Raw genomic sequence first — 61,047 nt, 5'->3', positions numbered from 1 at the left:
GTTATTTTTGCCCAACACCAACAGACTAAGAGCAAAACCAAAGTCTTTAATTAAGCCCTGACCTCTTCTGCAAATATACTCACCTGTCTGAGCAGCTTCAAAGTGTTTCTAGCAAAATACCACACAAAGCCAAAACACCAGGAGTGTAACAGTCAAAACAAACCTACTTAAGAGTCACCATACACCATAGCTGATTAAAGTGAGCCCACTTTCCCCTTTCTAATTGGAGGATTAGAGAGAATTACAAAAGAGACTAGTTTGCCTTAAAGAAAAATAGACAGAGATCAATGGAGAGCATTTATTTAATATAAAAAAAAACATCTGCATACGTAACTTACAAATGACTACATATAAATGTTAAAGTACACAGTACAGAAAAGAATAAGGGGAATTTCAGAATGGCTTGTTATATAAGAACAGCTAGAACAAACAGAGGTGCTTCACAAAATTTTCATAAAGTATTAACTGATTGCTTTGATTATTAACTCTGTACCACAGGGCTTTGAAAACCATATGCCAAAGATCAGCTTTTAATTAATTTAAGGAAAAAAATGCCAATATTGCTGTTCCAGTATTCAACATGACAAGCCAAAACAAGGTCACGTGGCAATAATTATAAAACTGTCCCATATTTACACTTATCCATTCATTCATCCTCTTCATGCCAAAGTAGAACTGAATCTAAAGTAGCTCGTCTTCTCCTCCCCCGTACATGTCAGCGAGCTTCTTGAAGCGTGGGCCCCACTCACTCAGGCAGTTGTAGTCCTGGTCCCCAGAGCTGGAGGAGTTCAGGGAGCTGAGAGAGCCAGCGTCTGATCCACCCCCCTCGTGGTCAAACACCAGCAGGCAGTCGTAGGGAGGAGCCGTGGGGTCGTTGTCTGCCACCCTCAGATTCTACAGCACATGTATGTAACCGTAAGTGCTACGTATTCATTTCACTATTGGCTAAATCTACATACTTTTTAGTTCTGAAAAAAGCGTCATGAATTGTGACTGAAAACCAATACTTTTTTTATGTACGTCTAAATTTAGCCATTTTGCAGAAGGAAGGGAAAAAAAATATACAAGTGCAGCTCGTTACACCACTTACATCATCAATGAAAGTGCCAATCCCCTCAGGGTTGGCGGGGCGAGGCCGGTACTGGGGTGCAGGCATAAAGGTTGGAGCCACGTCATTACGAAACACATCGGGACGGTTGTCGAGGCCCCTGTGCAGCACACTCAAGTCATAGTCCTGTGCAAATGGAAATCTATTATAAGAACATGATGGCAACCAACTGTGGCTAAACAAATATCCATCCAATGAGCCAACCTGATCATCTTCTCCACCACCCTCTTCATCATAGCAGTAGACATTGTCCCTGATATCGTCATCAGCAAGCAGAGGCTCTTTTTTCACTCTCCTCTTCCTCCTTACAAACAGGAGCAGCAGGAGGAGCAGCACTGCATGGAGAAGCACATTGCACACCAAAATCAAGAGCAAATCCAGTCTTCTTAAAATTGTATATCACATACACACATACTCAAAATTATTTAACCCCCTTAAATCATCGGATTTGTGTGGATTACAAATGACATTATTTTGTACTGTGACTGACTAAACCTCAAACTTTTTAGGTAAGAATATATCGAGACAAAAATTACTATGCTGTTATGCATAAGAATTCAACCCTTGTGCACAGATGAAAGAGTTACTGAAAGAGTTAAGAGTTTCAATTGGCCTCTACCTGTAAATGATTAAAAACCTTTAACCTTTTAACCTTTTTTGCCACCCTTTCTGAAAAAAAAAAACCTTAATTCCAGTACCACTGGTCTGACTGTGAATCTGAAGGAAAGTTGTTACAGACACAGACATGCACAAGAGCTAAAAATAAAAGCTACAAAAATAATGTTCAAGTATTTGCATATCCCAGTGAGCACTGTTGGATCAGATGTAAAGAAATGTAAGCTGCATCATGCCACCCAGGCACTGCCTGGACAAGGGAGTCCTTCAAAACTCAGAGTCAGAGAGCCACAGAGGGGCCAACAAACACCCTGAAGACACTACAGAGTTCACTGGCTGAGATTTCGGTGAAGTTACACCAATGAACATATGATAAAAGAGCTCTGCATACAACTAATCTGTATAGGAAGGTCGCTAGAAATAAGCCTTTACTGAAGGAAAACCATGTCAGAGTATATCCAGAGTTTGCCTGACAGCAACAGAGCGACCCAGCTAAAACGTATAAGGTTTTTTGGTCAGGTGAGACAGAAATGGAGCTTTTTTTCCAAAATTAAAGATGCTATGTATATTGTAAATCAAACACTGCCCATTCCTCAACAAACTCCATCCCAAAAGTGAAGTATGCAGGTGGTAGCATCATGTCGTGGCGCTTTTTTCTCAGCAGGGACTTTGCATTTTGCTAAAACTGAAGGACGTATGGATGATGCAAAATACAGAGAGGTATTGCTTCAGTCTGATAAAATGCTAAAGCTTGGGAGAAACTTCACCTTTCAGCAGGATAGTGATCTCAAGCACAAGGACAAAGCAAAAGAGGAGTGGCTGGACAACAAAAAGGTGTAATGTTCTACACTGACCAAGATCTCAATCCAACTGAGAATCAGTGGCACTGTTTGAATATTACAGCCCACAAAGCTGGAGCAAACATACCCGAACAGACTTAAAGTTGTTATTGCAGCAAAAGGTGGATTTTACCAAGTACTGGTTTGCCATATATACACACAATGTGTGTAATTTTCATTAGTCTGGATCATTGTCAGTACTGCGGTAACACTGACGTGGTGGCGTGTTAGTATGAGTTGCGCTGGTACGAGCGGATCAGACACAGCAGTGCTGCTGGAGTTTTTAAACACCTCAGTGTCACTGCTGGACTGAAAATAGTCCACCAACCAAAAATATCCAGCCATCAGCGTCCTGTGGGCAGCGTCCTGTGACCACTGATGAAGGACTAGAGGATGAGTAAAACTGCAGCAACAGATGAGCTATCGTCTCTGACATCTACAAGGTGGAACATCAAGGTAGGAGTGTGACAGTGAGTGGACACAGTGTTTAAAAACTCCAGCTCTGTCTGCTGCGTCTGATCCGCTCGTACCAGCGCAACACACACTAACATGTCCACACGTTAACGTGTCCAAGACCATGTCAGTGTAACTGCACTATTATGTATGTGTGGTGACACATACATAGTAGTGCATAAATCAATCAATCAATCAATTAATGAAGTGGAACAGAGCATCTTACCTAGCAGAGCCAAGATAGCACCAAGAATTCCTAGGATCCCAATCAGCTTGAACTCTGCCACCTTCTCGCATTGAACATTGTCTCCTTTGCAGTCACATACCAAAGCTTTGATGGTGCTGTCGTTGAAGTGGTTCCCAGCGTCATATACCCTCATAACAACATTGTAGCGTCCCTGTTCCAGTGCAGTCTTAAGTCCAAATGTGATGATTTCAGGTTCTGCATTGAATTAAACAGACATATAGACGAGGAAGAGTGACATTTGTTATGCAGTTCACATAAGCTATATATCCATGCAAAGGATTTTTTTATGAACAATTTCCTAATGCTCAAAAAAACTGGTAATGGTGACTATGGAAACAGAAACTGACATTATTTTATAAATATCAACAAAACTTTTTTCCCATTCAAATTTAGCACATAAAAATTGTTAGTTGATACCTAAAATGCTGTAAAAATCTACATTGACAATGCCCCTCCCCATCCAAAATAACTGTCATGTGATATCTCTTATGTCTTTACATAAAACATTTCTATTGCAAAGGTCAGTTAGATAGAACCCACCCCCTACCACCCTCCCCACCCCCCGCCCCCCCCACACACACAAAAATAGGCCGTACTTGTCTCATTCATCGTGGCAGTCCAGTCGTTCTTGCTGTCACCCAGGAGTTCCACTCTGTATGGAGCAGCAAAGCCTGGTCCATCCTTATCAGTCACAGACAGCAGCACTGGAGCTGACTGCTTATTGCACACTGTGATCTCTCTTTCCTCAATGGAAGGAGCGTTATCATTCACATCCTTCAACTCAATCACAAGGGTTCCTGTACCAGTTGCTGGAACTGGATCTGCAAACATTAACAAGCCTGTTAGAAGAAGCTACACCACTAAACATTTCCTTCTAATAGAGCATGAAAAAAAGGGACTACCATCATCCATGGCAAGAATCAGAGCTTTGTATGTGCCATCTTGCACAAAAGGAGACTCTCTGTCCATGGGGCTCCTCACTTTGACCAGTCCAGTCTCTCCATCAACACTCAGCCACTTAGCACGATCAGAACCTACACGATACCTGCAAAACAAAACATGATACCAAATTACTACCTCAGGGCTTATGTACCTGAGTGAAAGCACAACACCCAACACCACCACACAGTGTGTCCACGTAGTAACACAGAACGATATCTTACGTCACTTTCTGATTCTTCGCTGTGTCTGGATCAGTGGCGGTGTACACTGTTAGTTCACTACCAACCACCAAGTCTTCAGGTTTAGAAATGATTTTCTCCTCTGGGTCAAAAACTGGAGCTTCATTAACATCCTGGACATTCACAATGACCGTGGCAGTGGAAGTGGTCAGAGGTTTGGCAAACGGAACATCGTTCTCCGCAACAACCAAGAGGGTGTATTTGTTAGTTTGCTCAAAATCCAGTGGCTGAAAAGACAACACAGAGCAAAAGTCAGTGAATACAAGAACTGAGACCCCCACAGCCACATGAAATGTGAAAAGAAACAGGGGACTGTGCTACCTTAACAGTAGTGATGATGCCCTCCTGTTTGTTTGGTCCTGTGCTAACAGCGAAAAATCCACCATTGTTGCCACTAACGATCCTGAACTTGGCTGTCCAGGCAGGAGACTGAGGGTCATCTCCATCAGTCACTGGCATCTTCACCACCACAGCTCCTACTTTATTCTCTGGGACAGACACGTTGTACTGAAAGACAAATCCTTGCATTATTCTACAATAAAAGTAACCACATTTCCTGGTTTGAACACACATGAACAGTAAATCAGATTGAATGCACTACAGTTACAACAACTAAATCAACGTAACTGATCATTTTTGGAAACAAATCCTAATTAGGGGCTTGAAGTTCTAGATCCGCTTTTTATGTGATTTATTAAAAAGAGGGAAAATACAAATTGAGTTTATAAAAAGTAAAAAATAAGATGACTTTAATATAATCCGATGGACTGGCGACCTGTCCAGGGTGTATCCTGCCTTCCACCCAATGACAGCTGGGATAGGCTCCAGCACCCCACCGCGACCCAGAAGGATAAGCGTTTTAGATGATGTATGTATGTATGTAATATAATCCCAAAAAGCTCCTGGGAAAACGCATGAAACTGAGCTCTTCTGGCAGGACAGCACAACTGTGTGTGAGCATCTTAAATAAAACACTAAATCCACAGCAGAAGCTCATCATTGTGAGTAACTAAGATAATAAAACCTTATTAAAAACCAGTAATACTGTGTCACTGCTTTTCAGAATGTTTTAATACGAAAGTACTGGCTAAAACAATCAGCTGTATTTTAGAATAGTTTGGTTAAGTTGTGCATTTTCAGAAACCCTTTGGGTTTTGGTTTGCCATCCAAACAAAAACAGATTTTTAAGTCACTGAAAACATCAGGTTTTATTAAAGTATTTCCAACCACATAGAAACTAAGCTTTGCTTTATTATTAGATGGAAATGAATGTTTTTTGGCTTCTGCATCTTTCACACTGATTAAAATGGCAATTTCAAAGTAATGTAAAAGATCGGTTTCCCTTCATAAAACCCCTTATAGTTATAAATATGCAGAAGTTTATAAAAATATGGTTTTATATTTAAAAGAGCACAGAAGTTGAAATAATGCTGGTATTTGTTTAAACAAAATTGTTTTTAATGTTAAATATTCATTGTTAACGATGACAACTTTCTTATTGGTTAACTGAAATCCCAGTGGACTGATTAACAGATTTTTAAAATAATCTGTAATTGCAGCTCTGAAATACACATTTCTAGACCAGATCAATAACCTGGTTAATATTTCAGGATTAAACACATTTAAATAAAAGGCATTCAGATCAGTTTATTGTAAATCGTACTCTCTGTAAGCCATGGTGTTTCATAACTGCCTTACCGAGGTCTTTTCAAACTGGGGTGCATTGTCGTTGCTGTCCGTTACAGTAATAACAGCTGTTCCAGTGACTACACGACCTTCACCCTGCATATCTCCAGCAGTAATCGTCAATGTGTATTCAGGATATTTCTGTAAGAGATGATGTTCATTACACTGATGTTCTGAAACTGCTTTCATTTATTACCTCATTCCACATCAACTCAACATTTATTAATCTGATATCTGCTCTCACCTCTCTGTCCAGTCCTGCAGCGTTCACCCTGATTGCTCCGGTAACAGCATTAATGACGAACATGTTTGGATCTGGCAGTTGTGGATTCTGACTGAGGATGGAGTATCTGACATCAGCATTGTCAGTGTTGGGGTCATCTGCATCAGTGGCTGTGACAGTCATGAACTCAAATCCTTTAAAAGGAGGAGAATGAAGTAAGACCACAGTAAATCACCACTACAGACCATGATAAATAGCAGGCATTTGCCTCATCAAACCCATCTGTGTGCTCATTATAGATACCTATTGGTGAAGCTTCTGGAACACTGCCATGAAAAGGGTCTTGGGTGAAGACAGGCGGATTATCATTCATATCAATAACACTGACAATAACGTCCATGGGCTGTTCCTGATCCTTACCATCAGATGTAACAGCACGGGCTTGAAGCTGAAGTTGGCAGAGAAAACAAATACAATTAAATGAATAATGCCTGGACTGATTTCTTGAGTTTTACTCAATTAAAGCTGGCCTATAATTTTTGGTCAATTAGAGACTTCTCTGCTGGAAGTGTGCAACTGAATGCAACATGTGGAAGAACATTTTGACACCCCCCACCCCCCACCCCCACGGTTATATAGTGCTGAGAGATATGCACATAATACGCTCTTTTCACGTAAATTATCCAAACAATACAAAGGAGAAAGAAAAAAAGAAATTCAACACTCCCAACTTGAAATGGTATCCCGCATCCCTGTTTAAACTTTAGCCACAAGATGAAAAAAAAAAAACAATAAAAATAATAATAATAATAATAATAATAATAATAGTAAAGTCATCCATAACCTATTGGTAACTTACACAAATATAAGAGGAAAACAACAAAAATACAGCCAAACTGGTATAATCCACAGAACTATGGTCTCTTACCACATATTTATCTTTGGCCTCTCTATCTAGGGGCCTTGTAACATAGAGTGAGCCATCGTTTCTATTTATGATGAAAAGTCCTTTTGGATCCAAGTCTGCTCCTTCACCAGAGATGCTGTACACCATCTTTCTTTCTTGCTTATCGTAATTGGATTTGATCTGGACACAAATAAGGTACTTGGTAAAAAAAAAAATACAATAGTTGTAAGGACTGCAGCTTAAATTAGAGATTAATTACACACCTGCACTATAAACTTGGGGAAAGGTCCACGGTCATTCTCGGGGACGTTTTGTACTGGAATCACCCAATCTCTCTTTCGCCTCCTTAACCCCCCTGAAGACTTTGGAAACTCCAGAACTGGGAGAGCCGAGGAAAATTCACTCTGAGGAACAAACATAACATGATTCTGTGATGATCCTCAGACATGATTGTGTTTTTCTCTTTAATTTGAGTTATGCAAATACAAGCAGACACTCTCCCATGTTAACTTAACAAAAAGGACCTACACCAAAAAACACACCCACACACACGAACATGTGACAACTTATTTTTCTTCATGAGTAAAAAGTTCCTCACATCTCAAAGCCTTTTGTTATTTTAATCATTGTCAAAAGCAATACCACCAGATCTCTTCAGCAGTATTCAGGGAGGGAATGTTCTCCACATCATTAAGACCAAAGTAACGCAGCCGTCACAATCTGAGGCACAAATCATGGGGTAGATCACAGCTCAGCTGCCCTCCATGTAACAAGGGTTCAGTTCCCTGTCAGTGCAAGCACACCCCGCTACACCAGTAAGAGTCCTTGGGCAAGACTCCTAATACTACATTCACCTCTGGATAAAAGTGTCTGCCTGATGTAAACGTAAAGGCGTGTATCATTAAATCATTAATGTCATTCAAAACTATTCCAAAGATGCAACACATGAAAACACAATTACCAATAAGACTGTCGATTCCACATACATCCACTAGAGGTCAGGCTAGCTTTAAGTATACCTGTGCAGGGCTGACTGCCTCAGTGTCTTCCTGCTGGTGATGGTGGTCAGTCTTGGCCTCATGTTCCACTCTTACAAACGCAGTGTGTTTCTTGCCCTTGGAGTCCCAAGCATGGACAGAGAACACGTTATGACCCTTGTGAAGAGTGACCTGTCTCTTCAGTATCACAGTGCCATCAGTGTCCACTTGAAACCGCTTGTCTGCAGAGTCAAAAACTGTCCTTGATCTTGCGCTGCAGTTGTTGAAAACAACTGGAATAAAAACGAAAGATAGAAACGTTAAAAGACAAGAACAAGATGATGTCTTGGGATGGTCAGAAAGCATGCACTCAGATAGAGATCTGGACCACCAACCTTTAGTTTGATAACATGTACAATACTTCTCATTTTTAGTCACATATTACTCTTATGTCAGTTAAAAAGTACCTTTATACAAGAGTCTCCAGGTAAAATCTGATTAGAATCTGATGGCCATGACACCATGAGGCAAAAGACACCATTACTTTGGCTTTAAGTGCCGTTTGAGAGCTTTGATACTGAAGTGGTGAGTAAAAATAACTGCTGATCATGAATAAGCTGCCATTGTGCTGGCAACTAAGATCATAGAGATAAATTAATCTGCTCTTTTACTGTAGTGATTCAATGGCTTCGGAAAACTCGTCAACTGAACATCCACGAGAAATAAATATTCCAAATAAGATAACTTCTTTAAAAGATTAAATCTTATTTCAAATTAGCAAGAGACTTGAGCAACCTTCTCCTATCTCTGAAATTCAGCTCTTACAAAGCAACTTTTTGATTCTCACACTTTAATCTATTTTTTTTTCATAGATAACTTATCTCACTGCAGTCTTAGCTAAATAATAATTAGATTTCAAAAGAGTAAGATCTCAGTTTTTTATATCCCTCATCTACATGTCAAAAATTTTTCAGCGGTCTGTGAGCGTAGATTGCTTTTCTCATTTGTCTCAAGAACTTCTTACAATTAAACACTTAGCTAACCTCTTTTTTCCAACAACAAAAAAGCCTTTCATAAGATCAACTTTCATAAGATCACTTTCTCAGGAGAAATAAAACAGATCTCAAGACTGTATTAATAAACAATCACTAATTTCTGAATTCTTTCTCTCGACTGGTTGAAAGAATATTTTATTTCTACAATATTAAAATCTTGCACCACTTATGTGTCTTTTTGCCTCATTTGCATCCACCCACTTCTCTCTCTCCCTGGCCTCTGCGACTGACCCAGCGCCCTCGCCCTCCACTGCTCACTTGGCGCCCCTGGTCTCCGCTACTGACTCGGACTTGATCCCTGTCTCTTGCCTTGACTTGTACACTGTCTCTGCTCCTTGCCCTGACCCAGATTTCGTCCCTGTTCAGGCTCTGTCCCCAGGCCTTGTCCTGACCTTGGCCCTGTCCCTCATCCTCATTCTGGGCAAGCTCCAATCTTCCCTTGCCCTGTGGACACCTAGTGGAGGCTCATCTTCCCTGGTGGATGTTGGCTGCTCATATGGATGTTGAAGCAGGTTCGCCCATCTCTGTTGACATCGAAGTAGATTTGCCTTCTGCAGCGGGCATTACGCTGTTATACGCCCATGTTAACTTAACAAAAAGGACCTACACCAAAAAACACACCCACGCACACGAACATGTGACTACTTATTTTTCTTCATGAGTAAAGTTCCTCACATCTCAAAGCCTTTTGTTATTTTAATCATTGCCAAAAGCAATACCACCAGATCTCTTCAGCAGTATTCAGGGAGGGAACGTTCTCCACATCATTAAGACCAAAGTAACGCAGCCGTCACAATCTGAGGCACAAATCATGGGGTAGATCACAGCTCAGCTGCCCTCCATGTAACAAGGGTTCAGTTCCCTGTCGGTGCAAGCACACCCCGCTACACCAGTAAGAGTCCTTGGGCAAGACTCCTAATACTACATTCACCTCTGGATAAAAGTGTCTGCCTGATGTAAACGTAAAGGCGTGTATCATTAAATCATTAATGTCATTCAAAACTATTCCAAAGATGCAACACATGAAAACACAATTACCAGTAAGACTGCCGATTCCACCTACATCCACTAGAGGTCAGGCTGGCTTTGGGTATACCTGTGCAGGGCTGACTGCCTCAGTGTCTTCCTGCTGGTGACGGTGGTCAGTCATGGCCTCACGTTCTACTCTTACAAACACAGTGTGTTTCTTGCCCTTGGAGCCCCAAGCATGGACAGAGAACACGTTATGATCCTCGTGTAGAGCGACCTGTCTCTTCAGTAACACAGTGCCATCAGCACACACACACACTCACATCATCTAAACCGCTTATCAGTGCCATCAGCAATTAATCCTAATTCCTAGTCGTTTGGTTTTCTTCTGATTTCCTGTTGCATATCTCAACCTTAAAGAAAACTTGCACATCCTGCTTCCATGGCTCTTCTGTTACAGATCAGATTTATTTTTTCCTGAGAAAGAAAGATTTTACTGAACGATAACTGGAACAAGCTTCTGTATGTCAGAGTGATTTGACACAGGGCTAGGCAGTATGACAATACTTACTTTTGTCATGATAAACTATGCCACAATATTTGAATTAGTGCAGCGCAGTGTGTGACATGTTGAATACAAATTATATTCATAGTTTTGAAAACATTTTTTAAATGTGGGACTACTGTTTTATTTTCAGATAAAATAAATATTGTGATGCCTATAAAGTATCATAAAAATGAAAAAACAAAGGTATCTCTGTGCCTCTATTTCTACATATTTTCAGACAAATTCACATAATGAAACAACTAAAAAAAAACAGCATTATGAACAAAACCCCATGATGTCAGGACAAACTTGCTTCAACATGCTTACTGGAGAAACCTTTGGCGGTGTGAAATACCTGAAGCTCATAGCTAAAGCTCACTTAAATACAGTCTGAGTGCTGCGTTAGTGCTGCCGTACCTCTGCCCAGCCGTCCGCCTCTGTGAAGCTGCTCTCTGTGCACTTTGAAAATGTACAGGTCGGAATCAAATCCAGGTGAACATGGTGGTGATCCCGCAAAGCCAGGCGAAAGTACCTTCATAATGGTGAAAATGGTCTTCATTTATCTCAAACACAGTGATTTATCTTAAAAACTAGACCTGTGATACAAGTTGTGAAGAGAGTGTATTTAGTTTGGGGTACCTTGTGTGTTTTTTGTCACCTATCTAAGTTTGGACTTTAATTTGAAAAGAAAGCAGAGCTGTTTGTCAGGATGGCCAATTAAAAAATAAAGGCCAATGTCATGGTGCACAGGTGAAACAAAATAACTTACCTGCAGTAAAACGATCAGAACTCCCAAGCCTACATTCCTTAAAAACTCCATGTGACAAACCTACTCAAGTGGAAGTCCCAAACGTGTTTGCCCTCTGACTGAAACTTCTCTTGGTGCTAAGATGAGAAAATATGTGCCAGCAGACAAAGTTAGCTAGTTTTAAAATAAACAGCGGACATTGCCTAACATACTGTTCAAGTATGGGCACAGGTCCTCTAGACTCCACCTACAAAGAGATGAATTACTCAAGAAACATCACAATAATGCTTCGCTCGACTGAGGTGTTAACCTGCAAAATTAAAACTTGTTTGTTAAAGTTTAGTCTGACTAGTTTAAATGTAATGTTCTCATCCAGCCATATGCCAAGGTACTTGTATCAGTAACCCTTTCAGTTCAGTTCAGTTCCTTTTTGGTTCACTTCAGTTCCTTCTGTTGTTGTTTTACACCCAGATATACTGAACATATAAAACAACAAACACAACATCAGCAACATCAACAAAAACACACAATACAACTCATACAGTAACCCTCGTGTGTTGTTCAGGTCTGTGGGACCCATTTTCAATGTTTACCAAAAGAAAAAGTGATGCATTTTATTATAATTTCAACCTCTGATTCTTGGCTTTGCTCATTTTCTGTGAAGAACATATAAAATAACCCATTTTCAGTGTCTTCACTCTGTTCACCCCCCACACATTTATATTACACATGTGGGTGTTGGGTGAACCTGCGGGGAGTAAAAGTGTGCTGTGTCCTTCACTCTGTTCTCCTCCTACATGGCCTGCTGTGTGTGTGTGTGTGTGTATGTGAGGGTGGACAACACGGACAGGCTGCTGACTGGCTACAGCTGCTAAAGGAGAACCCTACGCTGGCCACTTGTGATATTTTAAACATCTGGTATTTCTACATAAGTTGTTATGGCTGTATTGATTTAAAAAACCCATATTGCAGTGGGTCCACCAGACCACTGAGTAACAAACACATCAACACCACACAAGGGTTAAATCCAACAATATAAAAAATACATATCACAAACTGAATAATACTTTTTACCCTTAGGAGCCTAAATCTGTGTCCAGAAGTAAGAAGCTGAAACTCAAAATTAAGGGGATGGTCAGAAAAACTCAGTATCGATTTTGCTTTCTGAGTAATGTGACAGACGAATACAACATTTAAGGCTGAGCTTGAATAACACCATATTTTGTTTGCCACTTTAATAATGTTATTGAGACGATTTTATAGAAAATGTGTTCTTCTGTTGTTAGGCTTTTTACCCTTTTCAAAAAGGTTCTCTATAGGACCATATACAGCACATTCCCTGTAAATATGAAGAAACCTTTCATGATGCAAAGAGCTCTTTAATCATGCAAAGCTCTATACAGAACCATTTTCTTTAATAAAGTAATGCTGAAAACTGCTAAGAGTCTTTCTAACATTACAGTGATTGAAATCTCCCATTGTATATATCATTGATGTATATATTGAATAAGACCGGACCTAGAACTGAACCTTGAGGATCACAAGCCAGTAGAACAGATTTATGGTGTCCCAGGGCCACACACTGGTGCCTATCAGAAAGGTCATTTTGGGTCCAGTTTTTAGCTCTAGCATCAAAGCCAATATTTTGTATGCTTTTTAAAAGTAGTTAAGTCAACATATGTAATATTTATCACTTTGAGATTTTTGCAAGAATATTCAATTATTCAACCTATTTCTGAATATTTTTACTTGTTTTAGGTAATTTAAAGCAGCAAAAATATCTTATTCCACTGGCAGATAATTTTGCTTGCTTTAACATGATTTCTTGAATCAAAGAAAGTTCTCTTGAAACAAGCAAAAATATCTGCCAATGGAATAAAATCATTTTAATTTTGTGGTCTACAAGTAGCTTATATGTCTTATAAAATCAAATCTGTGTGTCATTATGCGACTGTTGTGTTTGAATTTTATAAGAATATTTAACCTGTTTTTACACATTTTCTTTGGTTTTAAGTAATTTTATCGTAGTAGATTATTTAGTTTGTTACAAGCACTACTTCAAAGTTATCAAAAAAAAAAATCAATGAATGGAGTAAAATAATTTCACTAGATAAAATGTTTACAATAAGTAAAAAGATCTAGAAATAGGCTAAATAATCTCTAATCTAATATTAGATATACTGGCTACCCTTTAAGGACCTGTGTTCTACATTTTTGTGTGTGTTTAAGGAAATCAGTCATAATTCATGTCTACATCACCGTTTACCAACTTCTCTTTATCCCTCAGAATTTAACAGGCTGTATTTGATTACTGTGATTAATGTATGTAAATGAAGCATCTTCTGATTGGCTGTATTATGCTTTGTTCAAAAAATGGTCCAGGCTGAAACACTCCTTATGACTTCATCATGAAGGGTGGGGCTATACTGCTGTATCGACTGAATATAGGATGTATGTAAATGAGTTGGATTTTGAAGAACTGTGAATTTAACATGGTCTGTTTTTGCAGTTTAGTTTCCACATATGGACTGTATTAACTGGGGAAAGAATAAAATGTGTTGAAACTTTGAAACGTACATTTATCAGTAAAGAGAAAAAGAATGGGCCCTTTAAGATAATTTCATTTGCTAAGGTTTCAGTTTACAGGATAGACCTGTGACGCTGTTTGTTGTGTCACAAACTAAACTCAGTGCTCAGCTTTGGTCTTTAAACCTGGATCCACGTAACACTTCAGTTCCCAGCAGATGCTGTTGGGCAACTTCCTCTGTAGCTTATTCATCACTCTGCTTCCAGTAATTCTGGTTGGTTATGAAGGTATTAAAGACGCAATAGTATGTTTGTGGTATTTTACATCCTGCTTTCATTCCCCGACACTACAAAACAAACTATCTGGACAACTTTGCTTTGCTCAACTACTCACCTGTTTCCTGTCTGTGACACCTGATCAGTACCTGTGATGAACTCACTGTCGTCATTTTGACAGTGACTCACTTCACTAGTGCAGTTGTTCTACAGTTGTATGCAAAAGTTTGAACACCCCAGTTCAAATAACATTGTTTTTTAAGCTACTAAGTGAAAATAAGTTAATACATCCTCTGAAGAGAACACAGTTAAATATATAATCTATATATATATATATATATATAAATATAAAATGTGCCATAACATTTGCATTTTATATCATTTTTCCCAGTATCATAAATTCTGCAAACAAACAATACAATTTACAATGCATAAAAGTGTGTTCTCTGTGGAGGATGTGTTCTTACTTTTACTTACAATATCAACATCCACAAAACATCATTTGACAAGGTGCCCAAACTTTTGCACTTTCGCATCTTATTCTCAGCGGGGCTGTGATACGCTTTTGCAGCTCTGATATGAGGGGTATTTGCAAATCCAAAACACTTCACAAAGTGCAATGAAACACAATACCACATAAAGGTAGATACTCAAACGCTTGATGCTCCCAGGAGAGTGTGATGCAACGCTGCATGGTCCGTGAACTTTATCTAGTCATAATGACATCATCAGTCCAGCTCAGTGTGCCCTAGACAGTTTCACTGCAATCATGATTAACACAGCTTCCAGATTTTTACATTCTTAAGCCACTGCCACACCCAACGTGAGTTAAATCTGCCTGGTGAGAAACACAATTCAGTTGAAAGTGAAAGGACACCAGAGCACAAGAACAGTGTTTGCGTTCATCTAGGTCAGAGGTCGGCAACGTGCAGCTCTTTTACTGCCCTGTTGCGGTTCCACAGCAGAATTAGATTTTTAGGTAAATGTCGAATGATCAGTAAAGCTTGACCTTAAACCCCTATAGGAGGGCGCACAGACTGCTGGTCATCACAGCAATGCAGACAACAATCTTGCCTAGCTAGTAGCTAATGAAATGGCAAAGAGAGAGATTTAAGACGAACATTGATAATTTGGTGACGAATAGACTTATTTGCTTTTATAATCACTCCAGCTGGTTTCCTGATACGTTTAATCTGCATCGAGAAACTGTCAAAGACTAAAAAGTCATGAAACTGAAGTCAGTTTCTCGTTCGAATTGTCCCGTTCCACCTTAAATGGTTCAGCAGTTACATTCTAGCACCTCAGGCCCCATTTAAGGTGGAACTGGAAAAAGCGAAAAATAAGCCATCGAATGAGAAGCTTCAGCCTCATGAAAAGTCGAACGTTAGTAAACATTTCACAAGAAACTATTCTACTTTTGTGGAAAGGCAGCTATAGCTGAGCTAAAGCTTAAAGCAAAGTAAGTCTCTGTTTTCGTTTATCTTATATTTTTAGCGTATACTGCGACATCAGCACATACTGAGAAATATTTACGGCCAAGATGGTAAAATGGACATAAAATATTGTGGCTTTCAAGGAGGTTTGATTTTTGTTGAAAGGACAAAATGGCTCTTCTTAACATTTGGGTTGCCGACCCCTGATCTAGGTGAACCTTAATCCTGCAAATCTGCAAACGTCTGAAGCATCAGCCAGTAGAAAAAAAGAGGGTGAGCTGCTGTGTCTTATTTCTGAAGAATACTAAACAAAGATACTACTTCCCAGTCAACACAGTGTCGCTTGTTACTCACAGTTGCAAAAAAAATTACTAGTTACTAATCTTACATTTATCAGTTTACCAAACTGTAAGATCACATCACATTGTAGATAAAATATGGATAAATGTGTATTTTTGTAAAGAAATACTCAGCTTTATAACAAATGCAGGGGCTTATGGTAATCAGCTTAAGACTTTTGCACACTACATATATTTTACAGAAAATCACACAGATGCTTCAGCCACTAAGTATCAGTTTGTACCCATTGCCTTATTACAGATTCTATTCTTTGGTGAGACTCACTTTCAATTTTTGGAAGAAATCTGCAGGGATATTTTTCCACACCTCCAAAGTTCAGTCTCAGACGTTGGTTGCATTTTCTTGTTCTCACACTCCAAATAATCCCCAAACCAATAAACAATGTCTGCGGTTTTCTTTAACTTACGTTTTCTTTTTCTCATTAATTGCTTTTTGATAGCTACACATCCTTTCATTTTATGCTTCTCACATTACAAGTAATCCCAATTACAAACGTTCTACATGTCTAGGTGTTCTAGAGCAAGTGTTGTCCGGTTCTTTTTCTCAGGAAAGGCTTCTTGACAGCTACACATCCTTTCAGACCTATAGTGCTGAGTCTTAACTGTTTGCAATGTTTAGACGGCTCTTAACGACATTAAGCATCAGTGATCTGCATTTCCGAAAACATATTTAGCAAAATTTAATGACAAGCATTTTAAAAACATACTTGGTTGTATTTTTATCTCTCAGGACTGAGATGTTTATTTCATAAGAAATCAAGCAGAGAAAGGCAAATATACAACTTTACTGCACTATCCAAAATGCAAAAAGATGCAACTGTGCTTTACTTTATTAATTCATTTTTGTAGAACTGCTGTATAAAAACAACAGAACAGTCAAGGCTGTATGCTATCAAGTATAACATTATGGCTATGATGATCTCCTGTACTTGCATTCAGCTTGTGCCTGTGACAAAATCATAGCTGAGGTGTTATTTGTGATAATATGTTGCCTCACATGATATATTGCTTAAACGTTCATGCTTGTAGTTTCGTATTCCCAAAAAGCATCGTGGCTCCTCCACCCAAAAATTAACAAGAAGTCTATAATGCAAGCTCGGCCCCTTTAGAGCGAGTGACACAGTGTGGCTCTCACAGCCAGAGGACGTGCCCTGTCTTGTTTTGCCCTATTTTTGGCACTTTTATTACCTTTAAATTTGTGAAATCTCCCATCTGCTGCCCAGCCAGATACAGCTCCCTGGCTGGAAGCATGTGGTTGTCTGCAGGATATATTTCATGAGAAGCTCTGATATGCTCGGCAGAATCCTACCTGCTTGTAAGTTAGGATAGGGGGTTTATTGTAACTGCAAGGACTAGTTGGACTGTGTGGGAATGTAGGCAACTAGCTGATGTTTTAGTCAGAAATATCTAGGTGGGACCACGTGAGTGACTAGAAGTAGTCTGCTGTGTCCTGGCCGTATTAGTTGCATTGCAACCTGTATGTTTTTATTCAGTCTTTTCTTTCACTTATCTCTTGTTTGTGTGCAAAATAAAATATCATGTGTGTGCCAAGTCAAACTCTAGAGTTCAGCCTGATCTTTTCGAGGGGAACTCTGTCTACACCGTCACGATACATGTAAAACAGTACAGCCTTGCAATCTCCACACCCCAAAATTCCCACATACTTCTAGTCACTCATGCAGTTCCACCTAGACATTTCTGCTTAAAACATCAGCCAGTCTGTGCCCCCTCCATTTAACATCGTAGCCCTGCCCCATCTAGTTAGACCAGACCATTCCCCAGGGCTAGTGAGGGGTTACACAAAACAAACAATTACAAAACACAACTTCAGCACAATAAACACACTCTTTCTGTCTTTCCTTACAGGTCCCCAGATCCCACTTTCCCCCTTCTACACACAGCCGTGGGCTCTACCGGCTGGTATAAGGGAAGCGCCTGCACTCCCCTGAGGATCAAGACAGAACAAGAACAAGCTACGTGTTTTTTATGTGCACATTTTAATTTCACCTAGGCTTTAAGCCAACAACAGGAGTCACTGTCCCTTTTCATGTCTCAGTGTTCTTTCACAGACCTGGTGATGGTGCAGTCTTACTGAACCCATCACAGACTGTTTTCTATTATTTGAACCATACGCAGAAAAGGAGCTGTTAATATGGACTGCAGACTCTGACTTTGTTGTTTACTTTAACTACGTCAAGGCTGTTCAAAATGGCATGGGGGTCGCGGGAGCAATAGGGAGAGGGGAGAATCCCAGATGACCTTGTCACCTGCAACTTCCTCCAGCTCATTCCGGAGGACTCTGAGCCGCTCCCCGGCCAACTTGGAGATACAATCCCTCCAGGTCCTAGGACGACCTTGTGGTCTTGTGCCAGTAGGCTGTGCCTAGTAAACCCCCACTGGGAGGCAGCCAGGGGGCATCCTGAGCTTCTCTTGGATGACTAAGCTCCTTACCCTATCAAGTAGAGTGTAGCTGGCCACCCTGTGAAGAAAGCTCATTTCTGCCGCTTGTATCTGTGATCTCATTCTTTCGGTCATTACTCAAAACTCATGACCATAGGTGAGGGTTTGGGATGTAGGTCGACAGGTAAACAGACAGCTTTGCCTTATGGCTCAGCTCCCTCTTCACCACTACAGTCCGGTACAGTGACTGCATTACTGCTGCCACCTGTCCCAGCCAGTGGACGATCTCACAATCCTTCTTCCCGTCACTCATGAACAAGACCCAGAGATACTTAAACTCCTCCACCTGTGGAAGGTCCTTTCCCTTACCTGGAGTGGACATGCCATCTTTTCCATGCCCTCCTGACCTCAGCTATGCCTTGACACCCTGTCCATTAATGTCACAAAGAGGAGAGACAAGGCACATCTTTGGCGGAGTCCAACACTCACACTGAACGAGTTTGACTTAATGCCGAATATACAGACACAACTCTCACTCCAGTAGTACAGAGTAATGCCCCCAGCACTCCATATTCCCGGAGGACCTCCCACAGGACATCTTGGGGAACACAGTCGTAAGCCTTCTCCAAGTCCACAAAACACATGTAGACTGGGTTGGCAAACTCCCATGCCTCCTCAACAATCTGCATGAGGGTGAAAAGCTGGTCCATTGTTCCATGGCTGGGACGCAATGTGCATTGTTTCTCCTCAATCTGAGGTTTGACTATCAGTCGGAGTCTCCTTTTCAGCACCTTGGCATAAACTTTCCCAGGGACGTTAAGCAGTGTGATATGGTAGTTGGCGCACACCCTCTGGTACCCTTTCTTAAAATTAGGGACCACGACCCTGGTTTGCCAGTCCAAGGGTACTGTTCCTGAGGTCCATGCGACATTGCAGAAGGTACAATGGTACGTACAGTTCTCAGTTTCAGTCTCACTGACTCAAACCTCTTTCCTATAGCATGACAACAGTCTCTTTCTGGTAGTGTACAGTGGAACTTTGAACTACTTTGAGCACATCTGACTATTTCAGCCAAACCTGATGCACAAATGAAACCCGGTTTCAAAACTACTCTAGACTTGCTAACTTTCACCCTGAAAGCTAGAGTCAAAAATACACAACAGGAACGTTACTACACAGCACAAAAAGTTGTCTAGCCGACACTTACTGCGGGTATTACGCCTATTTTACTCCAAAAACCTTGAAGTAAACTATTTTCCACAATACTTCTGCCATTCATGTGCAAACTCCCCCCTCCCCTCTGCACGGGAACCAATCACAAAAGACTCTGGCTCAAGAACTTATGAATCTGTCCAATCTAGAAGAAAATAAAAGAATAATGACAGACCTACTTAAAATTAGGTTGCACTGAGCACATGTTCACTCTCTACGTCCCGACCAAACTTTGAATGTTTTTCTTTCCTTTTAAAACTACATATTTCTTTTCAACGTCCACATCTACATCTAGTACTATGTGCATAATCACATTGTGGACAGTTTGGACATTGGCGCTCTAATGAGGGCTTTCATTAGTGCCAATCCTGAGAGAAAGGCTACATAAGGGGCTTTCTAATATACCTGGGCCTGTGATAAGGTAGACAGTGATAAGGTAAGACAGTGGTTTGTGTTGCCGCTTTGCAGAGTGCGTTCTGCTCTGTTAATTAGCTGTTGTGTATGTGGTGATTCTTTGAGTGCTATACTTATTGCATGTCCAAGATCATACACAGAGTGCAATGTAGAGTGTAGATCTAATATTTGCTGTGATGTTGTAAAGCTTTAAATTACTTTTACGATTAACTTGATTTTCTTCAGTGCTTTTGCTATATGTTTGCCGTTTTGTAGCCTGGGTACACAGCACAGCTATGGTCAAAGGCCTCAGCATACTTCTTGTGGAGACGACGTTTGCCTGGCTTCAGTGGACAATATGACGCAATTGCAGAGAAAATGAACAACCGCAGACATCACGCGGAGGCTTTGTTCGGCGTGTCGCGCAAATGGCAGCAGGGCGAACTCCGTGGACGAAGACGCTACGTGACAAAGCCTCTGATTGGTCAGTAAAAAAGAGGTATGCCATTAAAACAAAGATGGACAACTTTGAGGAGCCTCGGCTTTGGCAGACACACTAATATTTCACTGAAACGTGCATTTGTTAAATAAACAATGAATATCTCCTAAATGGTGGCGGCATTCTGAACTCACACGTCACCATAGTTAGAACTGTGAAAGAGTCGTTTTCCAGCAGTCATGAAACTGATCATAAAATGTCAAAGCATAACGTGGAGCATCCGCAACAGGCAACATGAAACTGCAGAAAGTATTCAAGCTTGTGCCCTTATATTGAGATCTTATATTAACAATTTTCTTACCTGTCCTCAATAGGCCCAATATTTTTAAATCAATCCTTCATTAAATCAAATCTGTATCTGCTGGATACTGGAATATCTTCTGGATAACTGAACATCAGACCAAACACTGTCAGACCAAACAGCCTCAAAAAAATGGTATCAGACCAAACTCGGTTGAGTTTGCATAGACTGGCTTGTATAACTTAAACTATTGTGTATCTCGATATAAATGCCAGTATAACATTTCCACAGTTTTTTTCTGAGGCTGTTCGGTCTCATGCTCAGTTTCACTAGATCTGAGACATGACGATGGTTTTTCTCGAGACTCGATGCCGTTTAGCTGAGCAATGTTGACGTTCTGACTCCGAGGTCTGAGGATGTCCTAAAATGTGCCCAGTAGTCCCGCCTAGTGCTAATAAACATATATTTGCATGCTGGTCAACTTGAAAACAAAAAAGCAAAGTGGGAAATGTAAAGTAAATGTCCAGCAGGTGGCGCCTGTGTTAGTTTGTCTTTATATTCTGACACTTAAAGCGCGTCCACGCCGAAAACTGAATCACAAACTGTCAATTTGCTGTTGATTTATCCATTTTACGTTTTACATAATTTTACATTACCCCACATTTTTGTGCTTTCCCTCATCTAGTACACCTGATTGAACTCATTAGTTTGCAAGCTCCTCTTGTGCTGGCTGAGGTGTGCACTCAAAAAAATATTTAAGCCTAAAAGTTAAAACTTATGTATTTTAATTACATGTACATTTTCCATTCAATTTAAATACATAAATCCAATGTAAAACATGGTATTATAATGTATGTTTCTCCAACATGTTCAATAAACCTGAATGAATTAAATAATGTTTAAATTAGAAGTATTCATAGGATTTATGCAATTCTTTTACGTAACATTTAGGTATTTGTAAAGAGTTCACAGCACAATTACTAAGACTGTGTAAATGTATTAAATGACAAAACATGTTAATTTCACAAACATTTATTGTAGTCCAAACTGTATTAAACAGGATTTGCTGAGTCACATTACAAGACACACGTAAACTTTAAAGTCTAATGTGAAAGAAATAAACATAACTTATATATTTTAGCTGTGATCAAATCCCCTGCTTTAGGATTTCTATTCACTCGTAACTGAACTGCTAATTAAAGCAAATGTTTATGTGCACAACATTCCTATTGAGGTGCAGCTCTCATACTAACGCTGTCAGTCACTTGATGCCATGCTAATATGTACAATACAATATGTATAATATGAACTACCTTTTACTAACATCTACCTTTTGTACCTGTTAACAGGACAGCAGACCTAGCTGGATGCTAGCTAGCTGGTTCGCTGGTATCTCTCAAAGTAAGTTAATGCACATCACTAATTCACTGCAGTTGCACTGAATAACAAAGGATGGCAGGAGATTGTAAAAAATAAAAAGAGCCATTTCATGTCCACCATGCCAGCTGAAGCAGTTTCCTGGTTGATGATGTGATCTGTTACTACTGTACATGTGCACGGCCTCCTGATAGGATTTAGTGGAAAAATCTGAAAGGTCTTATACAATTCAGTTAAATCAGTTTTGGATTTATCCAAATTAGGTTGCTTCTAATGAATATAATATTATATATAAGTATATATACTTATAAGTAAAGTATATTTTTGTTTTTTTAAATAAGTTTTATGTAAAATATTCGCTTAATGTTTACGGTGAGGAAAATACAACACTGTGCAGAGCATGTCTCAATTCATTACAAAGAAAGCACTGATTACTGATCATTTATGATGAATTTATAAGGTTTGTACCTGCTAAAGTAAAGTGATGAACCAGTCACACTTGATTACTGATTAAACAGATTGTGTCTATGATGAATTTATAGTTTGTGCCCTCCTAAAGTAAGGCAGTTCATTACTCTGACTTTAGATAGTAGGGGTTATTCATTACATTATCAAAATAACAGTCATTCTTTTGCACTAGAACAGTGATGAATTATAAGTACATATAAAAGCGGGACATTGACAAAATCCATAGGAAAAAAAAATATTACTATCATCTTATGACTTTTACACGATATATAGATCCAGGGTACATGAATATGTCAGCATAGCACACTGAAATGAAGAAGAGCCAATCCAAACTGACTGCTGTTCCACAAATAACAGAACTGTCAATTAACGTCATGGAAATACGCATATTGCAGCACGGTGGGTGGGTGGGGGGCGTTGTTTCCAAAGAACTCAGACAAGTTGAAGATTGAGTCCATGACTCATGTTCCCCGAAAAACTCTGAACAGCGTACAAAAGAAAAAGGTACAACACAGCTCTGAACCTGTGCTTGGCTATTTTTTATACTGAAGCAAAACATTTTACACATAATATCATATGCATATAAAATTATACATATAACAGTGTTGTAAGGTTTCAAGCAAAGTCAGACGCTCGCAGATGTAACTCACAGAAAGGGCTTTACTGATAGAAACAAAGTTCAAAGTCGTCGTCGATAACCAGGCAGTGTACAGATCCAGAAGGCACAAGAAATACACAATGTCAGTAGTACGGAGCCCCGCTGGTGACATCTGTATAAATAAAAAATAATGCGTGGCCACGACTTAGCAAGGCGTGGGAATGAGATCCTAATGCGTGGCCATGACTTAGTAAGCCGTGATCTCGTTCCCACGCTTTACTAAGGCCCAATCCCATTTCTTCTTTTTACCCCTACCCCTTGTTTTCGAGTGTCACCCTAACCCCTTGGAACTTAGTTAAAAGGGGTAGTGGTTAAAAACTTGCCCTACGAAATGGAACCCTCAAATAATAATAAAAAAAAAAAAACATTACTTCATTAACAGGCTACTAGCGCTGCTCTGCAGGCGACCCAGCGCGTCTTCAGTGACAGCAGAGAAGGGAGAAGTTCAGCTCCTTGCTGCTCGGCTTTAGTTACATTTAGCACATCAAAGAGGGGGATAAGACGATCATTTATCATCACCCACTCCAATTCGTTGGTGATATGAAGCTGAAGTCATCTATTCGCTAGCATCTTGTTCGAATTTTCCTGTTCCACCTTAAATGGTGCAGATGTTACATTCTGGCGCTCCTGGCGTCAGAACTGCCAGACTATTTAAGGTGGAATGGGAAAGTTAGCTAGCTACTGAGAAATTAGCATGCTAGTAGCGATTTTTTTTTTGTGCTTGTTATGAAGAAAACAAGCATAATACACTGAAACTACATTAAACTAAGATAATACAATAGTTATCGTAATTTTTTAACGGAGGAAAGTCTCACATTTGTGGGTTTCTTTGGTCGCTCGCGCAGCCATCTTGCCGGTTTTTCTTTTTTTCTCATATCACTCTGTTTGGAGTCTCTGAAAAACCTCCGTTTGGAGGGTCATGTAGCCCCAACACTTCGCCCTACCCCTCTATCTCAACAAGAATTGGGACACCCTACCCCTAGACGTGAACACGCAAAACAGAGGGCTAAGGGCTCAGTGGCAGGGGCGAGGGGTGAAACGGGATTGGGCCTAAGTCCACTCACTATTTTTATTTATACAGGATGTCGCCAGCGGGGCTCCGTACAGTAGTGATGGCACCCTTGAATCTGAAGCTTCGAGGCGTGTGTCAAACAAATGACACCCATTGCTTCGAATCACTGTGTCGGTGCTTGATTCGTTCTACAATGATCATGTGACCAATGACGTCCGAAGCTTCATTTCGGCACACAACTACGTGACTGTTTCGGGAAAACATTGAAAAGCCCGGGGAGCGCTTCTCGAGAGAGAGAGAGAGAGAGAGAGAGAGATACAGAGAGAGAGAGAGAGAGAGAGAGAGAGAGAGAGAGAGAGAGATACAGAGAAAGAGAGAGAGAGAGAAAGAGAGATACAGAGAGAGAGAGAGAGAGATACAGAGAGAGAGAGAGCGAAAGAGAGAGAGAGAGACAGATACAGAGAAAGAGAGAGAGAGAGATAGAAAGAGAGAGAGAGAGAGATTCAGAGAAAGAGAGAGATACAGAGAAAGAGAGAGAGAGAGAGAGAGAGAGAGAGAGAGAGAGAGATACAGAGAGAGGGGGGGAGAGAGGGAGATACTGAAACACAGACAAATAAATGTATTTTTAATATATTACTGTTTTCTGTAACAGAATACATTATTCATCCATCAAAGTTCTCTGCCAAACCCTGGATGTGTGTACCCAAATCAGCAATGAGATACTGAAGACGCGCAAAACAATTTAGTTTTATTGGTTTATTTTATTAAAAAAAAATACCATGGTTGTAATGCGCTCGAGCACAGTTTAAAAGCTGTAAAAACGGATGTTCGCCAGATACACAAAGCACTTTGAGGTTCTGGCCACCAGATGGTACTAATGTGCACTGTGTCATGAAGCTTCGAGTGATGAACCCTTTTTCGACACAGTTAGGAGGACAGCTTCGGAAAGCTTCGGTTTGCCATCACTAAATATCAGACAATGCATCAACCCGAAAAGGGAAAAGCAGGAGCGCGAAAAGGTGCAGGCAAATGGTCAAAATCCAAAATCAGAAACAATGCAAACAAATCTAAAGGGCAGAGTCGAGAAAACGAAAGGCAGAGATCATACACGAAATACACAACAACAGATCAACGCTCAGTAGATCACAAAGATACATTTACATAATACATTTTAAAGGAGGATATACAGAACTACACACTAATCTTGAAGCACATATGTGCTTTAACAGTTTTAATAACTCTGTTTAAAGAGGGCTGTATTACTTTATACTTACGAGTATAAAACTTTGCCATTAAAAGTATACGATTTATCATACACCGATCAGGCATAACATTATGATCCTTGTTTCTACGCTCATTGTCCATTTTATCAGCTCCACTTACTATATAGGTGCACTTTGTAGTTCTATAATTACAGACTGTAGTCCATCTGTTTCTCTGATACTTTGTTAGCCCCCTTTTACCCTGTTCTTCAGTGGTCAGAACCCCCATGGACCCTCACAGAGCAGGTACTATTTGGGTGGTGGATCATTCTCAGCACTGCAGTAACACTGACGTGATGGTGGTGTGTTAGTGTGTGCTGCGCTGGTCTGAGTGGATCAGACACAGCAGTGCTGCTGGAGTTTTTAAACACCTCAGTGTCGCTGCTGGACTGAGAATAGTCCAACAACGAAAAATATCCAGCTAACAGCGTCCTGTGGGCAGCATCCTGTGGCCACTGATAAAGGACTAGAGGATGACCAACACAAACTGTGCAGCAGCAGATGAGCTATCGTCTCTGACTTGACATCTACATGGTGGACTGACAAGGCAGGAGTGTCTAATAGAGTGGACAGTGAGTGGACGCACTGTTTAGAAACTCCAGCAGCACTGCTGTGTCTGATCCACTCGTACCAGCACAACACACAATAACACACCACCACCACGTCAGTGTTACTGCAGTGCTGAGAATGATCTACCTCCCAAATAGTACCTGCTCTGTGAGGGTCCATGGGGGTCCTGACCACTGAAGAACTTTCAGAATAAGAGTCCCTGTAAAAGAAGAAATTTGCATAACAAATGAAAAAAAACAGCCTGAAATCAACATGTAAACTGTTCTCAAACAGAACAGACATGCCTGACGCCACAATATTAATAGTTAATATTAATATTAATCATACGATGCTCCTGAGAAACACAAACTCCTTATACTGTTCTCCTTGTGTTTATATATATATATATATATATATATATATATATATATATATATATATATATATATATATATATATATATGTATGTATGTAAGTACACAATTTAACAGCAAGCTAAACTCCATTCAGACGAATACATGGGAGTCAGGATATAGCCTCCAAGCTCCAGTGCTTTATTGAGCTGCACAGTCATGCAATGAGTGAATAGGAGTGAAACTATAGGAAAAAATAAGAATAACAATATACAGCATGAGTAATGCTTTAGAGCTGTAGTATGCTCAGTATTACGCAACAGTACAGGATGACTGGAGATGGCTACTGAATACAATGCTCTGCTGATTATGAAACTTACATATTATCAGCTTAACATTTAATAAAATAAGCGTTTCAAAGCTATGCAAACCGCATTGACAAATAAATCTTGAGTATAAATGGCATTAAGCTCTCATATGGTTTAACACATATAGCGACAAGGAACAGAAGCAGAGATAACAATGGGATGATGTAGGAATGAGGCTACATAGCACTTTTCAACACGAATAAGAAAAGAGAGCTAAAGTGAAACATAAATCTCAGATACTTGAAAAATATGAAACTAGTGTCTATATGATGTCTGAAACACTTACAGACCAAAAGGAAACTTAAACTAATGGTTTCTACCTAAAATTGACCTCTGGACTGGACAAAATATTTCACACTGACCTTTATACTTAATCTATTGAACAGTGCTTTTTGAATAAGAAAAAGATTATGTCCTAAAACTAGAAATAAATATTATTTAAAAAAAAATGCCATAAAAATGTAATAGAAAGCATTATATTTGACTTTCTGATACATATAGGCACAATGATGAGTAAACTGTTTGTGTTCCTTTACAATCATAGCTTTTTTCATGTTTATATGAGAAAACCTTGTAGAGAGAACCTTATAACTCCAAGCAGAAAGTGAGTTCTTAGGATTAGAAGGTTCTATCTGCATTTGACCTGTTCCAAAAAAAAAAAAACTGTTTATACTTTGATTTATACATTTAGAATAGAAACATTTAGGGCGTCTGTCATTTTCATGTATTGAAGAGACGTGCCCCACATATCAGTTTTGCTACTTGGAATGCAAAATCTTTGAAGCTCAATATCTCAAAACTGCTCATTACACAGGTAGAACCTTATAATTCCAAGGGGACGAATTGCCCTGGTACCAAACACAGACGCTTTAGGGTGCTTTTTATAGACACCAGGCACATTGGCTGAACCAGAAGCCTAAAACTTGAGCACAGCCCAGTGCCCTAAGACAGGCATCACAGGCCCTAGCATGCTCCTTCAACTCAAGGTCAGTTAATTAGTGCATGTCAAGGTAGTCACTTCATTAGACATAAACAGGTTTGGATCTGTGGCAGCAATTTTCGGGTGTGCAGCCCTGCAGTAAAGTGAGGGGCAAAAGCCAGTACTGAACCAGTAGCAGGTGTTTAAAAAAAAAAAAAAAGTGTTATTCTACTAAAATGGTATGGTAGGGGGTCCCGCAGCAGGAGTGGCAACAGTAGAGGAGTCTCAGCCCAGTAATAGAGCCATACCTAAATACTATTTGATCCAGTTTCAAGCTTTTGTTCTACTGAGGTAATAATTTAGAGAACATTCAGCTGGAAGTCAAGAACAGCTCCCTGTGGCGAAGCCAGCTGTTGTGGCTACTGTTGAGCTGAGGGGTAGTTTAAGATTAAGATTAAGTAACCCTTATTAGTCCCACAACAGGGAAATTTCACCTCCGCATTTAACCCATCCGTGAAGTGAAACACCACATACACACTAGTGAGCACACACACACTAGGGGGCAGTGAGCACACTTGCCCAGAGCGGTGGGCAACCCTATCTGCAGCATCTGGGGAGCAGTTGGGGGTTAGGTGCCTTGCTCAAGGACACCTCGGTCATGTACTGTTGGTACTGGGGATCGAACCGGCGACCTTCCGGTCACAGGGCCGGTTCCCTAACCTCCAGCCCATAGTTGTTGGGTTCCAAGCACCAATGCAGGAACTAGAGGAGACTGGCCACATTGGTCAGTAGGGAAGAAATAACTACAGGGTCTATACACACTCCATTTTGACCAGTCTTTGCATTCATCTATTTAGGCCAACAGCCACACTGAAGGTGTAATAAAGGCTTTACAGATGCTTCACTGAATGGATGCACACATTCTGTCTCAGTGCCATTTTTAAATTTCTTTTTAAACCTCATGTCTGACACCAACAGACTAAGAGCAAAACTGAAATCTTTAATTAAGCCCTGCCCTCTCCTGCAAATTAGCATTCTTGAACTCGCCTGTCTGAACAGCTTCAAAGTGTTCCCAAGGGAATAAGCACAAAGCCAAAACACACCATAGTTTATAAAAGTGAGCCAAAACAAAGTTTCCCCTATTCCAATACAACCATTTTCAGTACGGTACATAGAATTAGAAGGGAGAATAATTTGCCTTGACGAACAATAGAGACAGATCAATGGTGAGCATTTATTTAATATAAAAAACAAAACATCTGCATGAACAACTTACAAATGGCTACACATAAATGTTAAAGTACACAGTACAGAAAAGAATAAGGGGAATTTCAGACTGGCTTGTGATATAAGAACAGCTAGAACAAACAGAGGTGCTTCACAAAATTTTCATAAAGCATTAACTGATTGCTTTGATTGTTAAATCTGTACTGCTTTGAAAACCGAAAGATCAGCCATTAATTAATTTAAGGGAAAAAAATGCCAATATTGCTGTTCCAGTATTCAACATGACAAGCCAAAATGAGGTCACATGACAATAACTATAAAACTGTCCCATAATTGCACTTATCCATTCATTCATCCTCTTCATGCCAAAGTAGAACCAAATCTAAAGTAGCTCATCTTCTCCTCCCCCGTACATGTCAGCAAGCTTCTTGAAGCGTGGGCCCCACTTGCTCAGGCAGTCGTAGTCCTGGTCCCCAGAGCTGGAGGAGTCCAGGGAGCTGAGAGAGCCAGCGTCTGATCCATCCCCCTCAGTGTCAAACACCAGCAGGGAGTCGTAGGGGGGAGCCGTGGGGTCGTTGTCTGCCGCCTTCAGATTCTATAGTACATGTATGTAAATGTAAGTGCTACGTATACATTCATTTCACTATTAGCTAAATCTGCATTTTTTAGTTCTGAAAAAAGCGTCATGAATTTCTAAATATTACACACAAGAAATCAACCTTTTTTAATTGAAATGTATTACAATTGTGAAATATGCTTAAATTTCAGTATTTCAACAGAGAGAGGGGTAAAATGAAAAAAATGCAGCTTGTTTCACCACTTACGTCATCAACAAAAGTGCCAATCTCCTCAGGGTTGGCGGGACGAGGCCGGTACTGGGGTGCAGACATACAGGTTGGAGCCACGTCATCACGGAACACACCGGGACAGTTGTCGAGGCCCCTGTACAGCACACTCAAGTCATAGTTCTGTGCAAATGAAAAGCCATTATAAGAACATGATGGGGACCAATCATGGACGAACAACAAAACAAAAACAAACATCCAATGAGCCAACCTGATCATCCTCTCCACCACCCTCTTCATCATAGTAGTAGACATTGTCCCTGACAACGTCATCAGGAAGCAGAGGCTCTTTTTTCACTGTCCTCTTCCTCCTTACAAACAGGAGCAGCAGGAGGAGCAGCACTGCATGGAGAAGCACATTACACACCAAAATCAAGAGAAAATCCAAACTCCTTAAAAGTTTATATTACAACACACACAATGTCACTGTCAGTGTCACTGCACTACTATGTCTGCATGTATGCATGTATGTACACACACCCAGCCACTAAGTTCACCTCCTTGTATCTGTACTCTGTCCATTATATCAGCTACACTTACCATATTAGTACACCTTGTAGTTCTACAATTACAGACTGTAGTCCATCTGTTTCTCTGCATACATTGTTAGCCCCCTTATTCAATGGTCAGGACCCTCACAGAGCAGGTATTATTAGGGTGGTGGGTCATTCTCAGCACCGCAGAGACACTGACATGTCTTAGTGTGTGTTGCGCATGTTTTGTTATACACATGTTTATTTCCTTTGTGTGTATTGGAACAACACAAAAAACAGAGAAAAAAAAGCCAAAAATTATATAATTTCACGCAAAACTCCAAAAATGGGCCGGACAAAATTATTGGCTCCTTTTCAAAATTGTGGGTAAATAACTTTGTTTCAAGCATGTTTAAACTCACCTGTGGCAAGTAACGAGTGTGGGCAATATAAAAATCACACCTGAAACCAGACAAAAAGGAGAGAAGTTGACTCAATCTTTGCATTGTGTGTCTGTGTGTGCCACACTAAGCATGGAGAACAGAAAGAGCACTTCAGAACCAAAATTGTGGAAAAATATCAACAATCTTTAGGTTACAAGTCCATCTCCAGAGATCTTGATGTTCCTTTGTCCACAGTGCGCAACACAATTAAGAAGTTTACAACCCATGGCACTGTAGCTAATCTCCCTGGACGTGGACGGAAGAGAAAAATTGATGAAAGGTTGCAACGCAGGATAGTCCAGATGGTGGATAAGCAGCCCCAATCAAGTTCCAAAGAAATTCAAGCTGTCCTGTAGACTCAGGGTGCATCAGTGTCAGCGCGAACTATCCGTCGACATTTGAATGAAATGAAACGCTATGGCAGGAGACCCAGGAGGACCCCACTGCTGACACAGAGACATAAAAAAGCTAGACTGCAGTTTGCCAAAATGTACGTGAGTAAGCCAAAATCCTTCTGGGAAAACGTCTTGTGGACAGATGAGACCAAGATAGAGCTTTTTGGTAAAGCACATCATTCTACTGTTTACCGAAAACGGAATGAGGCCTACAAAGAAAAGAACACAGTACCTACAGTCAAATTATGGTGGAGGTTCAAAGATGTTTTGGTCTTGTTTCGCTGCCTCTGGCACTGGGTGCCTTCACTGTGTGCATGGCATCATGAAATCTGAAGATTACCAAAGGATTTTGGGTCGCAATGTAGGGCCCAGTGTCAGAAAGCTGGGTTTGCGTCCTAGGTCATGGACCAGCAGGACAATGACCCCAAACATACTTCAAAAAGCACCCAGAAATGGGTGGAAACAAAGCGCTGGAGAGTTCTGAAGTGGCCAGCAATGAGTCTGGATCTAAATCCCATTGAACACCTGTGGAGAGATCTTAAAATTGCTGTTGGGAGAAGGCACCCTTCAAATATGAGAGACCTGGAGCAGTTTGCAACAGAAGAGTGGTCCAAAATTCCAGTTTAGAGGTGTAAGAAGCTTGTTGATGGTTATAGGAAGCAACTGATTTCAGTTATTTTTTCCAAAGGGTGTGCAACCAAATATTAAGTTGAGGGTGCCAATAATTTTGTCCAGCCTAATTTTGGAGTTTTGTGTGAAATTATATCAATTTTGGCTTTTTTTCCTCTGTTTTTTTTGTGTTGTTCCAATAAACACAGAGGAAATAAACACGTGTATAACAAATCGTGTAATTGCAATAATTTTCTGGGAGAAATACTTCATTTTCTGGAAAAATGTCAGGGGTGCCAACACTTTCGGCCATGACTATATATATATATATATAATATATTATATATATATATATATATATATATATATATTTCAAGTGGAATAGTGCATCTTACCTAGCAGAGCCAAGATAGCCCCAAGTATTCCAAGTACCCCAGACAGGCCAAAGGCTGCCACGGCCTTGTTGCTGCATTGAACGTTGTCTCCTGTGCAGTCACATACTGAAGCTTGGACGGTGTTGTCCTGGTAGAAGTTCATGGTGTCATATACCCTCATAACAACATTGTAGTCTCCCTGTTCCAGTTGAGTCTTAAGCCTTAGGAAAATTCCAGTTTCTACACAGAAGAGGGAAGAGGACACCACACACACACACACACACACACACAGTTTACGTTTTAATTTGTTTAAAATTACCATTTTATTGGTCATTTTAAACGAAAAATATCAACGGTTCTTAAAATCTGGTGGTTGAGGCTAACTAAACAATCTTGCAGTAATGTTTTACAAATATTGACAAAACTTTCTGTTCAACCTGAGTAAATAATTGTTAGTGGATACCTGAAGTGTTGCGAAAACCTGTCTCCCACTCCCCCAAAATAAGTGTCATGTGACCTTTTTCACTACATAAACCATTTCTATCGCAAAAAGGAGCGTTTTTGTGGACACGTAGCTATTGAGGCCAAAAAAATTACACTGTATTTCCAATAATAAAGGAGGGCGTACTTGTCTCATTCATCGTGGCAGTCCAGTCGTTCTTGCTGTCACCCAGGAGTTCCACTCTGTATGGAGCTGCAAAGCCAGGCCCATCGTTATCAGTCACAGACAGCAGCACTGGAGTAGACTCCTTATTGCACACTTCGATCACTCTCTCCTCAATGGAAGGAGCGTTATCATTCACATCCTTCAACTCAATCACAAGGGTTCCTGTACCAGTTGCTGGAACTGGATCTGCAATCATGTTGAAGGCTGTTAGAAGAAGCTACACCACTAAACATTTCCTTCTAATAAAGCATGAGGAAAAGGGACTACCATCATCCATGGCTACTATCAGAGTTTTGTATGTGCCATCTTGCACAAAAGGAGACTCTCTGTCCATGGGGCTCCTCACTTTGACCAGTCCAGTCTCTCCATCAACACTCAGCCAGCCAGCAGGATCAGAACCTACACGATACCTGCAAAACAAAACATGATACCAGATTACTACACCAGGGCTTATGTACCTGAGTGAAAGCGCAATGCCCAACACCACCACACAGTGTGTCCACGTAGTAACACAGAACGATATCTTACGTCACTTTCTGAGTCTTCGCTGTGTCTGGATCAGTGGCAGTGTACACTGTTAGTTCACTACCAACCGCCACATCTTCAGGTTTAGAAATGATTTTCTCCTCTGGATCAAAAACTGGAGCTTCATTCACATCCAGAACATTCACAATGACCGTGGCAGTGGAAGTGGTCAGAGGTTTGGCAAACGGAATATCATTCTCTGCAACCACCAAGAGAGTGTATTTGTTATTGTGCTCAAAATCCAATGGCTGAAAAGACAACACAGAGCAAAAGTCAGTGAATACAAGAACTGAGACCCCCACAGCCACATGAAATGTGAAAAGAAACAGGGGACTGTGCTACCTTAACAGTAGTGATGATGCCCTCCTGTTTGTTTGGTCCTGTGCTAACATTGAAAAATCCACCATTGTTGCCACTAACGATCCTGAACTTGGCTGTCCAGGCAGGAGACTGAGGGTCATCTCCATCAGTCACTGGCATCTTCACCACCACAGCTCCTACTTTATTCTCTGGGACAGACACGTTGTACTGAAAGACAAATGCTTTTGTTAATACTACAATAAAAGTAACCACATTTCCTGGTTTGAACACACATGAACAGTAAATCAGATTTAATGCACTACAGTTACAACAACTAAATCAACGTAATTGATCATTTTTGGAAACAAATCCTAATTAGGGGCTTGAAGTTTTAGATCCCCTTTTTATGTGATTTATTAAAAAGAGGGAAAATACAAATTGAGTGAAAAAGGTAAAAAATAAGATGTATTTAATCCAAAAAAGTTGGATCCTGGGAAAATTCATGAAACTGAGCTTATCTGGCACAAGAGCACAACTGTGTGTGAGCATCTCAGATAAAACACTGCATCCACAGCAGAAGCTCATCATAGTAACTAAGACAAATAAAACCTTATTAAAAATCTATAATACTGTGTCACTGCTTTTCAGCATGTTTTAACTTAGTGAATAAGAAAATACTGGCTAAAAGGATCAGCTGTATTTTAGAATCGTTTGGTTAATTTGTATGTTTCTGTTATAATTTGAAAACAGCGTTTTTACCCACTTTGGGTTTTTGGTTTGCCATCCAAACAAAAACAGATTAAGTCACTGAAAACATCAGGTTTTATTACAGTATTACTAAGCTTTGCTTTATTATTAGATGGAAATTAATGTTTTTTGGCTTCACAATGATTAAAATGGCATTTTTGAAAGTAATGCAAAAGATCTGTTTCTCTTATTAAAACCCCTTTTCTCTATTAATACGTAGAAATATGAGATAAGAAATACGATTTTATATTTGAAAGAGCGCAGAAGTTGAAATAATGCTTGTATTTGTTTAAACAAAACTGATTTAATGTTAAATATTCATTGTTAATGATGACAACTTTCTTATTGGTTAATTGAAATCCCAATGGGCTGATTAACAGATTATGGAAATATTCTTTACTTGCAGCTCAGATCAATAACCAGATCAATAACCTGGTTAATATTTCAGGATTAAACACATTTAAAAAAAAGCATTCAGATCAGTTTACTGTAAATCATACTCTCTGTAAGCCATGGTGTTTCATAACTGCCTTACCGAGGTCTTTTCAAACTGGGGTGCATTGTCGTTGCTGTCCGTTACAGTAATAACAGCTGTTCCAGTGCCTACACGACCTTCACCCTGCATATCTCCAGCAGCAATCGTCAATGTGTATTCAGGATATTTCTGAAAGAGATGATGTTCATTACACTGATGTTCTGAGACTGCTTTCATTTATTACCTCATTCCACATCAACTCATTTATTAATCTGATATCTGCTCTCACCTCTCTGTCCAGTCCTGCAGCGTTCACTCTGATTGCTCCGGTAACAGGATTAATGATGAACATGACTGGATCTGGCAGTTCTGGATTCTGACTGAGGATGGAGTATCTGACATCAGCATTGTCAGTGTTGGGGTCATCTGCATCAGTGGCTGTGACAGTCATGAACTCAAACTCTTAAGAGAAAGAGAGAATGAAATGTTGAGAACACAGTAAAAGGAAAAACACCAATACAGACTATGATACATAGCAGATCTTGGCCTCTTCAAACCTATTTAGTACACTTATTATAGATACCTAATGGTGAAGCTTCTGGAACACTGCCAAGGAAAGGATTTTGGGTGAAGACAGGCGTATTATCATTTATATCGATCACATTGACAGTAATCTCCATGGGATCTTCCTCATCCTCACCATCAATTGCAACAGCATGGGCTTGAAGCTGGAGTTGGCAGAGAAAAATACAATTAAACAAAGAATGCCTGGACTGATTTCTGGAGTTTTATTCAATTAAAGTTGCACTATGATTATTTGGTGATTTAGAGACTGGAAGTGTTGCAATTGAATGCAATGTGTGGAAGAAGCTTTTGTGACACCAGCTGTGCTTTGGACACACTGCGTTTGTGAAGTGAACTGCTTCTCTTGCTGCCTGGTGGCCAACTTTGGGAACGTGTCAATAAACACAAGCAGAAGTTGTAGGCTATTTCTGTGCCTCAATGCAGCCTAATATTGTTTTAAAAATGTGATTTTCAGCTAGTGAAATTATTTCTCACTTCTATCACCCACTGTAATAATCTCCTGCTAGATGTGCACATGTGGCTTGACCTTGTGCGTGACACGCAGTTTCCGCAACAGCAATCTGATTGGTCTGTGCTAACCTAATTTGCATAAAGTTCGACCTACAGGAGAGAGCAGAGACAGTAGGGTGTGCATCAGCAGTTGCTGTGCTGGTTATATGTGTATCTCTCAGCACTATGATTCGCTCAGTTTCACATAAATTATCCAAACAGTTCAAAGGGGAAAGAAAAAAAGAAATTCAACACTCCCAACTTGAAATGGCATCCCGCATCCCTGTACTTTTCAATTTTATCCACAAGAGGAATCTTATGTCATTACATAATAATATGTAACATCTAATAATAATAATAATAATAATAATAATAATAATAATAAAAACAGTAATCCATAACCATATCAGCAACCTATGCAAATACGAGAGGAAAACAAACAAAAATCCAGCCAAACCAGCAGAACTAAAGTCTCTTACCACATAATTATCTTTGGCCTCTCTATCCAGGGGCCTTGTAACATAGAGCGAGCCATCCTTTCTATTTACGATGAAAAGTCCTTTTGGATCCAGGTTTGCTCCTTCACCAGTGATGCTGTACAACATCTCAGCTTCCTTAGCATAAGTGGACTTGATCTGGACACAAATAAGGTACTTGGTAAAAAAATACAATATCTGTAGCTGTAAGGACTGCAGCTTAAATTAGAGATTAATTACACACCTGCACTATAAACTTGGGGAAAGGTCCACGTTCATTCTCTGGGATGTTTATTGGTGGAATCACCCACTCTCTCTTTCGCCTCCTCAACCCCCCTGAAGACTTTGGAAACTCCAGAACTGGGAGAGCCGAGCGGGATTCACTCTGAGGAACAAACAAAGCTTAATTCTGTGATGATCCTCAGACATGCTTATGTTTTTCTCTTTAATTTGAGTTATGCAAATACAAGCAGACACTCTCCCATGTTATAAAAAAACACACACCCACTCAAACATGTGACTACTGATTTTTCTTCATGAGTAAAAAGTTCCTCACATCTCAAAGCCTTTTGTTATTTTAATCATTGCCAAAAGCAATACCACCAGATCTCTTCAGCAGTATTCAGGGAGGGAATGTTCTCCACATCATTAAGACCAAAGTAACGCAGCCGTCACAATCTAAGGCACAAATCATGGGGTTGATCACAGCTCAGCTGCCCTCCTGTAACAAGGGTTCAGTTCCCTGTCGGTGCAAGCACACCCCGCTACACCAGTAAGAGTCCTTGGGCAAGACTCCTAATACTACATTCACCTCTGGATAAAAGTGTCTGCCTGATGTAAACGTAAAGGCGTGTATCATTAAGTCATTAATGTCATTCAAAACTATTGCAAAGAAGCAACACATGAAAACACAATTATCAATAAAACTGTTGATTCCAGATACATCCACTAGAGGTCAGGCTAGCTGTAAGCATACCTGTGCAGGGCTGACTGCCTCAGTGTCTTCCTGCTGGTGATGGTGGTCAGTCCTGGCCTCATGTTCCACTCTTACAAACGCAGTGTGTTTCTTGCCCTTGGAGTCCCAAACATAGACAGAGAACACGTTATGATCCTCGTGTAGAGCGACCTGTCTCTTCAGTATCACAGTGCCATCAGCGTCCACTTGAAACCGCTTGTCTGCAGACTCAAAAACTGTCCTTGATCTTGCGCTGCAGTTGTTGAAAACAACTGGAATAAAAATGAAAGATAGAAACCTTAAAAGACAAGAACAAGATGACGTCTTGGGATGGTCAGAAAGCATGCACTCAGATAGAGATCTGGACCACCAACCTTTAGTTTGATAACATGTACAATACTTCTCATTTTTAGTCACATATTAGTCTTATGTGAGTTAAAAAGTACCTTTATACAAGAGTCTCCAGGTCAAATCTGATTAGAATCTGATGGCCATGACACCATGAGGCAAAAGACACCAGTACTTTGGCTTGAAGTGCTGTTTGAGAGCTTTGGTACTGAAGTGGTGAGTAAACATAACTGCTGATCATGAATAAGCTGCCATTGTGCTGGCAACTAAGATCATAGAGATAAATAAATCTGCTTCTTTACCGGAGTGATTCAATGGCTTCGGAAAACTCGCCAACTGAACATCCATGAGAAATAAATATTCCAAATAATATAACCTCTTTATAAGATTAAATTTTATTTCAAATTAGCAAAATACTTGAGCAACCTTCTCCTATGGGACTACTGTTTCATTTTCAGATCAAATAAATATTGTGATGCCTATAATGTATCATAAAAATGAAAAAAATGAAAGTATTGTAATGTTCTATTTTTGCCATTTTTTGCCCACCTCTATTTCCACATATTTTCAGACAAATTCACATAATGAAACAACTAAGAAAACAGTATTATGACCAAACACCCCATGGCGTCCGGACAAACCTGCATCAACATGCTTACTGGAGAAACCAAACTTTCACCTTTGGCGGTGTGAAATACCTGAGCTAAAGCTCACTTAAAAACAGTCTGAGTGCTGCGTTAGTGCTGCCGTACCTCTGCCGAGCCGTCCGCCTCTGTGAAGCTGCTCTCTGTGCACTTTGAAAATGAACAGGTCGGAATCGAATCCAGGTGAACATGGTGGCGCAAAGTAGGCAAAGCCAGGCGAAAGTACCTTCATGATGGAGAAAACGGTCTTCATTTATCTCAAACACAGTGATTTATCTTAAAAACTAGACATGTGATACAAGTTGTGAAGAGAGTGTATTTAGGCCAATTAAAAAATAAAGGCCAATGTCATGGTGCACAGGTGAAACAAAATAACTTACCTGCAGTAAAACGATCAGAACTCCCAAGCCTACATTCCTTAAAAACTCCATGTGACAAACCTACTCAAGTGGAAGTCCCAAACGTGTTTGCCCTCTGACTGAAACTCCTCTTGGGGCTAAGATGAGGAAAGGTGTGCCAGCAGACAAAGTAAGCTAGTTTTAAAATAAACAGCAGGCATTGCCTGACATACTGTTCAAGTATGGGCACAGGTCCTCTAGACTCCACCTACAAAGAGATGAACTACTCAGGAAACATCACAATAATGCTTCGCTCGACTGAGGTGTTAACCTGCAAAACCTGTTTTTGAAAGTTTAGTCTGACTAGTTTAAATGTAAGGTTCTTATCCAGCCATATGCCAAGGTACTTGTATCAGTGACCCTTTCAGCTCAGTTTAGTTCCTTTTTGGTTCAGTGTAGTTCCTTCTATTCTCCCCAGAGGGGAAATTAGTTTTACACCCAGATATACTAAACATATAACACAGCAAAATAAAAACATAACATCAGCGACGTCAACAAAAACACACAATACAACTCATACATTAACCCTTGTGTGTTGTTCAGGTCTGTGGGACTCATTTTTAGTGTTTTCCAAAAGAAAAAGTGATACATTTTTATTATTATTTTAACCTCAGATTCTTGGTCTTTGCTCATTTTCTGTGAAGAACATATAAAATGACCCATTTTCAGTGTCTTCACACTGTTCACCCCCCACACATTTATATTACACATGTGGTGTTGGGTGAACCTGCGGGGAATAAAAGTGTGTCCTTCACTCTGTTCTCCTCCTACATAGCCTGCTGTTAGTGTGTGTGTGTGTTTGTATATGTGTGTGTGTGTATGTGAGGGTGGACAACATGGACAGGCTGCTGACTGGCTACAGCTGCTAAAGGAGAACCCTACGCTGGCCACTTGTGATATATTAAACATCTGGTATTTTTACATAAGCTGTTATGGCTGTATTGATTTAATAAAACAATAATGCAGTGGGTCCACCAGACCACTGAGTAACACACACATCAACACCACACAAGGGTTAAATCCAACAATATAAAAATACATACTCAGACTGAATAGCCCTATAGCCTCGGGTATGAAAGAGTTGTTTTTTTTACTTTTTACCCTAAATCTGTGTCCAGAAATAAGAAGCTGAAACTCAAAATTAAGGGGATGGTCAGAAAAACTCAGTATCGATCTCACTTTCTGAATAATGTGACAGACGAATGCAACATTTAAGGCTGAGCTTGGATAACACCAATTATTTTGTTTGCCACTTTAAAAATGCAATCATAGAAAAAGGGTTCTTCTATTGTTATGATTCAAGCTTGTTACACTAGAAGAACCCTTTTTGGTGCTATTTAGATCCCTTTTCAAAAAGGTTCTATATAGAACCATATACAGCACATTCCCCGTAAATATGAAGAACCCTTTCACAATGCAAAGAACCCTTTAATCATGCAAAGCTCTATACAGAACCATTTTCTTTAATAAAAAACCTTTGAATAACCATCTTTTTTAAGTGTGTGGGATCAGTTGGACAGTACAATGGTCAGATGAACCTAATGGGGGTTTCCTGGATGCTTCTTAGGCCCTTTTTATAGACCCTCAACAAAGATCCAGGATTTTGTTCCCCCTCGTTGGGCAAGTGATATAATGCTGAAAACTGCTGAGAGTCTTTCTCACATTACAGTGATTGAAATCTCTCATTATATTTATCTTTGATGTATATATGTATGTTGATATAGACTGGACCTAGAACTGAACCTTGAGGATCACAAGCCAGTAGAACAGATTTATGGTGTCCCAGGGTCACACACTGGTGCCTATCAGAAAGGTCATTTTGGGCCCAATTTTTAGCTCTAGCATCAAAGCCAATATTTTGTACGCTTTTTAAAAGTAGTCAAGTCGACATATGTAATATTTATCACTTTGAGATTGTTGCAAGAATATTCAATTATTCAACCCAATTCTAGATATTTATAATTGTTTTAGGTCATTTAAAGCAGCAAAAATATATTCCATTCCATTGGCAGATAATTTTGCTTGTTTTAACATGATTTCTTGAATCAAACAAAAGTTCTCCTGAAACAAGCAAAAATATCTGCCAATGGAATAAAATCATGTCAATTTCGTGGTCTAGAAGTAGCTTATATGTCTTATAAAATCTGTGTGTCATTATGAGACTGTTGTATTTGAGTTTTTACACATTTTCATTGGTTTTAAGTAATTTTATCGTAGTAGATTATTTAGTTTGTTACAAACGCTACATCTTCAAAGTTATCAAAAAAATAAAAAAAAATCAATGGAGTAAAATAATTTCACTAGATAAAATGTTTACAATAAGTAAAAAGATCTAGAAATAGGCTAAATAATCTCTAATCTAATATTAGATATACTGGCTACCCTTTAAGGACCCTGTGTTCTACATTTTTGTGTGTGTGACTATTTAAGAAAATCAGTCATAATTCATGTCTACATTACCGTTTACCAACTTCTCTTTATCCCTCAGAATTTAACAGGCTGTATTTGATTACTGTGATTAATGTATGTAAATGAAGCATCTTCTGATTGGCTGTATTATGCCTCATTCAAAAAAAGGTCCAGGCTGAAACATTCCTTATGACTTCAGCATGAAGGGTGGGGCTATACTGCTGCATTGACTGAATATAGGATGTATGTAAATGAGTTGGATTTTGAAGAACTGTGAATTTAACATGGTCTGTTTTTGCAGTTTAGTTTCCACATATGGACTGTATTAACTGGGGAAAGAACAGAATGTTTTGAAACTTGAATCATGTTTACGTACATCTATCAGTAAAGAGAGAAAAAATGGGCCCTTTAAGATAATTTCATTTGCTAAGGTTTCAGTTTACAGGATAGACCTGTGACGCTGTTTGTTGTGTCACAAACTGAACTCAGTGCTCACTTTCAGTCTTTAAACCTGGATCCACATAACACTTCAGTTCCTAAGTTTGAACACCCCAGGTCAAATTACATTGTTTAAGTTACTAAGTGAAAATAAGTTAATACATCCTCTGAAGAGAACACAGTTAAATATGACATTTTTCTGCAAATTTTACTGCTTAAAATAAAACATTTAACATTACTATGTGTTTGCCAGTGGTGGACAGTAACTAAGTAAATGTAATTCATTACTGTACTTAAGTAGTTTTTCGTGTATCTGTACTTTACTGATGTATTTCCATTCTGGGTGACTTTTTACCTTCACTCTGCTACATTTCAAAGTCAAATATCTCACTTTTTACTTCACTACATTATATTAAATCTGTCGTTCCTTTTGGTTTCATGTGTGTATAAAAACGTAACATGTCAAAACGAAAGAAGCGCAAAGCAAGATCACCAATCAGGGCCCAGCACGCACTTTGTTTTGAGCTTGTTTTGACTTGTTGGACATACCGACCCAGTGCAGCACACAGTTCAAGGTGAGTGCAGCAGCATAACATTTTGGGAGTCTCTATTCAACATAAATGATGGAACTAACTTAACTTTGTGTAAATAAACCACAATATAGAAATATGTACACATATGCAGTTGTGACTGACGTGTTTTTTTTCTGAATTTATACAAACACTATTTCATTTTTTAGTAAATCAGTTTGTGCTAGTTTATGTGAACAGAGACCTACAGATGCAGTTTAGTAAAGGAAAACTCATTTGTGAATCTGAGTTTAAAGCAAGTTTTTATTAAACTTAAACTTGCAAATAAATCTTAAACTGAAACTTTGTTTGTTTGCAAAAAGTTTCAGAGCCACTCAGTTCTACCTAATGGAAATTGTTTGCATTCAGTGTTTCGTGCTTATGATAATTTTAATAGACATCAGCGTCAGACTAATTAATCACATTCTATTAAAAGATTAATAATTTAATATTTTAGGAGTATTTTCACCTAAAATGAGTTAATGAAGCAGAGTCTTGTTATAAAAATGATAATAGGACATTAGAGCCATAATTAATCTTTTAGTACTTTTACTTTTGATACTTAAGTACATTTGAAGGCAAATACTTTTGTACTTTTACTCAAGTGGAGATCTAAAGGGAGGAACTTCTACTTTTACTGGAGTAATATTTTACCTTGGGTATCTCTACTTTAACTCAAGTACATAATTTGTGTACTTCGCCCACCACTGGTGTTTGCACATTACAATGCGTAAAAGTATGTTCTCTGTTGAGAGTTTGTTCTTACTTTTACTTACAATATCAACAAAACATGATTTCACAAGGTGCCCAAACTTTGCATTTTTCTATCTTATTCTCAGCGAGGCTGTGATACACTTTTGCAGCTCTGATATGAGGGGTATTCGCAAATCCAAAACACTTCACAAAGGTAGATACACAAACGCTTGATGCTCCCAGGAGAGTGTGATGCAACGCTGCATGTTCTGTGAACTTCAAAACACTTTATCTTGTCATCATGACATCAACAGTCCAGCTCTGTGCACCCTAGACAGTTTCACTGCAATCATGATTAACACAGCTTCCAGATTTTTACATTCTTAAGCCGCTGCCACACCCAACGTGAGTTAAATCTGCCTGGTGAGAAAGACAATTCAGTTGAAAGTGAAAGGACACCAGAGCACAAGAACAGAGTTTGCGTTCATCTAGGTCAGAGGTCGGCAACGTGCGGCTCTTTTACTGCCCTGTTGTGGTTTTAACCTTTAACCCTATAGGATGGTGCACAGACTGCTGGTCATCACAGCAACGCAGACAACAATCTCGCCTAGCTAGTAGCTAACGAAATGGCAAAGAGAGAGATTTAAGAGGAACATTGATAATTTGGTGACGAATGGACTTATTTGCTTTTATAATCACTCCAACTGGTTTCCTGATACGTTTAATCTGCATTGAGAAACTATCAAACACTAAAAAGTCATGAAGCTGAAGTCAGTTTCTTGTTCAAATTTTCCCGTTCCACCTTAAATGGTTCAGCAGTTACATTCTAGCACCTCAGGCCCCATTTAAGGTGGAACTAAAAAAAGCGAAAAATAAGCCATCGAATGAGAAGCTTCAGCCTCATGAAAAGTCGAACTTTAGTAAACATTTCACAAGAAACTATTCTACTTTTGTGGAAAGGCGGCTATAGCTGAGCTAAAGCTTAAAGCAAAGTAAGTCTCTGTTTTTGTTTATCTTATATTTTTCAACCAAGCAGCTGCATCCAAGCCTTACATCACCAAGCAGAATGCAAAGCGTCTAATGCAGTGGTGTAAAGCGCCGCCACTGGACTCTAGAGCAGTGGAGACATGTTCTCTGGAGTGATGAATCACGCTTCTCCGTCTGGCAATCCGATGGATGAGTCCAGGTTTGGTGGTTGCCAGGAGATGGCACTTGTCTGACTGCATTGTGTCAAGTGTAAAGTTTGGTGGAGGGGGGGTCTGGGTTGTTTTTCATGAGTTGTGCTCGGCCCCTTAGTTCCAGTGAAAGGAACTCTTAATGCTTCAGCATACCCAGAGATTTTGGACAATTTCATGCTCTCAACTTTGTGGGAACAGTTTGGGGACGGCCCCTTCCGGTTCCAACATGACTGCGCACCAGTGCACAAAGCAAGGTCCATAAAGACATGGATGAGTGAGTTTGGTGTGGAAGAACTTGACTGGCCTGCACAGAGTCCTGACCTCAACCCGATAGAACACCTTTGGGATGAATTAGAGTGGAGACTGCGAGCCAGGCCTTCTCGTCCAACATCATTGTCTGACCTCACAAATGCGCTTCTGGAAGAATGGTCAAAAATTCCCATAAACACACTCCTAAACCTTGTGGAAAGCCTTCCCAGAAGAGTTGAAGCTGTTATAGTTGCAAAGGGTGGGCCGACATCATGTTAAACCCTATGGATTAAGAATGGGATGTCACTCAAGTTCACATGTGTGTGAAGGTAGACGAGTGAATACTTTTGTCAATATAGTGTATCACAGTACCACCCTGGAATTCACTGAACTCCTGAGAGCGACACATTCTTTCACTAATGTTTGTAGAAGCAGTCTGCATGCCTATGTGCTTGGTTTTGTACACTGTGGCCATGTGGCCATGGAAGTGATTGGAACACCTGAATTCAATGATTTGGATGGGTGAGTGAATATTTTTGGCAATATAGTGTACCTGGGTCTGTGATAAGCCTGCGTTCTGCTCTGTTAATTAGCTGTTGTGTATGTGGTGATTTTTTGAGTGCTATACTTGTTGCATGTCCAAGATTATACAAAGAGTGCATTGTAGAGTGTAGGTCTAAATATTTGCCGTGATGTTGTGAAGCTTTAAATTACTTTTACGATGAATTAGATTTTCTTCAGAGCTTTTGCAATGGTGCTTTTGCTATATGTTTGGCTTTTCGTAGCCTAGGTCATGCATAGCTATGGTTAAAGGCCTCAGCAGACTTCTTGTGGAGACATTTGCCTGGCTTCAGCTTTGTTCGGGGTGTCGCGCACATGGCAGCAGGGCGAACTCTGTGGACGAAGATGCTACGTGACAAAGCCTCTGATTGGTCAATATTACTGTGGAGAAGGGGGCGTTGAATGCGGGACGGAGAAGCCAGGCTGGCTGAACCAGCAGGCTAAGTAGCTGATTATGTTTACCTGTGCCTTGTTTCTGCCAGCCTACTTAGAGCCATCTCTTCCTTCAGTAGGTGGCAGAGCCCAGAGAGAGAAGGAGACCACTGAAGGCGTGAGAGCTGAGCTAAGCTGATCTAAAAAGAAGTGGAAAGAAAGGACTGAAAAGTCCCAGCGAGCGTCTTGTCTTACTTTGTGGGCTGAAAAGCTGAGAATTTTTTTTTGCGTTGTGTATAAGTGAATAAAAGAGCTCTCCGTCTTCACACCTGCCCCCGGCGTCTTTCCTCCTCCCACCGTTAAAGTCTTTTACAGTGCAGCTGGAGTACAACGAGCTGAAAGGCCATCCTCCAGAGAGTTGGTCCAACTCCGGAGCAACACCGTCAGCGGTTCTGCACGCTTACACCCTAAAAATTTGACTGGCCCTTTGTGCTGGCGCAACAACTCCGAGATTCCTGCAGGAGGTGGGTCTTGTCAGAAGCCTGCAATTCCAAGGAAGTGCTCGATCTGGTGGTGCTGGAGCAGTTCATCGCCCGCTTACCCGAGGAAACGACAGCGTAGGTCCAGTGCCACCAACCGGAATCGCTGGATGAGGCCACCAAGCTGGCAGAGGCCACCAAACTGGCAGAGGCACATCTCTCTCCCTATTCCCGCTCCCAGAAAGAAGGGAGCTCTAGCCCACAAACACTTTCCCCGCTCTCGCCCTCCCCACAACCCCCTGCAACCTCTCATGGTCTACCTTCTCTCTTTGCACAGGGGGCAACAGCTGAGCCCACAAGAGCTGGGGTGAAGCCTGGGCAGGTGTGTTGGCGATGTGGGGAGCCCGGACATTTCCAGGACCAGTGCCACCACATGGGGGTTGGATCATTGGTCCGGGTTCCCACCTCGCCACCCACCTCCCCTGATCGAGCTGGAGCATACCACATACCAGTGAGTATCCAAGGGGGTACATATCAAACCTTGGTGGATTCACCAATGCTTGATTCAAGACGCTCGCTGGGACTTTTCAGTCCTTTCTTTCCACTTCTTATCAGATCAGCTTAGCTCAGCTCTCACGCCTTCAGTGGTCTCCTTCTCTCTCTGGCCTCTGCCACCTACTGAAGGAAGAGATGGCTCTAAGTAGGCTGGCGGAAACAAGGCACAGGTGAACATAATCAGCTACTTAGCCCGCTGGTTCAACCAGACCGGCATCTCCATTCCCCCATTCGACGCTCGGCCACGCCCCCTTCTCCACAATTACCAATACAGGGGGTGCAGTGCTGTGAGCATTCAGGGGAGGCTCTGTAATGGTAATATTGCCTTCTTAAGGCCTCATCATACTTCTTGCAAAACAAAATTCTCGAGGGATGCGCAAAGCCGAAACGCCTCATTCAGTTTCATGTACAGGTGCCCACAGCTGTGGCAGCGTCCAAAAACTTTTACTACTGCTCTTGTCCTCCCTCTCCCTTCCTACTGCTCCTCTCCTACCCAGGAAGACTGTGGAAGAGTCAAGGAAAGGAAAGGAGCAGGAAAAACTAAAGGAATGAGCAGTTATGTGGGAATGGGACAACTAATCCATTTCAACGTCACAAAACCTACCTTCACTTGAAAACACATTCCTAGAACACTGCATTTATGTTTTGTATTACAAAATGCACAATGCACAAAATATTAAGATTGTATAAATAACAACAAAACATGGAATGAAAACAAAACATGGCCTCCTCTGTGTTGCTTGCTTTCTATAGGTGTGTGCAGAATGGGTTGCATACTCTCATATTTTCCACCCAAAGACTCTATAGCTTTGTTCTCATACCAGGTAACAGTGAAGGTCCACCCCGCATGATTTTATGCACTGCTGCCACACAACTGGCTGATCAGACAGGATGCAAACCAAAGAAATGACTGTGCCCTTTTTACGACAAGCTCAAACACATTCTGGCTGATAAGCCAAGCTGTCAGCCATTGAAACTTCATGACCGGTTCTGTGGCGCTGGTGGAGTTGAAACTGAAACCTCCGGGATCAGACCTGCATTCGTTGGCAGTCATGATTGTTTACCTGTGTATGAGCGCGCCACATGAAGCATTGCGCCCTTGCGCATGCGGGTCAGTTTAGTAGCATGATCTGTGCACACGAATGTTTCATATAGGTCACATTTAAGAGATATTGTGAACAGCCATACAAAAAAATTGGGACAGCTGGTGAGATGACATCACCAATGTTTTAGGGTTTCTGTATGCAGCCCCTGCCAGCTTAAATCAGAGAAAATAAAACATGCTTCCTGCTTAGAAACTTTGTTCTTGCTATGTTTTGGTAGTTTTTGCTATAGGTTTAATAAATCATGTGTCTACAGCCTATGAATTGCTTCTTGTTAAAATGAAACTGCTAAAGCTTTTTTGTTTTTATAACTGATGAAATCATAACGTAAAAGTCTTTTAAGACCCCATTAATGTATTGTCAGGAGAGCCATACTGTGTGTGGAAGACTGTGCAGCTTTATTAGTTTAACAAGCACAACAACGGCTGGGGTAAAAAAGCATCTGTCTTGCGCTGCCACAGAATCTTTTAAGCTGTCTGATCAGCCAACCGTGTGGCTGCAGTGAATAAAATCATGCAGATACAGGCAGCAGCTTCAGGGAAACTTCTTATCAAACATCAGAATGTAGAATTCTTCAGCGCTTCTTTAATCTGAGCTGCATCTGGAAAACAAACTGGATTGGCAGTCAGTATGTCTCAGTATGTGCTAGTATAGGATAAAAATTATACACAAAATTGCAAACGTACTTTGCTTTGCTTTAAGCTGTAGTTCAGCTATACCCACTTCTCTCACATCTCCAGCAGGAAAATTTTCCGCAAATGTAGAATAGTTTCTTGTAAAATGTCTCTCAACGTTCAACCTTTTCAAAGTTTTTTAAAGTCTGTGTCTCATTAACCAGCTTCTTGTTTGAATTTTCCCATTCCATCTTAAATGGAACAGCTTCACACATTTTTAGTGTTTGACAGTTTCCTGCTGCAGATTAAACATATCAGGAAACCAGCTGGAGTGATTATAAATGCAAATAAAGTCTCCAAATTATTGACATCTGTCTTAAATCTTTCTCTTTGCCTTTTCGTTAGCTACTAGCTTGTTGAGACAGTTGCCTGTGTTGCTGTGTGACCAGCAGTCTAAATGCCAGTCCTCAGGGTTAAAGGGTGAATTAGCAGTTAGAACATTTATTGTTAAAAGTGTGTTTGAACAATTGTACTGCAAAGGAGGATTATTTTGTTTTTTATCTAAAAACCTAGGTGAGGTGAATGGGCTACAACAGCAGAAGACCATGTCGGGTTCCACTGCTGTCGGATGTAATACAGTTTATATCCGATTGATCGAGGTGGGTAATCCTGTGAATAATATGTTAAATAGAAGAATAATAGCCATGTAAACTCCTGTATCTGATTACATTCCCAATCATAATGTGTAAGTACGTTCTGCGCATGTGCGTCGCGTCATAGTAAAATTTTATACTGTTCAACATGGTGGACCAAAACTGGTCTGCAGAGGAGACAAAGTTTATGCTCTGATCTTTAAAAGACAGCGGTGGGATGGACGTCCAGCTTATCTGTCTCAGAACATGATGTCTTCCTCTTGCTGCTTCCTTAATAAGTACATGTGAGGTACATTTTTCTGAGTCTGACATCATTTTAAAGTAATTGAAAACACAAATGTGCCAACTGAAAACTCATCTCACTCTGACTGGACTCACTTGATGTTCGCTGTCATGGTAACGTCTACTCTAAGCGGTACTGCACGCATGCACGTCTCTTTTGATCGGATTACTTGTAGTGCGCATGTAAATAAAGATTTTCCATCAGATTGTTGAATAGAGTGAGCATAAACACCACAGTCTAATCTGTAATCGGAATGTATTCAATCGGATTGGCAAAAATCTTTGCATGTAAACACAGCCATTGCTCGAATGCCACATCCTATTGGAGTATTGTTGTTGACCATGTGCAGCCCTTCATGGCCACAACTTACCCATCTTCCCAGTGACTACTGTGTTGAATACATGTTTTCTAAGGTTATGCACTGTGTTTACTGGCAAAAACTCACTAACCAATAAATGTTTTTTTTTTTTGGTAAGACTTTTGCATAGTTCTGTGTTCTGAACTGAGCTTATTACAGCCGCCAGACAGCTGCCAATGTTTAGTTTGACTTGTAATCAAAATAAGAACTGAAACGATGGAATGATTTAAATCTGAAGTCACAAATCGCTGCTGTCAGAACAAAACCTCGTATCTCCATTTTTGTTGTTTTTCAGTTTTTGATACAATTTAAAAAAGCCTGTTGCTCTTTACATTGTGTGTTAATTTCATGATGAATGGACCAAAAGAAACGGCCCAAAATTACTTGGAAAAAAGTCTGGTTCTATTGACTTACATTAAAAATAAAGTTTAATAAAATAAAGTTTTTTGCCATTTTGGAGATAATGAGGTTTTGTTCCGACAAAAGCAAAATGAATGTCATATATTAATAACCACAAGATTAAATTACTAATGCATGTTCTAATGAATGAAGAGGACGGTAATAAAGGCTTTCTTCAACATCTGAATTTTTGGGAATTCATGTGTTAATTAAGTACAAGACCCCCCTGATGCACAGTGCTCTGGATTATTGTGTCTATCAAAGTTAACTGTTTTTTTCTGTAAATGACATCTTAAGCTAATAGAGAAAAGAAAATCCAAGCTTCACTTTGGCTTTGCCTTTGTGTCAAAACTAAAATCAAAACGCAATGTTTACGTTCTTATTTCTTTTACATAGCAATCGGCTGCATATCTGATCAAATTAAAATGAAAATGTAAAATGGATAAAATCAACAGCAAAGTGACAAAGTTCGTGATTCAGTTTTCGGCTTGGACACGCTTTAAGTGCTGGAATATAAAGGCAAATGCAAACTAACACAGGCGCCACCTGCTGGTGATTTACTTTTCATTTCCCACTTTGCTTTTTCATTTTCAAATTGACCAGCATTACAAACGGCCACTTTGCTGTTGATTTATCCATTTTGCATTTTAAATCATTTTACATTACCCCACATTTTTATGGTTTTCCTCATGTACTACACCTGATTGAACTCATTATTTTGCAAACTCCTCTTGTGCTGGTTGAGGTGTGTCAGAGTGAGGGGTTTCCGAAGAACTCTGATAATTTGAAGATTGAGTCCATGACTCATCTTCACTGAGAAACTCTGAATGGCGTACAAAAGAAAAAGATAGAACACAGCTCTAAACCTGTGCCATATAACAGTGTACACGTACATTAAAACAGTTTCTAGGAGGATATACATAACTACACAAAAATCTTGAAGTACATATGTGCTTTAACAGAGCAGGTACTATTTGGGTGGTGGATCATTCTCAGCACTGCAGTAACACTGATGTGGTGGTGGTGTGTTAGTGTGTGTTGTGCTGGTCTGAGTGGATCAGACACAGCAGTGCTGCTGGAGTTTTTAAACACCTCAGTGTCACTGCTGGACTGAGAATAGTCCACCAACCAAAAATATCCAGCCAACAGTGTCCTGTGGGCAGCGTCCTGTGACCACTGATGAAGGACTAGAGGATGACCAACACGAACAAATTTCTTATAGATCTATTATTGATACGAGGCTAAAAAGAAAAAAAAATTAATCTACAGGAGAATCTATTGGTGTAAGATTAGGTAACTGTTGATCAATTAACCTCAGTTGCCTTGCATAATACCTCTGCATAATCCCCGGTGTTACAGGAAGATTATACTGGGTCAAAAACTCCTCATAGGAGAAAAGAGAAGAATCAGAATTAAACAACTGATCAACTAGTATGATATTTTTATGGATCCAGAACTCCAAAAAGAGAGATTTATGCTTGTATCAGACAACCTTATAGTTCCACATAAAGTAACTATGTGGTAAATGCAAGTAAAGTCTCCAAATTATTGACATCTGTCTTAAATCTTTCTCTTTGCCTTTTCGTTAGCTACTAGCTTGGTGAGACAGTTGTCTGTGTTGCTGTGTGACCAGCAGTCTAAATGCCAGTCCTCAGGGTTAAAGGGTGAATTAGCAGTTAGAACATTTATTGTTAAAAGTATGTTTGAACAATTGTACTGCAAAGGAGGATTATTTTGTTTTTTATCTAAAAACCTAGGTGAGGTGAATGGGCTACAACAGCAGAAGACCATGTCGGGTTCCACTGCTGTCGGATGTAATACAGTTTATATCCGATTGATCGAGGTGGGTAATCCTGTGAATAATATGTTAAATAGAACAATAATAGCCATGTAAACTCCTGTATCTGATTACATTCCCAATCATAATGTGTAAGTACGTTCTGCGCATGTGCGTCGCGTCATAGTAAAATTTTATACTGTTCAACATGGTGGACCAAAACTGGTCTGCAGAGGAGACAAAGTTTATGCTCTGATCTTTAAAAGACAGCGGTGGGATGGATGTCCAGCTTATCTGTCTCAGAACATGATGTCTTCCTCTTGCTGCTTCCTTAATAAGTACATGTGAGGTACATTTTTCTGAGTCTGACATCATTTTAAAGTAATTGAAAACACAAATGTGCCAACTGAAAACTCATCTCTGACTGGACTCACTTGATGTTCGCTGTCATGGTAACGTCTACTCTAAGCGGTACTGCACGCATACACGTCTCTTTTGATCGGATTACTTGTAGTGCGCATGTAAATAAAGATTTTCCATCAGATTGTTGAATAGAGTGAGCATAAACACCACAGTCTAATCTGTAATCGGAATGTATTCAATCGGATTGGCAAAAATCTTTGCATGTAAACACAGCCATTGCTCGAATGCCACATCCTATTGGAGTATTGTTGTTGACCATGTGCAGCCCTTCATGGCCACAACTTACCCATCTTCCCAGTGACTACTGTGTTGAATACATGTTTTCTAAGGTTATGCACTGTGTTTACTGGCAAAAACTCACTAACCAATAAATGTTTTATTTTTTTGGTAAGACTTTTGCATAGTTCTGTGTTCTGAACTGAGCTTATTACAGCCGCCAGACAGCTGCCAATGTTTAGTTTGACTTGTAATCAAAACAAGAACTGAAACGATGGAATGATTTAAATCTGAAGTCACAAATCGCTGCTGTCAGAACAAAACCTCGTATCTCCATTTTTGTTGTTTTTCAGTTTTTGATACAATTTAAAAAAGCCTGTTGCTCTTTACATTGTGTGTTAATTTCATGATGAATGGACCAAAAGAAACGGCCCAAAATTACTTGGAAAAAAGTCTGGTTCTATTGACTTACATTAAAAATAAAGTTTAATAAAATAAAGTTTTTTGCCATTTTGGAGATAATGAGGTTTTGTTTTGACAAAAGCAAAATGAATGTCATATATTAATAACCACAAGATTAAATTACTAATGCATGTTCTAATGAATGAAGATGACGGTAATAAAGGCTTTCTTCAACATCTGAATTTTTGGGAATTCATGTGTTAATTAAGTACAAGACCCCCCTGACGCACAGTGCTCTGGATTATTGTGTCTATCAAAGTTAACTGTTTCTGTAAATGACATCTTAAGCTAATAGAGAAAAGAAAATCCAAGCTTCACTTTGGCTTTGCCTTTGTGTCAAAACTAAAATCAAAATGCAATGTTTACTTTCTTATTTCTTTTACATAGCAATCGGCTGCATATCTGACAAAACTTAAATGAAAATGTAAAATGGATAAAATCAACAGCAAAGTGACAAAGTTTGTGATTCAGTTTTCGGCTTGGACACGCTTTAAGTGCTGGAATATAAAGGCAAATGCAAACTAACACAGGCGCCACCTGCTGGTGATTTACTTTTCATTTCCCACTTTGCTTTTTCATTTTCAAATTGACCAGCATTACAAACGGCCACTTTGCTGTTGATTTATCCATTTTGCATTTTAAATCATTTTACATTACCCCACATTTTTATGGTTTTCCTCATGTACTACACCTGATTGAACTCATTATTTTGCAAACTCCTCTTGTGCTGGTTGAGGTGTGTCAGAGTGAGGGGGGGGGGGTTGTTTCCGAAGAACTCTGATAATTTGAAGATTGAGTCCATGACTCATCTTCACTGAGAAACTCTGAATGGCGTACAAAAGAAAAAGATAGAACACAGCTCTAAACCTGTGCCATATAACAGTGTACACGTACATTAAAACAGTTTCTAGGAGGATATACATAACTACACAAAAATCTTGAAGTACATATGTGCTTTAACAGAGCAGGTACTATTTGGGTGGTGGATCATTCTCAGCACTGCAGTAACACTGATGTGGTGGTGGTGTGTTAGTGTGTGTTGTGCTGGTCTGAGTGGATCAGACACAGCAGTGCTGCTGGAGTTTTTAAACACCTCAGTGTCACTGCTGGACTGAGAATAGTCCACCAACCAAAAATATCCAGCCAACAGCGTCCTGTGGGCAGCGTCCTGTGACCACTGATGAAGGACTAGAGGATGACCAACACGAACAAATTTCTTATAGATCTATTTTTGATACGAGGCTAAAAAGAAAAAAAAAATAATCTACAGGAGAATCTATTGGTGTAAGATTAGGTAACTGTTGATCAATTAACCTCAGTTGCCTTGCATAATACCTCTGCATAATCCCCGGTGTTACAGGAAGATTATACTGGGTCAAAAACTCCTCATAGGAGAAAAGAGAAGAATCAGAATTAAACAACTGATCAACTAGTATGATATTTTTATGGATCCAGAACTCCAAAAAGAGAGATTTATGCTTGTATCAGACAACCTTATAGTTCCACATAAAGTAACTATGTGGTGAAAAATTATGCTTATAAATCGAGTCCATGCTAAGAAGGCCTGGCGATGAAATGCAAACATTTTACCAGGTATTTTATCAATGTTGTAACTGCAAATTACGAACAATTCCAGACCACCTAGGCTAGATAAGAGGAATAGTATTCCAGATTGAGCAAAGAGTCCTAAAGAGCTCTCAAATCCAGTTAATTTTATTATATATTTATAATAGTTTTGTTCACACCCAGCCTTTCAGAATAAGAGTACCTGTAAAAGAAGGCATAACAAATGAACCAAACAGCCTGAAATCAACATGTAAACCATTCTCATTTCAAACAAACAGAACAGACGCCACAATATTAATAGTCACACGATGCTCCTGAGAAACACAAACTCCTTACTACTCTTGAAACAGAAAAAGGTTTACTGCAAATATGTGAGCAACAAACCAAACAATTAATATACTTTACAATGATATCAGTGATAACAGCATCTAAAATCTGTTGTTTCACCACAGATAATCCAGTACATGTATGTATTATTTCACCAACTCAACTGTAAAAGTAGGAAAAATACTTTTCATTCGCTTGTCTCAAACGGTTCCATAGAGATTTTCACTCAAGACCCTATGGCTGCCTATTCGTTAACAACTACCGCAATTACTGCCACCTACTGGTGAAGAAAAATATCTGTAATTTCCAGTTGGAAGCAGTTGAAGAGTTTTGTTTCAACACGCTGTTTCAATTACTAAAAATTTTTGGATATAACAAATTTTTAAAAAAAAGATAACAGATATATAACGATAAACACATTTTAATTTTTCTAAAGGTATGTATTTTTCATAATAACAATGGTATATAGCAAGGGTCTTTAATTAAAGTTCAATAAGGTCCAAAGAAAATTTCCTCAAGCAAAGGTCCAGAACATCATAATGTCTAACTCGTATTATGATTCAGTGCCATATACTGTTCACTGAAGTAGCCTAGTAGGTATATCAACATCTTACACAGTGAACAACTGAATGTCAAATCAAATAATGTACAATTCAATAATATTTCAACAACATTTATTGTCAGTTTTCTCTTTTTATAGAACCCCATGTAAAATAATCTGGCTGTTTTTCTTCTCCAACTGCTGTTTCTCGCCTCGTCCCTCCCCTGTGTGTGCGTCATTCACTCAAGTCTCAGTGCTCTTAGTAATGCACAGATCTGATTGGCTGAGTAGCGTCATGTGTGATTTTTACAATGCATGCAATTGGTCCCCGGGGCACTAAACCGGTACTGTAATGACTTGAAATGATACGCCGATTAAAATAGGACCACCCTTATCAAAATAAAATAATTATCCATAGTTCATCGGTTATATGTCCAGGTCCGCATAGGACAGCGTCTGAGTCTGGCCTTTTAGTATATATATATATATATATATATATATATATATATATATATATATATATATATATAGCTGCCTCGTATTTCCATTTTTCTGATGAATGGACCAAAAGAAATGGCCCAAAATTCCTTTTAAGTATGGTTCCATTGACTTACATTAAAAGTAAAGTTTTTTTTATTTTTCTCTCTCCTGTCATCATTTTGAAGATACAAGGTTTTGTTCCGACAACAGTGATATATTTTGTTTATTTGTACTGGAGTCATTATGTAGACTGACATTTTTTTAGCACATTGCTCAAAGCCCCAGCAAATACTGTAATAACAGAATGCAGTTACTTCCATTCTACTTGGGAGTGGTGTATTTTAAAAGAACAGGACAAAATAATATAATATGCTTATTCATGTTCTGATCACATACAGTACCAGACACACATTTGTAATCAAGCGGTAATCATGCATGTCCTTTCTTTGTCAGTCATTTCCATTTTAAAGTAATTAATTAAATGCAATTGCAGTGACAGAAGGTAGAAGAAGCTGGAGAGGAGGTGAAAACAAGCAGCACATAGAGGAGAGGAGGTGGGAGCTGAAACAAAGGGACAGTGTTGATAAGGTAGAAAAAAGTGTGTACTTGTAATGACTCATAATGTGAGAATGTCACTGTTTGACCTCAGTATTTTCATCTTGCCTTAACTGGTACTGATGAATAAAGAACTGACAAGATTACTTTGAGAAATAGATTTGCAAATGTAGTTGAATACAGTAGTGTATTATAGATTTCTGATGGCTAAAACAGGGTTTCTCTTGTACAGATGATTTGCAGAGGGGGCAGGGTGAGGTACCAGTATGGAAAATATAACTGGTGAGATTTATTTCTAATTCTTTTGAATGCTTTATAGAATCATTAAAGTCAGCCAGTGAAGGCCTAATTGAAGCCAACTTGTTTATTAGCAAAAAATATTAAGCAGTTGACACGTTTAGTGGTCAGCTGAACCTATGATGATCTAAAATGGAGCAAAAGCCATGGTGCGGCAGCCCTGAATCACGTGATAACATGCTATCAGTGGAATTCAAATGCCAACAGGTGCGCTACTAAGGCCTCCCTATCTACAACACGAACAGTTCACCCCCTTGGAATTATAGGGTTTTTGTCAAAATTGAGTTATTCACATATTCTTATTCTAAATCACCTTTTCAACATTATGTGATGTTTTTTTTTATGTTGCATGCAATTTTGGACTGTTTATCTCCAAAGTCAACCTTCTATAAGGTTCTATCTGTGAGCCAGTCAGCACTTCGAACACACAGGATGACCAATCAGGTTCTGCTTCTCAGTTCTTTAAGAAATCTTTATGTCTTAAAACTTATAAATATTAAGCCTTAAAAGTATTCAAATAGTATACCATTGAATTGATGGACTCTTAATTACAACACAGAATTTATTTAATTTTTTCATCCATCTTTATTTTCTTTTGTTTACTGTCTAACCTAAAGGAAACAAACTAAAATTGACTTCTGGACTGGACAAAACATTTCGCACTGACCTTTATACTTAATCTATTGAACAGTGCTTTTGGAATAAGAAAATGATTACATACTAAAACAAGAAATAAATGTTATTAAAGAAATAAAATGTCATAAAAATGTCATAGAAAGCATTAAATTTGACTTTCTGATACATATAGATACAATGACGAGTAAACTGTTTGTGTTCCTTTAAAATCATAGCTTTTTTCATGTTTATATGAGAGAACCTTGTAGAGACAACCTTATAACTCCAAGCAGAAAGTGAGTTCTTAGGATTAGAAGGTTCTATTTGCATTTGACCTGTTTAAAAAAACTGTTTACAAATTTGATGGGATTTTGATTTATACATTTAGAATACATTTAGGGTGTCTGTCATTTTCATGTATTGAAGAGACGTGCCCCACATATCAGTTTTGCTATTTGGAATGCAAAATCTTTGAAGCTCGATATCTCAAAACTGCTCAGAACACAGGTAGAACCTTATAATTCCAAGGGGACGAATTGCCCTGGTACCAAACACAGATGCTTTATAGACACCAGGCACATTGGCTGAACCAGAAGCCTAAAACTTGAGCACAGCCCAGTGCCCTAAGAAAGGCATCACAGGCCCTAGCATGCTCCTTCAACTCAAGGTCAGTTAATTAGTGCATGTCAAGGTAGTCACTTCATTAGACATAAACAGGTTTGGATCTGTGGCAGCATTTTTCGGGTGTGCAGCCCTGCAGTAAAGTGAGGGGCAAAAGCCAGTACTGAACCAGTAGCAGGTGTTTAAAAAAAAAGGTGTTATTCTACTAAAATGATATGGTAGGGGGCCCCACATCAGGAGTGGCAACAGTAGAGGAGTCTCAGCCCAGTAATAGAGCCATACCTAAATACTATTTGATCCAAGCTTTTGCTCTACTGAGGTAATAATTTAGAGCACATTCAGCTGGAAGTCAAGAACAGCTCCCTGGGGCGAAGCCAGCTGTTGTGGCTACTGTTGAGCTGAGGGGTAATTTAAGATTAAGTGACCCTTATTAGTTCCACAACAGGGAAATTTCACCTCCGCATTTAACCCATCCGTGAAGTGAAACACCACATACACACTAGGGGGCAGTGAGCACACTTGCCCGGAGCGGTGGGCAGCCCTATCCGCAGCTCCTGGGGAGCAGTTGGGTTTAGGTGCCTTGCTCAAGGACACCTCGGTCATGTACTGTTGGATCTGGGGATCGAACCGGTGACCTTCCGGTCACAGGGCCGGTTCCCTAACCTCCAACCCATAGTTGTTGGGTTCCAAGCACCAATGCAGGAACTAGAGGAGACTGGCCACATTGGTCAGTAGGGAAGAAATAACTACAGGGTCTATACACACTCCATTTTGACCAATCTTTGCATTCATCTATTTAGGCCAATAGCCACACTGAAGGTGTAATAAAGGGACTGCTTTAAAGAAGCTTCACTAAATGGATGCACACATTCTGTCTCGGTGCTGTTTTTTATTTTCTTTTTATCCTCATGTCTGACACCAACAGACTAAGAGCAAAACTGAAGTCTTTAATTAAGCCCTGCCCTCTCCTGCAAATGAACACTCTTGAACTCGCCTGTCTGAACAGCTTCAAAGTGTTCCCAAGGGAATAAGCACAAAGCCAAAAAACACACCATAGTTTATAAAAGTGACCCAAAGAAGTTTCCCCTATTCCAATATAACCATTTTCAGTACGGTACATAGAATTAGAAGGGAGACTAATTTGCCTTTAAGAAAAATAGAGACAGATAAATGGCGAGCATTTATTTAATATAAAAAACAAAACATCTGCATAAACAACTTACAAATGGCTACACATAAATGTTAAAGTTCATGTATTGAAGAGACATGTTCCACATATCAGTTTTGCTATTTGGAATGCAAAATCTTTGAAGCTCAGTATCTCAAAACTGCTCAGTACAGAAAAGAATAAGGGGAATTTCAGACTGGCTTGTTATATAAGAACAGCTAGAACAAACAGAAGTGCTTCACAAAATAAAGCATTAACTGATTGCTTTGATTGTTAAATCTGTACCACTTTGAAAACCGAAAGATCAGCCTTTAATTAATTCAAGGGAAAAAAATGCCTATATTGCTGTTCCAGTACACATCACACACTACAATAACTATAAAACTGTCCCATATTTACACTTATCCATTCATTCATCCTCTTCATGCCAAAGTAGAACTGAATCTAAAGTAGCTCGTCTTCTCCTCCCCCGTACATGTCAGCGAGCTTCTTGAAGCGTGGGCCCCACTCACTCAGGCAGTTGTAGTCCTGGTCCCCAGAGCTGGAGGAGTTCAGGGAGCTGAGAGAGCCAGCGTCTGATCCACCCCCCTCGTTGTCAAACACCAGCAGGGAGTCGTAGGGGGGAGCCATGGGGTCGTTGTCTGCCGCCTTCAGATTCTATAGTACATGTATGTAACCGTAAGTGCTACGTATACATTCATTTCACTATTAGCTAAATCTGCATTTTTTTTTGTTCTGAAAAAAGCGTCATGAACTTAATTTCTAATTATGGCTTGCTACACACAAGAAATCAACCTTTTTTGATTAAAAATGTATTACAATTGTAAAATATGCTTAAATTTCAGTATTTCAACAGAGAGAGAGGTAAAATGAAAAAAATGCAGCTTGTTTCTCCACTTACATCATCAACAAAAGTGCCAATCTCCTCAGGGTTGGCGGGACGAGGCCGGTACTGGGGTGCAGGCATAAAGGTTGGAGCCACATCATTACGGAACACATCAGGACGGTTGTCGAGGCCCCTGTGCAGCACACTCAAGTCATAGTTCTGTGCAAATGAAAAGCCATTATAAGAACATGATGGGGACCAATCGTGGATGAACAACAAATAAAACAAACATCCAATGGGCCAACCTGATCATCCTCTCCACCACCCTCTTCATCATAGCAGTAGACATTGTCCCTGACAACGTCATCAGCAAGCAGAGGCTCTTTTTTCACTCTCCTCTTCCTCCTTACAAACAGGAGCAGCAGGAGGAGCAGCACTGCATGGAGAAGCACATTACACACCAAAATCAAGAGAAAATCCAAACTCCTTAAAAGTTTATATTACAACACACACACAATGTCACTGTAAGTGTCACTGCACTACTATGTCTGCATGTATGCATGTATGTACACACACCCAGCCACTAAGTTCACCTCCTTGTATCTACACTGTACATTTTATCAGCTACACTTACCATATTAGTACACCTTGTAGTTCTACAATTACAGACTGTAGTCCATCTGTTTCTCTGCATACTTTATTAGCCCCCTTATTCAATGGTCAGAACCCCCACAGAGCAGGTACTATTTGGGTAGTGGATCATTCTCAGCACTGCATTGACACTGATTTGGTGGTGGTGTTAGTGTTTGTTGCGCTGGTCTGAGTGGATCAGACACAGCAGTGCTGCTGGAGTGTTTAAACACTTTATTAGACACTCCCACTATATTGTTCCACATTGTAGATGTAAAGTCAAAAACAATAGCTCATCTGTTGCTGCACATTTTGTGTCAGTCATCCTCTAGTCTTTCATCAGTGGTCACAAGACGCTGATGGCTGGATATTTTTGGTTGGTAGACAATTCTGAGTCTAGCAGTGACACTGAAATGTTTACATACTCCAGCAACACTGTTGTGTCTCATCCACTAACACACCACCACGTCAGTGTGATTGCATTGCTGAGAATGATCCACAACACAAATAATACCTGCTCTGTGGGGGTCTTGACCATTGAAGAACATGATGAAAAGGGGAAACAAATGGACCACAGTCTGTAACTACAAAGTGCACCTATATGGTAAGTATATATATATATATACACACACACACACACACATACACCATGTGGAATAGAGCATCTTACCTAGCAGAGCTAAGATAGCCCCAAGTATTCCAAGTATCCCAGGCAGGCCAAAGGCTGCCACGGCCTTGTCACTGCATTGAACATTGTCTCCTGTGCAGTCACATACTGAAGCTTGGACGGTGTTG

The 61,047-nt window shown here is 39.8% G+C and overlaps 2 protein-coding genes across 2 annotated transcripts in view; both read right to left on the bottom strand.

Moving 5' to 3' along the window:
- Positions 1-512: 512 nt before the first annotated feature.
- On the bottom strand, positions 513-39,032 carry LOC118817323. Its single transcript, XM_036583891.1, has 31 exons — positions 38,818-39,032; positions 38,546-38,663; positions 37,467-37,717; positions 36,735-36,875; positions 36,494-36,649; positions 35,524-35,668; positions 35,230-35,402; positions 35,001-35,129; positions 33,761-33,946; positions 33,422-33,666; positions 33,161-33,303; positions 32,855-33,079; positions 32,248-32,466; positions 30,144-30,274; positions 29,912-30,055; positions 29,473-29,682; positions 11,225-11,339; positions 8,279-8,529; positions 7,523-7,663; positions 7,281-7,439; positions 6,656-6,800; positions 6,374-6,546; positions 6,142-6,270; positions 4,765-4,950; positions 4,426-4,670; positions 4,165-4,307; positions 3,859-4,083; positions 3,242-3,457; positions 1,313-1,443; positions 1,091-1,234; positions 513-894 (listed from the first exon to the last, which is right to left on the bottom strand). The coding sequence occupies exons 1-31, from the start codon at positions 38,866-38,868 to the stop codon at positions 682-684; spliced, it is 5,283 nt and encodes a 1,760-aa protein (XP_036439784.1). The 5' UTR covers positions 38,869-39,032; the 3' UTR covers positions 513-681.
- Positions 39,033-58,795: 19,763 nt separating this feature from the next.
- The window catches only part of LOC118817599 (B-cadherin-like), an 8,919-nt gene continuing 6,667 nt past the window's right edge, over positions 58,796-61,047 (bottom strand). The window contains exons 13-16 of the mRNA XM_036584419.1: positions 60,923-61,047; positions 59,928-60,058; positions 59,698-59,841; positions 58,796-59,453 (exon numbers count right to left, since the gene is read on the bottom strand). The exon at positions 60,923-61,047 is cut by the window's right edge and continues 94 nt beyond it. Of these exons, the coding sequence (XP_036440312.1) occupies positions 59,241-59,453; positions 59,698-59,841; positions 59,928-60,058; positions 60,923-61,047 (613 nt within the window). The 3' untranslated portion in view covers positions 58,796-59,240. The remainder of the gene's footprint in view (positions 59,454-59,697; positions 59,842-59,927; positions 60,059-60,922) is intronic.

Source organism: Colossoma macropomum, unplaced genomic scaffold (assembly GCF_904425465.1).
Source record: "Colossoma macropomum unplaced genomic scaffold, Colossoma_macropomum, whole genome shotgun sequence".
NCBI classification, from domain to species: domain Eukaryota; kingdom Metazoa; phylum Chordata; class Actinopteri; order Characiformes; family Serrasalmidae; genus Colossoma; species Colossoma macropomum.
This window is presented reverse-complemented; position numbering and strand designations above follow the sequence as displayed.

Bases quoted from the DNA above. Each gene is read 5' to 3' on its own strand.
- LOC118817323 (XM_036583891.1), bottom strand. From the start codon at position 38,868: ATGGAGTTTTTAAGGAATGTAGGCTTGGGAGTTCTGATCGTTTTACTG. The intron at 29,683-29,911 runs GTAAGTGGTGAA...CATGTACTATAG, and splicing joins TTGGCACTTTTGTTGATGAC to AATCTGAAGGCGGCAGACAA. The intron at 7,664-8,278 runs GTATACTTAAAG...TTTGTTCCTCAG, and splicing joins AGGCAGTCAGCCCTGCACAG to AGTGAATTTTCCTCGGCTCT.